Here is a 65000-nt window from a genome sequence, read left to right as displayed (position 1 = left end):
TCATTTATTACTGCTTATCTGTTCAATTTATTATTTACTGTTTATCTGTTTATTATTTAACTATACTTATGCATTTATTATTTATTTTATTTATTATTATTCATATTATATTTTCTATTTATTTGTTTATCATTATTATAATTTTTTCATATCCAACCTAGTTATGGACCAAAAGGTCTCCTGTCAGCATGCTCCTCCTTTGTAATATACAACCAATACAGGTGACTGGTAATAGCCACTGGGCTGGTCCATAAGTCAAAAAAAGAAGAAATATTGTGTTGTTGTCTGGGTATAGCTAGGGTAGGGCAGTGCAAGATGAAGTGTTCAGCATCCTTTATGTGGTTGCATCTGGAATAATTTGTTTCTGTAGCCAGGCCTATTCTTAGTAATGGATAGTGACCTGAACACAAGCATGCTGGTGTAGTTCTTACTTCTTTTGTGAAGGATTTTTATGTGGTGCTGATGTCTAGGGTAGTTTGATGGAGTAGGCTGTTTGGTGGTTTATTCTGAAGAGACTGTTTTGTAATTTGAGCATGAATGTGTTTTTATGTGGATGTAATGTGTAGCATAGGTGGTAGGTTATTGTAGACTAAATGTTTAAGGTGTCATATAATCAATACTTCCCATGTAGTCCTATATAGTGCTTCCTTAATTCTTGATAACCTGTTGTAAGTATTTGGAAAGACTGATCCAGGTTTTGCAATTTTGATTCATTAAAATAAGTACAAATTTCCTGAATGCAGGAATCAAGTTTTGGGAGGAAGTATCTTTGCATTTAAGATCCCTAAAGATGAGAGCTCACAAGTCCTCTAGGGTACTGATGTCAGGAGAGTTCTCAGGCCAATCTTCAATTAAATCCTCAAAATAATCTTTTACCTGTTCTTTAAATTTTAAGCAGCAATAAAAAAAATTCCCATGCTGAAAGCTTTGGATTTTTATCAGCTTAATTCTTGATAAATTTTTTAAGTCTTGGATGGAGTTTTATGTGGTCTACCATAACAAGGTTTGGAAATGGGTTTCCAAGCCTTTCTATTGTCATATCTTTTATTGTTTTACCTGCTGTGTAGAGAGACACAAATCCTACAATATCATCAAGATAAAATTGAGTTCCTCCCCCCCCCCCCAAAAAAAAAAGCCAATTAGGAAAGGAAACTGTACCAGATCTGAGAGTAGTTTCAACAGAATTGTTTACTAACACTCCAGTGGTAACTGACCAGCATGTGTTGGGGCATCAAAAATATGAGGATTTGTGGCACAAATGTGAACCTTTGTAAACAAGTCTATGCTTTTACAACAAAAAATTTGTTGTATGGTTATATTTGCAACAAATAATTATGCACATAATATATGTTCAAAAAATTAAACTATGGCCAACAACATTACACTCACATCAACTTACCCATAATTCTTGTGGTTCTTCATCTCTGGATGACACAATCAGATGGTGACCAGTTTATACAAAGTGTGCCATCCAACACAGCTTTGTGAGGCTGATGAAGCATCACCCGGTCACAACGAGATATACGAATTAATTCAGCAAACTCCATATTGGCTGTAAGAGAGAAAGGAAGTAAAAGACATTACAATTTAAAATGGGTATGGGTTCGTCTAATTGATGATAAAAACTTGTATGGGCATCTCTCTAAGCACAAAGGACAGATCAAAGGCCAAGCTCTTAATTAAGCAATCATCCACATAATGTGCTTGTACATTGTAACTATGAAACATTCAAAGTTTTAAGCGCATTATGACCTGGTCAAACAGCAAATTTTCTTGTGTGCATCACTCAACCACATCACTATGTGCAATAATACTCTCAGACACATCAAACTATCCACCACCTGACAATAATTTTGGATAAAAAATAAATAACAAAATGGAAACCTGTAACTAATGCAACAAGTCTTGAACCCGATTCTCTTGCAAGTCTCACGGTGCCACCTATTACTTCAGACATTCTCCAGTATTGTACTGAAATAAACATTCAACACTCTTTAAATGATGACATTCTTATTGACCAGTTATTGAATTCCAAGGCATGCACCCACCCCTACCTATCCTACACCCACCTGTCAATCATTACCCTTTTATCTTACCTTCCTGTGGATGAAGGGTCATCCCTGTCCCCACCAACTGCCTGAGTCAGAACCAATGCAGTAAGACACAGCACATTCATAGCAGGGCCAGCCACTTTACTTGTATTTACACATAAACACTCCTTCATCCCCTTTTGTGAAAACAGAGGAGACAAAGAGGGAGAATTCCTGTTTAAATAAAATGGCTGGCACTACTGTAGATGTGCTGTGTCTTGTTGCATTACTTATGACCCAGGCCATGGGCAGGGACAGTGATGAATCTTCATCCACAAGGAGCCAAGATACTAAAAACCCTTAATTTCTTTACCTGAACTTCCCAAAAACATACAGTATGGAATTTAAATTTCAAAATAAGACTGAAGGTGATCCCTAAAAACAATGTAAACTTTTAGTTTTTCAAAATTTATAAACCTGTGCAAGTGAGAAAAAGAAAAACACAACAACTTTTAATCCTATGTACATATTTGAGGTTTGCACAAAATTTTAATCCTCTGAATGTAGAAGGGGTTCTCCTTGGCTAAATAAAGATGGGGTAGTGCAAGGGCAGTGGGTCAGGGATTGGAGATGGTTAAAGAAAATGGAGAAAAGTGGGAGGTGAGCCAGCTGTTGTTTGCAGACGACACTGCGCTTGTGGCAGGATCGGAGGAGGGATTGAGGAAGTTGGTGACAGAGTTTGGGAGAGTGTGTGATAGAAGAAAGCTGAAGATAAATGTGGGTAAAAGTAAGGTGATGAGATGTACAAGGGGTGAAAGTGGCAGTAGTCTGGAAGTGAGCATTAAGGGAGAGCGACTGGAGGAAGTGGATAGTTTTAGATACTTGGGTGAAAATGTGGCAGGAAAAGGTGGAGTGTAGATTGAGAGAAGCGAGTAAATGCCTTGGTGGATTAAAAAGTGTAATGAGGAATAGACATTTGGGAATGGATGCTAAGAGGAGACTATATGAAGGAGTGATTGTGCCAACAGCACTATATGGGGCAGAAACATGAACATAAGAGAGGAAGAGAGAAGGAGTTTGAATGTGTTTGAGATGAGGTGTCTGAGAAGTATGATGGGGGTTACTAGGCTGGATAGAGTGAGGAATGAGGAGGTGAGGAGGAGAACAGGGGTGGAAAGGGAGTTGGGAGATAGGGTTGATGAAAGAGTATTAGGATGGTTTGGACACTTGGAGAGAATGAGTGAAGACTAGTAAAAGGGGTATGGAAGGCAGATGTGGAGGGAGTGAACATGAAGAGACGTCCTAGGATGAGGTGGATGGATGGGGTGAAGGGGGCTTTGGGAAAGAGGGGAATGTCTGTTGAGGAAGGATGGGAGAGGACAGAAGACAGGGGTGAATGGAGAATGGTTCTATATGGATGATGTTGTGATGCATGAGCTGGAATGGGTGGGGGGGGATGGGGGGGTGAGGTAGTATGTGTGAGCAAATTTTGACGCAGCCCGAAGGGATTTCTCCCTGTCTTCCTCCTTTTATGCATGGGGGGGACGGAGAGGGGGGGGTCACCGATTTAATGAAGTAGCCTTGCTGTGGATGTGCTGTGTCTTGTGACACTGCTTCTGACCCAGGCAGTGGACAAGGTGCAGGGATGACCTGTCATCCAGGAGGTGCTAAAATGAGAAGGAGGGTGGAGGGGAGTGGAGTGTATTCAGGGATGGAATGGGTGGGAATGATTTTATGCCTTTTCCTTTTTGGCTACCTCCCTTGTATGGGGGAAAAAGCCTTGGTATATGTATGTTATTGTTGGCTAACTCTCAGTGTCAGTGGGTTATGGAGGAAAATGACTGCCCTCTCAGGTTCCTGTCCAAAGGCATTCATCTCAGTTCAGCTATGGTTATGTCTGTTTTCTACCAGTGTTGGGCACTGTACATATGCATTTCTCCAATTGTAATGTATAGGAAGTGCTATACTCATGGGATCCTGTCTTTACATCTCCACTGGTCAAACTTGCCTATATATTCTTTTATTTTATTGAACTATTTCCTCACCTAAGCTATTCCACAAATCAATGCACCTGTAAAGAAAACTATATTTCTTTATATTCTTCCAGCTCTATCCTTTTTTTTTTCAAAACTTCTTGCTGTTCTTCTGTGCCAAACCAAATTATTTGTCAATTCTGTCCACTTCTTTCACAGATCTGCACATAAGAATAACATCATCCCTCTCAGCTTTCTTCTAATGAGGGTGGGTAAAATTTGTCTAATCTTCGCTGTGGTCCATCTGCTAAGTTGAGGATCATTCTGTCTTTCTTGATATCCTTCAAGTAAATTGGTCTTTTTAATTTACATTACTTTTTGTTGCTCTTCTTTCCCAAACAAAGAGATCTTTGTAAATTCTGACATTCCTTTCACAGATCTGAACACAGCAAGCATGTTACATTTTTTCTCTTAAGAACAGTTTCAGTTTCATACTCTTTCCTTACCAAATCTCTTTGCTAGGCTGGGCACCATTTTGGTTGCTGTTTGTTGTGTTCTCTGGATCCTTTTCACATCTTTATTTTTGTGTGGAGACAACACCATTGCTGCATGCTCTAATCTGAGGCAGGTTAAATTTTCTATGAGCTTTTTCATAGTCCCTCTGGCTAAGTAGTGAAATGTCACTCTTATGTTTGTCAACAAGTTATGCCTATAAGTGATGGTCCTGCCTAACAGGCATTAGAGAGGATCATCTCCCTGCTGCCCATCTTCAAAACACACAAATGCCATCAATTCCACCTAAAGATGCAGTCCATGGTGTGATATGCAGTTGTCTGACCAGATCCAAGATATCTATTAACTTTGACTGTATTTCCTCCACCTTTTCACATAAGCTTAAAGTGATGACAAGTGGTATCTGCTCCCCTCTGTCTATCATCATAAGTCAGTGACAGAAACATTCCCACACTAATACAGCACAGACACCAGCCCAGTGTTCCTTTTCAAAGAAATTTATGAGAGGTCTCAAGGACCACTGCCTGTTGCTGCACAGCTGCTGGTTTCCAATTATTGAAACTCAAGGCATCAATTACCATTATTACATATCTCTGCCAGTTGTTTGGCCCTACTGTACAGGTGCTGTGTCTTACAGCACTGCCTCTGACCCAAGTAGTGGGTGGAGAGACAGGGATGACCCTTCATCAATAAATAACTTTTTGGGTGGGTGTGGGATGGATGAAAGGTGGTGGATATATGCTTTGAATTGGCCATTCACCTTATATGGAAGAAAGGGCCTTTTTGTTATATATACATATATATATATATATATATATATATATATATATATATATATATATATATATATATATATATATATATATATATATATATATATATAAATTTTGGGACCAATGATGAATACCTGCTTGTGGTGATCCTGCAAAATGGGCATCAGAGAGAATCATCTCCCTGCCACCCATCTTCAAAACTTGTGCAGTCAGTATCCTATACAGGACATTTTGGGAGGGGAGGGGTACTTTTTATGTGGGTGGATGGTTGGTACTTTGTAAGGTATAATACTTTCTATTAATTATTGCACTGCATCATTTGGGAAGCTGGTTCTCTTCTTTGGATGACAAGGAGAGGATTTTGAATAGTGGGTCAAGTGAAGGGGGATGGGTCCATGGTGGGTGGATATAGTGGACTAGTGTAAGCTGTGCAGTGGAGTGAGGGGGACTGGCAGAAGTGGGTCCTTACATTGCATTTATGGTCTTGATTAGTGGAGTTGCAAGCAAAAAAATGCCAAGAGTTTGGGGTGGGGCAGAACCATGGTGGCAGCTTGCAGAGCTTCTGCATAGGTGATTTCAGTTTCAGATATAGATCTCACTTGGATTCTAGTCTCTTATGAGCTGATACATTCTGAATCTCAAAGGCAGAGGATTTTGCAATCAAAATTGCATTGTGCAAAATGAAAAGGATACATAAGAAGCATTGTGATAATTGGAGAATAAGAAAGAATCCCATAAGCTTAGCTCCTTTCCTGTACACAATTAGATAAATAAATATGCTTTCTTGATGTACCCAAAGTGTGGGTAATTGAAACAGTAGTGTTGGTGTGATTAGTATTTTTTTTAAGTTGCATATCAGTACCCTACAGAAAAGTGGGATGAATACTGGATTATGGTGAAAAATTATATCAGTGTGGAGGATGAGATCTTTACACTGTTTATTTATATATTCATTCATTTTTGTATAGAAGACTTGGATTACTCCTTGCTCCCGTACTTCATCTCAGAGTTTTGAATCTGAGAGTATTCCTGTAGTCATGGTATGATAAGATAATGACTATTCCCATTGTTGATAAATGTTTCATGTACTTCGTTTTGGATTAGGGCACTAGCAAAGATTGAGAGGGTATGAAGTGTTCATGTTGGGTTCCAAATTCAGGCTCCACTATCAGGGATCTATTTGACTAGGGCCACATTTGGTCCTATTTACTTTGAAAGGACACTTTAGCCAAACACAGTTCACTTGTAGTGTCTAACACCAAAACTTTTAGGTAGTCTATATTAGGGTTCACTTCATCTATGTATGAGTATACATGAGAGTTAGAAGTGTGGGGCAATTTTGAGAATGCAATACTGCTTAACAGTACTGGAGGATCAACTAATGGCAGTGACTCAATTTCTATTCTGCTGCAACAGTTATTTCCTAGGATGGGGTGGGGAGGAGTAAATACTGCTCAGTCATTGGGTCAAATTGGTTCTGGGGGAAGAGGGTTCATCCTTGATGGGGAGGTAACAGTGAGTGGTACAGTAGGGGGTTTGGTCAAGTCTAAGGAGTGCTGCTCTTTCCTTGCTTCTACTCTTTGAATTGTGTTATGACTATGTCTACAGATTAGGTGGCCTTACTATAGATGGCTCCCCAGCCATGTGAGGGTAGGGCAGGCTATGTTTGGGGCATCTTTTCTAGTCCCTTCCCATGTGGAGTGTGTAGAGTGAATTCTGAACAGGGTTGCTCATACATGCAGGTGGTTGCCAAGCCCTATTGCTGCTCTGGTCCCCGTAATGGGTGACCATTGGCCCTGTACTGCCAACCATATGGATTATAACTACAAGCTTTCAGAGATTACCATCTGCAGTTGCTACCTTCTTATCAGTGACTTCCCTCGTGGTCGTCAATCCCAAAGGACACCATGAGGTGGTGGTAAGACAGCAATTAGCTCAAAGGAGAATTTTCCCCCAAAAAAAGAAGAGAAGGGTGGCATAATAACTGTGCTCAGGTTAGTGAAACAAGTGAGTATAATTGGCATAAACCTCAAAATCTTGGACAAGAGTAACACAAGTTCAGTGAATGAAACTGAGCAAGACAAAGTGCATGAAGGATATAAATCTTCTGTGTGGGTGAATGAAATTTGATTAGTGGAATAACCTAAAGAAAAAATATATATGCAATAGAATATGAACAAATCCATATATTCAAAGCCAATTTTGGGTGCTTAACCCCTTCCATACGGTGCCGCACACGTAGGCGTCATGAGGAGCAAGTGGATTCGCGACGCTGCCATATCGGCGTCTTGATTATATTTATTGTAGTCGCCCCTGTGTTTTTACATTCTCCCAAATGCGCCCTTAATCCCATTCTCTGTGGTTTTCAAAATTCGCGGGTGAAAGAGAGAACGATCGATATAAGCGGCGACTATATTTTATGATGCGAATATTATTTCGTTATGTCGTACGGCTGGCATTGGCTGCTGCCCGCGAGATTTAAGTCCCGTATTGAAGTGGTTAAATTTTAATGCATAGCCATAGACAATAGTCAATATTGAATATCTTATAAGTGTTTCTCTTTCCCTGCACATTGCAATTTGGTAAAGACAATAATTTACCAAAGTCTTGAAAGTCTATGACATTATTTTGTTAAAAGTAACCAGGGCTTCTATAGTAACATAGTTGTATACAATATAGGTACGCCCGAATCCACGCGCGGAGCCACTGTCGACCATGTACTGTGTACATTGCCATTTGTTGCGGCCCACTAGCTTTTGTTTAGTTTAATTTGAATGCTTCCCATGTTCAGCGCATGCGCAAGATATTCAAATTACCTTGTTGTTTAGCAAGTGTATGCCCAATTCTTGAAATAGAAACAATTTTTCAGCGATTTAAACGGAAATTTGGTTATCAAACTCAGCAACATAGTTTACCGAGTAAAAATATTAAGGTAAGGCATCACTAAACATAATTTTAAGTTACATAAATAAGTTTATAAACCTATTTTCTCCCGGAAATGAGAAGCTTAAGATCGTTGATCACTTGATGTTTGAGCTTAGCAGCATTATATGTAGGCATATCACCCATGAATCTGATGCATCCAGTTCGTGTTTGATTTTGTTTACATGGAAACATGATAGGTGTTAGTAAAAACGGTCTAAGAGGAAGGTCCTGCAGTGTTATTGACATGCTCAGGTAATTTGTTGACCCATAAAACCTTCACATGCCCAGTTGCATGTCAATTGGGCCAGCGATTTGTAAAATCTTGATTACTTCTAAATTGGCAACAGTTGCCATGGCAACATGATAGGTGTTAGTAAAAACGGTCCAAGAGGAAGGTCCTGCAGTGTTATTGATATGCTCAGGTAATTTGTTGACCCATAAAACCTTCACATGCCAAGTTGCATGTCAATTGGGCCGGCGATTTGGATTTTATTGACGATAATCTGAAAATTGACAGCTTCATGGTTGCCATGAAAAGGCAAATATGGTATGATGGAGATGTCTCACATTGTGATTGTTTTTGACAGGGTCATGTGATTTGTTGATCCATAAAACCCAAGTATTCCGAATTTTAATAAAATTGGACCAGTGGTTTAGAGTTAATGTGTATTTCTTTACCGAAATCTTTACAAATTACCACCTTTAATTGTAACACTTTGTTATGGTAAAGTCTAGCCAAAAATGCGGGCTAAAAAATAATTCAAAAAATCGTATCTCCCTTACTTTTCAAGCTATTTAAAAAATCTAAAAAGCATTTTGTTTCTAATAAAGTTGTCTTTCATATGCAACAATAATTCGTGGTTTTTTTGTGGGCGTACCTACACAATAACCATACTGAAGAGATAGAGTCAGACTCAGAGGCAGTAATAGGGAGATTGAAGGGTAGCCGAAGAGTGAGGCACGAGTTAAAAGTGATCACCTTTTTTTAGTGGAGATTAGTATTAAGTTATAAAAGTATGCTGCGTGACTTTGGTCCATAGGAATGTCACTAAAGCCCCTGAAATATTGACCCATAAAACTTGCAGTCAACACCCATACGGGGAGGTTATGACTTGTTATTACGTCCCGTATCGTACCACGAAGAAAGCTCATCATAATTCAAATCCGTACCATTACATAGTTACACTAATCATAAAAGTTGTTTCAGGTTTCGAAACAACTATGGAACACAGCAACGTTCATTCACTTACATGCAGTATTCTCAACACTTGGCAGACGTCAATCCTCCCTCTACAGTACCACCCGACCCGCAATTGACAGTTCCAATATTAACACATTCTATATAAAGGCATATACTTTGATATTTGTAATAATTAAGGGAACATGTTCGTGCTGTTACAAATCTTAATATAATTCAGTGTCCACAACATGCTTATAGAAAACTGAAACTATGTAAGTACCCTTTATAAGACTCAATTTTACTATTGGGAGAATGTTGTCCATGTAAACAATAACATGTTTTACTTATGATATGTACAAAGTGTTAATTTCATTAATGACACATCATGAATTTTAACTATAACCTTTAACTTTTATTAGTTAACCTAGTAATTAATGTTTGGCAAATAAGTTATTTATAACAATATTTATATGTTGTCCAGAAATTAAAACGTCATTAAACTCGCTCAGGTCTCTGTTCCAACAGTTGTGACTTGCCAGCGAGCCGGTGGTTAACACGTCAACTGAGGTTTCTGAAACTTTTTCGAGAAGTTGCTTGACTGACATTTTTACAACATGAGTACTACACCAGGTAACTAATGAACGCTTACTTTCGCATAATTGCATGCAGTATGAAGTCAAGGTCCTTTTGTGGCATGTCACTGATATCTTTGAAAATATGTATTCCAGATTGAAGTTTTCGTGACAACTTGGGAAATAGTCATCGGGAACTAGTTGGGGCGCCTAACTTTTAAGTTATCTGAAAGAAACCATGAACAGTGATTAAATTATATTGTGACAAGTAATTGGAAAGTAAGATTTGTATTTTGAGATGGGAATACAAATAATTAGCATAAGAGTAGTCGGATATTGCAAAATCAAAGAACTTGACTGAAGTTTGAGAACTTTTAGTCCATTACTTGCAGATTTGATTTATTGATACAAAATTGTATTAGATTTATAATGAAAGTTGGGTGACTTGAACCAACTTTATTGATTGTAGATAAGTGAAGCAAGCTTTATGCATGCTAAGAAGGGAAAGAGAATGCAATCAGTGGCTTGAATAAGATTTGGGTGGTTAGTCATTTTCACTTTATTTTTCTTATGTGCTTTGAGATAAGTTTTCTAAAGGGAATTATCAAGTTAAAAAAAATGTCAAAATTTTCTGACTTTCAGTGGCTTTAAGTAGAAATATCCGTAGAAAGTCGTGTAATTAGTACATTAATATTTCATTGACAATAACCAGAAATTCTGTCCTTAGCCTAGGAACAGTATTAGGTATTTATTGAAATGATCACAGGAATCCCTGGCTGTCTTGTTCTCAAATATAGTGTTGTCTCTCATTGATCAGGTGCTAAACAAGCAAACTAATACATTTTGTGTCGAAACTGTGAGAGCATTATTAGACTTGTTAGCTGTACAAAATAACACTGCTCACCTGCTCACCATCTGTGTCATTAGGATTTTTGTCCTGTCGACACCAAGTAACACTATTAACTGATAGCTTAGGCTTACAGCAGACTGAAACCAGAACATATAAACTTTATGGTAGAAAATAAGGCCTTACTCAGGAATGAATGAATGTATCTCAAAGTAAATGAATGACTCATGCATTGCTTAATGACTCATAAGATGGCTACCCAATTGGTTTAATTACATAACCAAAACATATTGCATATGATTACAACCAGGTTTGGTGAATGTTTGGTCAGTGCAAGTTACCTGTGTGATAGAATTGGGTAAATGTATAGATATACACAAATGCTCTGCCCTTACTTATAAATGGGGGTGGCTAAATTAAAACATGCCTACACCTACAGACCCACTCACCCAGCAGCTGTCCCTCTAAGCATGTTGGGAGGAACAAAGAGTTGATTTTCACCTCATAATATTACTTAGGTCAAACACAGCACAGCATGTTGTAGCTTTTCTGCAGGAGGGTCGATCAGTCAAAGCTGGGTTACCCCCACCACTTCACCATATGGCAACCACCTCTTCTTGTCCATTCATCTATGGAGTAGATATGGGGAGCATCTCATTGGCCTGGATTCATTCAGAATCTCCTACAGATTCCAATTTTTAGCACTTTCTTACCCTGTTGCGTAGGTATACCACTTGCATCCAAAGCTGTTTTCATTTAATCCATTTTGTTCATGGTTTTCCTCTCAGGCTCACTCCATTTCTACTTATCACATTCACTTTGTCAATCATTAATTTTTTTTTTTTCCACACTCTGGTCTACCATATTATATAGCTTTTTCTAACGTATGATCTGTGCCTTACTTAAATATTTCTCATGGAGTCTTGAAACACCCATCATACTTATACTTACAATCATATCTCAAAAATGGTACTTCTTTCAGCCTCATACATTCTAGGTCTTTGCTCAGAACTGCACTGTGGGCACAATCAGCCCTTTGTATGACTGTCACTTTGCATTAATTCCCAAGTGCCTCATCATATGATTTATTTGATCAGTCTTCTGGAGGAGACCTGGGGCTTCCAGAAACTAGCTATAGCTGCCTAATGATTCAGCCCATAAGTCACTCATTGAAGAGGTTTTACAGTGCTGTTTGGAAGAGTCAAGTTTAGGACATCACATTATAAAGTGCTTTGTGTCTGCTCTGTCATGGTTGCATGTGGAACAATGGAAATCTGTTGCCAGGCTGATTTTGTGTTGCTTTGATAAAGGGTGGTAACCAGAATGTAGGTTTGCCAGTGTAATTATAATAATAAGTTTATTTAAAGAATCAATATACATGGAGTGCAGATAATGACCGGAACACATAGTTCGAAATAATATTTGCAATTGCCAAGGATAACACAAAAAAGCATGTACGCTTATTTCCATTGTGGTCTTAGGAGTGATTTATCTTTTGGGTTGATTTTTAGGGGAGTTTAGTGAAGTTGAATGTAGTCTATTGTGGAGTGCTTATTTTGTGATTTTAAGTGAATATGTAACAGAGTACTGGGGTGGGTCGTAAGAGTTGTTTGGTATGATATTGTTGGGCATGTGTAGGTGTTATATGGTGGGAGGGTTCAGAGGCTTTAGCATAGAACTTTTCTTATGTCATTTGCTGCTCTGAGAGAAGGATTTTGGTTTTTGAGTATAGATGTTCTGTAGGGGTTGCTGTTGTGCATCCAGTTATTATTGTCAATATTTTATTTTGTATTTGCTAGATTATAAAAAAGAGGAAAGGAGTTGCATCCATGGAGTCCTGTCTCTTATTCTCCATCATAGTCTTGTTTTAAATTTGTGTATGGCTCTGGCTTGGGCGTTTATGACTTTGTATGGAGAACTGCAGTTTTCCACATTCAACATGTAGTTATTTTCAATCTGTTCCCAAGACATCATGGTGCCCTCCCTACCTAAATCAAGTCCACCCAGTTCATTGACCTGACAACTGCAATTATATCACATTTTTCTCTTCATTTCTTTAATGATGGCACCTCAAGGTCTTTTATCCTGCACATGCAATTTATCAGCAAGATTGAGAACCATTTAGATAGCTACTGTTTGTATTGTTTCATGTTACTTGTATCTTTTACTTTGTGCAGGGATCATACAACTGCTGTATATTCCAATTTAGGGCAGTTCAATCTGTATGTCTCTCACAGTCTTACTGATATGTTTGTCAAGTGATAGGTTATCCCTTATCAACATGACCAGATTTGCCTTCTCTTTCACTGGTGTAATTGTTTGCAGGATCTTCTCTTTATTTATTTCTTTTTTATTTTCTTCTTTTCTTTTTCTCTTTTTTTTTCTCTTTTCTTTTCTTTTTTCATTTCTTTTCTTTTTCTTTTATTTTCATCTTTTTCTTTTCTTTTCCTTTTTTCTTTTTATTTTCTTTTCTTTATTTTCTTTTCATCTTTCTTTTTTACTTTTCTTTTCTTTTCCTTTTCTTTATTTTCTTCTTTTTCTTTTCAAATTATTCTTGTCTTTGCTTATTCTTTTCTTCTTCTTTTGGTCTTCTTTTCTTCTTTTTGTCTTCTTTTCTTCTTGCCTACTACATTTTTTTTTTTCTCCTTTGCTTTTTTTTTGGGGGGGGGATCTCCCTTCTTTGCTTTTTTTTTGGGGGGGGGAGGATCTCCCCATTACTATGGCCATATAAGAGAGGAGAGTGATGGATATGCAAGATGCTGGGTTCTTTTTTGGTTTGAGGGTTGAAAATGTCTATGGTGTAATAGTGTGCTCTTACACTGGCACATTGTGAAGGTGCTGGTGGTCTTGAAGGGCAGTAAGCGATTGGATCACTGATATAGATAATTCTCATGCTGTATCAGTGAGCCAGTAATCAGTGATTTGACTGTTCCCCTTACAAGGGGAAAAGGCCTATTGGTATGTATTTACCTAATTGTAGTATACAGGAAAGGAGTAATGCTTGTTGGGTCCCATTTCCTATTCTCCATTTTTTTTTATTTATTTATTTATTTATTTATTTATATATATATTTTTTTTGTCTAGCCTGAAATTCATGTGCAGTAATGCATGCATGCATGCATGTATGTATGTGTATTGATATAATGAAGACAACCAAAATTAGCACTATGAACTCGTGTTTTGATTAAAAGAAAGGATATGGAACTGACTCTGCTTATGAACCAAGTTTCACACCTATATTTTAGAACATGGCTTTCAGTGCAGCTATCCATGGATAAATCAGAATCAAGTAGCAAATCACACTACTCAATCCAGCTTATTCCTTAATCCTTTTTTTTTTCCCCTCTTCTTTTTATAGTTTCTGCTGAAGTGTGCTATGATGCTGTTACACCCGACAGTGGTGTGCATGAGAACTTCAGTAATCTCTCCCCTGAAGACCAGGAGAAGCAGCGTGAGGAATGGAAATCAGACCTTGTCAAGGTAATATAATTTATTACATTTTGTTTGATATGTATCAAAGCACATGATTATCAAGGCAGTACAGGACAGTTTATTTTTTTATTTATGTTTCATGTTCAGTCTCCTAGAAACAAACATGACAACATAACAACAGATGACTGAGACATCCTAGTAGGTAGAAAATGCAGAGTATGATAGAACCTTGGAGTTCTCTTGAGGAGGGTGACTGACCAAGAAATGGCAATATATAAATGGGAGAAAAACAAAAAAACTGAAAAAATTCCCATAGCTAGTAATGGCAAACAGTAGTCAAAACACTCTCTCTCTCTCTCTCTCTCTCTCTCTCTCTCTCTCTCTCTCTCTCTCTCTCTCTCTCTCTCTCTCTCTCTCTCTCTCTCTCTCTCTCTCTCTCTCTCTCTCTCTCTCTCCTCTCTTTCTCTTCTCTCTCTCTTCTCTCTCATCTCTCTCTCTCTCTCTCTCTCCCTCTCCCCTCTCTCTTCTTTCTCTCTCCTCTCTCTCTCTCCCCCTCTCTCTCTCCCTCTCTCCCTCTCCCCTCTCTCTCTCTCTCTCTCCCCCTCTCTCTCCCCTCTCTCTCTCTCTCCTCTCTCCTCTCTCTCTCCTCTCTCTCTCTCCCTCTCTCTCTCTCTCTCTCTCTCTCTCTCTCTCTCTCTCTCTCTCTCTCTCTCTCTCTCTCTCTCTCTCTCTCTCTCTCCCCCCCCTTTCTCCTTACTCTCTCTCTCTCTCTCTCTCTCTCTCTCTCTCTCTCTCTCTCTCTCTCTCTCTCTCTCTCTCTCTCTCTCTCTCTCTCTCTCTCTCTCTCTCTCTCTCTCCCCCCCCTCCCCTCTCTCTCTCTCGCCCTCTCTCTCTCTCTCCCTCCTTCTCTCCTTTCTCTCTCTCTCTCGCTCTCTCTCTCTCTCTCTCTCTCTCTCTCTCTCTCTCTCTCTCTCTCTCTCTTGATTGATTGATTGATTGATTGAAGGAACTTATCCTCTGTCTCTTTCTCTCTTTTGGTCTCTGTCTCTATCTCCCTCCCTCCCTATCTTGCTCCACCTCCCCATTTCTCTCTCTCCATCTCCCTCTTCCCCTCCCCCTCCCCCTCCCCCTCCCCTCTCTCCCTCCCCCCTCCCCTCTCTCCCTCCCCCCTCCCCCTCCCCTCTCTCTCTCCCACTTCCCCCCTACCCCTCCCCTCTCCCCCTCCCCCCTCCCCTCTTTCCCTCCCCCTCCCCTCTTTCCCTCCCCCTCCCCTCTTTCCTTCCCCCCTCCCCTCTTTCCTTCCCCCTCCCCTCTTTCCTTCCCCCCTCCCCTCTTTCCTTCCCCCCTCCCATCTCTTCCTCTACCTCCCCCTCTCCCCTCCCTCTCTCCCCTCTCTCCCCCCTTCTCCCCTTTCTCCCTCCCTCTCTCTCTCTCTCTCTCTCTCTCTCTCTCTCTCTCTCTCTCTCTCTCTCCCTTTCTCCTCTCTCACTCTCGCTCCCTTGCTCTCTCTTGATTGAAGGAACTTGCCCTCTCTCTGTCTCTGTTTCTCTTTTGGTCTGTCTGTTATCTGTCTCTATCACTATCTCCCTCCCTCCCTATCTTGCTGCATCTCCCTCTTCCCCTCCCCCTCTCCCCTCTCTCCTCTCTCCCTCCCCCCTTCCCTCTCTCCTCTCTCCCTCCCCCCTTCCCTCTCTCCCTCCCCCCTACCATCTCTCTCCCTCCCCCCTACCATCTCTCTCCCCCTTTCTCCCTCCCCCCTCTCCCCTCTCTCCCTTTTCTCCCTCCCCCTCTCCCCTCCCTCCCCTCTCTCCCCACTCTCCCTCCCCCCCCTCTCCCCCTCTCCCTCCCCCTCTCCCCTCTCCCCTCTCCCCTCTCCCTCCCCCTCGCCCCTCTCTCCCTCCCGCTCTCTCTCTCCCCCTCTCTCCCTCCCCCCTCTCCCCTCTCTCCCTTTTCTCCCTCCCCCTCTCCCTCACTCTCTCTCTCTCTCTCTCTCTCTCTCTCTCTCTCTCTCTCTCTCTCTCTAGTTAAAATTTTGAAAAATTAATAATCAGCAAATGATTAATTTTTCGCAATAATTTCTCTCTTGGTTTGAAGGTCTGAGCAAGGTCCTTGTACTATGTTAATTTCATGCCTGTTGAGATAATAATATAAGTAGTAGCCATTTTAATTTTTTGTATATTTTGTGGAAGGGGGAAGAAAATAGAATGGTTGTAGAATGTGTTTATTTGGGTAGAATTCATGTATACAGTTTCCCTAAATATTATAGCAATAACCCAATAAATAGATTTTTTTTTGTCAGCCGGCCCTCTTTAAATATGAAAAGTTGTACAGTCATGTCTCAGTGCTATTCAGCCTTTTCACAGGTGACCTTCCCTCTCTAAATGCAGAACACATCAAAGTATTCATGTATACAGATAGTCTAACAATAACAATACAACACTACAACCACAAGATTGCTACCAAGAATATGGGGATCTACTTTAGAACTACAAAAAAATTGTTAGTCTCGCATAGTGGGAATGGGTGGGATTGAGGGCTCTTGTATAGAAATATATCCTATCATTGTCATGTGTTGTTCTTAGGGGGGGATGTTGGTTTCTGTATGTAGATGGTCTGTTAAAGTGGTTTTGGTGTATATCATTATTATTCTTAATGCTTTGTTTTGTGTGCTTGTAAGGTGTCCATGTTTTCTTGATTGTAAAGGAATTACTCCATAGAGTGTAGTTAAGTGTGGTTTGTTTGAATTGTTTGTAGATTGTGATATTTTTTTGTCAGCTAACCAAAACCTGTGCTTGGTACTGGTCTTGGTATTTTTTTTTTCTCCCACTTTTAGGTCCTTATGGAAGGATATGTGCAGATTAAAAGTCGTAGGATTTTGGCCTTTGTTCAGTGGGAGGTGTCTGCCATTTATGTTGACTGTTGGTTATTTCTTTGATTCCTGGTTGTTTGGGGGTGAGCAATGTCACTGATGATTCCTGAGGAGAGGTTTCCATTGAATTTTGTCTTAGTCACTGTTCTAGTTTGCCATAGTAAGCTTGGATGTTCTTAGCAGCTGTTATGTATTCATTGTGTTGGGTTGTCCTCATTAGGTAATCAACATATTTTAATGCTTTGGTGTTGTGTTCTGGATCTGGAGTGTGTATGTGTTTGTTTTTTGTTTGTTTACCTATTTGTATTATATACACAGAGATTTGTTCATCGAGTCCCATATCCAACTCTCAAATTTTTTCATACCTTGCCTCAACTTCATGTGCAGTTCCAATTTAATCTATATCCTTGATTTCCAATTATCATATTTAGATTTGATTTCATGTATTGATTGAATTTGGGCTGTATGACCTAAGCCATTCCAAGTATTTATACATCTATGTGGAAAATTGTACTTCTTCACATTCTGTAGACAGGTCTATCTACATACCAAGAGCTTATTTCCCCCTTATAAGGGAGGTAGCTAAGTCAGAGGCACGTACCTATTCCCACCAATTTCAGTCCCCTCCACCACCCCTTCCCACCCATCCCATCTCAACTCCTCATGGATGAGGTCAAAGGCAATGCAGAAAGACACAGTACATCCACAGCAAGGCTGCTTCCCTTGAGGATGGAAATAAAGCGGTACTCATGGATATTTTAATTGCAAAGAAATGTGTTGGGAAGAGATGACAGTGAAAGGTGGAGAGGATCAAATTAAAGCAGTGACCAAGAAAGTTGGAGATAGTGTAAAGGAGACAAATCTTCAAGAAATCAAAAACCAATGGAAATTAGATTGGGGAAAAAAAGATCTTTTAAAGAAATTGTACAAGTGGAGGAAAATGCAAAGGAAATAGTCATTAAAGTAATTAAAGAGAAAGAAAATTAGGTCAGGGGCACAGTAGATAAAAAAAAGTGCATAGTGGTGTATGGTATTAAAGAAAAACATTGTAACTAGATACTTAAAGAGGAGAAAGAAATTCTGAAAGAGGTACAAGAGGGGCAAGAGATGGAAAAGGAAATAGAAGTGCATAGTATGGGACAATAAAGAAAGGAATAGACCTCTTAAAAATTAAAAATAAAATAAAGGTCCCAAATGATATTGGAAGAAGTATTAACAAAAACAGCAAAGTTGGCAAAAAGAGAAGACTACAAAAATATATGGATTAAAAAGGAAATGAGTAATGAAAAAGAAAATGACACTAAAAATGAAGCTAATGAAAAGAGAACAGAGACCAAGAAGAGCGAGTTTTTTTTTAAGAGTGCAGGGCTTGAGGCTGAGAAAATGGCATATCAAATGAAAGGAAACACAGGAAATAGGAAACAAGGAAGAAAAGGAAAAAATTAAAATAATGTATACTAATGTAGATGGTCTGATTTCAGGATTAGATGAATTAAATGATTATGTAGCCAAAGAAAAACCAGATATGATAGGAATTGTGGGGACAAATATAAAAGGCCCACAACCACCAAATAGTGTTGGACAAGGTTTATATAATCACTGGATGAAAAATAGAGAGGAAAAACAGGGTGGAGGAATCATGTTTTTGGCTAAGAAGGGCTTGAATGTGAGGAAGATCATAAGAGGAAATAATGTGGAATTGATCATGATAAAAGTTGAAAATAGTGACATGAAAAGTAGAAAATTGGAGGCGATATATGTGCCCCAGAAAACACACTCTTGGAAAGAGTGACCAACCATTTCAAAATGTTGAAAGACACAAGATACAAATGAAATGGTGCAAGAAGGAAATTTAGTTATGGGTGATTTTTAACTCTAAAGAATATGTTGGAAATGACATTGAAAGGTGGAGAGTTCCTTTGGGGAAACATACCACTGGATATGACCATTGAATACACAATGACTCAATGGGTATATACCAGTTATTGAAATAATGAAGAACTGTTGAGACTAGATTTAATATTTACATCGTAGCCTGAAATTGTGGATAAAATGGAATACAAGACACCAGTTGGAAAGAGTGACCACATACTACTTTAGCTTGAACTAAAATGGGAAATATATTGGGAGAAATGAGAAATACAGAAAAGGAAGACTGATGTACAACAAAACATATTTGGGAAACAAGGAAAATTCTTTCAAAAAGCGAGTCGGGAAATCTTTAATGAAGAAACACAGGTGAGAAATGGATGATATTTAAAAAAAAATCTATAATGAAGGAGTGGATAAATACGCACCAAAACAAAAACAGGAAAAGGTGTACATTAAGTGCTGGTATAACAAAAAATGTAGTGAGGCAAAAGATAAGAGATAAAGCTTGGAAAAAATAGAAAAAATAAAAAAACTGGAAAGTGGCAAATATATGTCAAACTAAGAAATGAATATGTAAAAATACACAGGGAAGAAAAAAAGAAACTGAAAAAGACATGATAGACATATGTAAAGATCAGCCTAAATTATTCTATAGATATGTAAATGGTAAACTTAAAGATAAACAGGAGATAGTAAAACTACATCAAGGGAGCATAGAATATACTGTACAGAAGTATAGAAATGGCTGAAATTATGAACAAACTTTTCAAATCTGTATTCACAAAAGAAAACATACACAATTGGGATGAAGGAAGGGGAGAAAGATCCCCCCAATGAGAGAAATGATTGTGACACAGAAAGAAATAAGGAATAAAATAATGAAGATTAATGTCAGAAAATCACATGGCCCTGATGGAATTGCAAACTGGATACTAAAAGAATGTATGGATGAACTGACAAAATATATAAGATAATAGATTGCTCACTCAAAGAAGGAAAAGTACCAAAAGACTGGAAAAATGCAAATATTGTGCCAATATATGAAAGGGGACAAGGAAGACCCAACAAGCTATAGACTGGTCTCCATTACAAGTACAATAGCTAAAATTTGTGAGAAAGTCATCAAAATTAGATGGAGGAGAACAATAGACTAATCCAAGACAATTCAGTTTTAGACAGGAAAGATCTGCCACAAATTTGATCCATTTCTATTCAAGGTTAATAGATATAATGCAAGAAAGGGACGGATGGGCAGGCTGTGCTTTCCTGGACTTGCAAAAGGCATTTGATAAAGTACCACACACCACCCAGCACTTCTAAGCTACCAGAAGAGGCTGGATGACCACATTGTGAACAGCTGCCCAGGATGTAACACTTCACCCCATACCATACAACACATAATGGAAAACTGCATTATACACAATCATGCACGCAAACAACACAACATACACTCTATAAAGGATTTGTGGGAAAACCAGTTTCGGCTGTGGCATTCCTTGGGGAGACGGGACTGCTCGGACAGACAGTCTAGGGCAGTGGTTCTCAAACTTTACCATGCCAAGGACCCCCCCAGATATTTAAGTCCCATCCGAGGACCCCCAGCCAATCAAAAGTTATTATTACCATACCAAGATACCCATTACATGATTATAATGCAGTAAATTTACTATTTGCATATTCCTACACAAAGAATGTATAAAAATAAGCATTTAAAATATTTTCAAAATTTTGTCAATTTTCGGTTTAAAAACATTTCCATCTTCAGTTCACACTTTCTGTAAGCATAGAATAAAGCTTGAATGAATATAAATATTAATTAGAAAGAAACAAATGAAATATTATGACATATAAAAATGTAATAGAGAAGTGCTGGCTGATTGCACAACAAAATATCGATATCACCGACACTATAATGACAGAATCAGTTTTGTATATTTTTATAAGTATATAGTTTTTTCTGGATTTTATTTTTTTTATTTATTTATTTATTTTTTTTCATTGTGTCGCGGACCCCCTAGGACCTTCTCAGGGACCCCCAGGGGTCCGGGGACCCCATTTTGAGAACCACTGGTCTAGGGAATGACAACAACAACAAGTACCACACAAAAAACTATAAAGAAAACTCAAAATAACAGGAGGTATATACAGAAAAATATTGAAATAGATGGATTACTTCTTGCATGGGAGAAAAATGAGTGGTGCTCAGATGTAAGGACTACTTGGGAAGAAATGATAAGTGGAGTCACACAGGGTTTAGTACTGGCTCCAATGATGTTTGCTATATATGTAAATGGCTTGGGTGAAGGTGTAGACTGTTACATCAACTTCTTTGCAGACAATACAAAACTACTAAAGAAAGTAAGTACAGGAAAAGACTGAATCACTACAAAGAGACCTGGACAAAGTCTGGGAATGGAGTCAGAAGTGGGAAGTGAACTTCAACTTTAACCACTTCAATACGGACTTAAATCTCACGGGCAGCAACCAATGCCAGACGTATGACGTAACGAAATAATATTCGCATCATAAAATATAGTCGCCGCTTATATCGATCGTTCTCTCTTTCACCCGCGAATTTTGAAAACCACAGAGAATGGGATTCTGGGCGCATTTGGGAGAATGTAAAAACACAGGGGCGACTACAATAAATATAATCAAGACGCCGATATGGCAGCGTCGCGAATCCACTTGCTCCTCATGACGCCTACGTGTGCGGCACCGTATGGAAGGGGTTAAGAAATGTAGCAAAATGGAATTTGGAAAAAAAAAAGTAAAAAAAAGAATATTAGGACAATATAAAATTGGTGCAAAGGAAATAAAAAAAAATGTTGGTTCTGAAAAGGACCTAGGAGTAATCGTCACCAAAGACATGCCCCCCAGACTAGAGATGCGACTCAAAAAAACTTTTTTTTTTTTTACAAAGGATTACAAGGGCGGAGCATACCGACAGGAGACCTTTTGGTCCATATCTAGGTCGGATGCAAAAAAGAAAATAAATGAATAAATAAAAACTATAATGTAAATAACAAATAAAATACATAAATGCATAGGTATAGTTGAATAATAAACAAACAGGTAAATAGTAAATAATAATAAATTGACATATAACTAATAATAAATGAAAATCAAACAGACAAATGATAAAACAAAAACAAATAATATAAGATAAATTATAATCATTACAGCATCTTGCTTAGGTGTTTATCTAAATGATTCTTAAAGCTTCGAACTGAACTACATTGCACTACCTGTGCAGGAAGTTTATTCCATTTATTAACTACACGGTTGGCAAAGTTGTTTCTACCTACTTCCAAATTGAATCTATTTCCGGACACTTTGAGACCATTGTTTCTTGTCTGATTCTCATTCAATGTGAAAATTTTGTTACTTTTGATGTTGTCAATTCCCTTTAGAATCTTAAAGACCTGTATCAAGTCACCTCTGAGTCTACGCTTTTTTAGGGAAAACAGATTCATATGTTTTAGTCGATTTTCGTATGATTTATTTTTTATATTTGGAATCAGTTTTGTGGCTCGCCGTTGTACTTTTTTCCAATCTGTCAATGTCTTTAATGAGATTCGGTGACCATACGGAAACAGCATATTCCAAATGTGGACGAACTAACGATTTATATAGCTTGTTAATGAGTGATGGACTTTTGAAATCAAAAGATCGCAATCAGTCCTAGAATCTTATTTGCTTTCTCAGAGGCTGAAATACACTGCTTGGATGATTTGAGGTCGTTACTGATAATTACGCCGAGATCTTTTTCACTATCCACATTTGTTAAAGAATTTCCAAATAACTTGTAATCGTACTTACTGTTATTTTTACCTATGTGTATTACCTTGCATTTACTTGTGTTAAATTTCATTAGCCACTTTTCAGACCATTGCTGTAATTGATCTAAATCTTCTTGAATATCTAATTGGTTTGAGTGATCATTTGCCATTCTGCACAGTTTTGTATCATCAGCAAATTTGGAAACAGTAGATTTTAGTCCATGGTCTATCATTTATATATACTATGAATAGAAGTGGCCCAAGAACGGAACCCTGAGGAACTCCACTTGTAACATTTTTCCATCTAGAAGTTTTTCCATTTAAAACAACTCTCTGTTTTCGACCATTCAACCAATTACTAGTCCAACTTAATAGGCTACCACTTATTCCGTGTAAAGCTAATTTAGTAAGTAGTCTTTCGTGTGGGACAGTAACAAAAGCTTTTGCAAAGTCTAGATATATTAAATCTATATTGTTTCTTTTGTCATAATTCGAGAACTGTATTGTAGAATTCAAGTAAGTCATGCAAGAACGTTTCCTTCTGAAACCATGCTGGCTATCATTTATCAAATGGTTACTTTCTAAATGATGTTCGATAGCATCTCTGATGATGGTATCCATTATTTTTCCTACGATTGAAGTCAAACTTATAGGCCTATAGTTATTTGGCTTCTTTTTGTCACCTTTTTTGAATATGGGAGTAACATTAGCTAGCTTCCATTCTTTTAGGACATCTCTGGATATGATGGATTTCTTGAAAATAATTTCTAATGGAACAACAATCTCATTTTTCATTTCCTTTAAGATTCTTGGATGCCAACCGTCAGGCCCTGGTATTTTATTAACTTTTGAGTTTACCTATACAACTTTTAATTTTTTCTTTTGTTATATTTACCGTAGTGAGTAAGTTTACCCTAGACTTTTCACAGGTTTCAGTTTGGAGTTCACTTTGAGGTGTTTCGTTTACGAATACCAAGCTAAAATAATTGTTTAAGATATTACACATTCCTTCATTTGAATATTCAAGTTGACCGTCGGCAGATAATAGTGGACCAATGTGATTCCTAACAACCTTTTTATCTCTAATGTAACTATAGAATTCTTTGGGATTCTCTTTGGATTTATCAGCGATGTTCATTTCGTATCGTTGTTTTCTTTTTCTTATTGTCTTTTTTAAATCTCTCTGTATTGATACATAACTTTCAGTCATTAGATGCACCCGAGCACTTATATTTCTTGTAAGCCTGTCTCTTTTAAGCAATACTTTTTTTCAATTTCTTTGGAGAACCTGATTTGGGGGTTGTCTGTCCTTAAAAGGGATGTAAATATGAATCATCTAAGTAAGCGTATTTTGAAATATTTCCCACATATGATCTACAGGTCTTTTGCTTAATTTTGCCTCCCAATCTGTAAGCTGAAGCTCCTGATGTAATCCTATGAACTGAGCTTTACTGAAATTGGGTATTTTAGAAACTCAAGTATCTTTTCTAAAAAAATTTAGTAGTTTGAATCTAAGTTGTGATCGCTATTTGCAACAGTTTCACTGACTTCTACACCAGTTATCATGCTTTCGCGGCTAGTGATCTATAGATCGAGTAAGTTTTCATATCTTGCCGGCTCTTTTATATGCTGAATTAAGTAATTGTCACCAAGAAAATCAATCGAGCGACTACCTATATGGCCATGTTCAAGGGTCATCCAATCAATGTCAGTAAAATTGAAATCACCCATTGTCAATAAGTCCCGGTTGCAGAAACTAGACAGTTCTTGAAACAACAGTTTGTCGTCTGCTAATGATAATGTCTTTTAGCCTATATATTACACCTACATTAATTTTTTGTCCATTTGTTTGGGTTAACTCTACCCACAAACTATCATATGCATCCTGTTTCACTTTCTCTAAAACACAAGCATGGACATTGTTTTTAACGTACAACAGAACACCCCCACCTTTCTTGTGGTTTCTATCCTGATGAAAGTGTTTAAATCCCGCAATATTAAATTCAGCTTCAAACTCTACCATTTAACCATGTCTCAGTTATTCCTATCATATCGAGATTTTCGCTTTTGACATACGCCTGTATTTCTTGGAATTTGTTCCTAATACTACGAGCATTAAAGTACATGGTTTTAAGAAACTCATGATTATTTCTTTTTGACACATTTTGATTTTCAATATCATGCCTTAAATTATAATTTTGTTCTTTATTTGCACCTTTCTCTATATTATTATTTGGTCCTTCATTGACATTCCATGCCTCATTAGCATTTCTCCCATTTTTTTTTTTTTTTTTTAAGCCTTGACCAAAAAAAAAACATGGATACAGTGTTACCTCTACTTACGAAATTAATTCGTTCTGGAAATTGTTTTGTAATGTGAAAATTTCATAAGTAGAAATGCTTTTTACCCTATAAATGCCCTAATCGGTTCCAAGCCCCTTAAAAATCGGACGTAGATTTTTTATAAATTACAAAAATGCATCAAAACCTGTAACAAATACATGTTAGAATTAAATTACTGCACAATAAACATAAAAATGAGAGTTGGACATAATGTAAAGAATAATTTTTTTTTTTTTTTTTTTCCCATTTAATTTTTCTCTTATTTTAACTGCTATCATTGTCACCTTTCGCCTTCTTCAGTTCAGGTTCACTCTCAGCAGTGGTTTTTGTCCGACGTTTTGTAAAGAACCGATCCAAGGCCGTTTACTTTTGTCGGCTTTTAACAATCTTTCGAAAATGTGCAAGGCAAACATCATCATAGTGAGCAATAGGCCGATTAGTGAACACTTTTTCTGGGTGATTCTTTTCAACAAATTCTGAAACTTCATAGAATTTTCGTAAAATATCTTTTATTCGGGCTGTCGGAATAATGGCTGCCTCCTCTTCATCTTTACTGAACTCCTCCTGCACTGCCGTGTGTTGCATCGCCTCCAACTCCCTCAGCTCCTCCGTCGAAAGCTCCTCGTGGTGCTCCTGAATCAACTCGTCGATGTCCTCGTCATTCACCTCAAGCCCCATGCACTTTCCCAGCGAAACAATTTCATCAACTTCAGGCTCAACTTTACCCTCCAACTCCACCTCGAACCCCTCAAAATCTCGTGGGGCAACGGCATCGGGCCACAGCTTTCTCCAAGCCACATTAAGGGTACGCCTGGTCACCTCCTGCCAAGCCATGATGATTATCTTGAGGCAAACAACAATATTGAAGTGCTGCTTCCAAAACTTCTGACCCAGGGCAGTGGAGAAGGTGCAGGGATGACCCGTCATCCAGGAGGTGCTCAGATGAGAGGGAGGGTGGAGGGGTGTGGAGTGTATTCAGGGATGGAATGGGTGGAAATGATTTTATGCCTTTCCCTTTTTGGCTACCTCCCTTGTAAGGGGGAAAAAGCCTTGGTATATGTATGTATGTATGTATGCTTCCAAAACTTACGAAGGGTAAGCTGGGTGTTTTCAATGATGTCGAAACACCTCTTGAACAAGTGTTTCATGTAGAGTTTCTTGAAGTTCGAAATGACTTGTTGGTCCATGGGCTGGAGGATAGAGGTGGTGTTAGGTGCGAGGTACAGCACCTTAATAAATGAGAACTCCTCCAGGATATCATCTTCGAGGCCGGGCGGGTGGGCAGGTGCATTATCGAGAATGAGGAGGCACTTGATGGGGAGATTGTTCTCCTCTCGGTACCTCTTAACAGCAGGGCCAAAAACCAAATTGACCCACTCAACAAAAAATTGTCTGGTAACCCAGGCCTTGGCATTGGCCCTCCATAGCACCTGAAGTTTTTCTTTTAATATTTTGTGGGCCTTAAATGCTCTGGGATTTTCGGAGTGGTACACCAGCAGGGGCTTGATTTTACAATCCCCACTGGCATTGGCACAAAGGGCAAGTGTAAGGCGGTCCTTCATGGGCTTGTGGCCTGGCATTTTTTTCTCTTCTACTGTGATGAAGGTACGGCGAGGCATCTTTTTCCAAAAAAGGCCAGTCTTGTCACAATTAAAAACTTGCTGTGCAACGTAGCCTTCATCGATCACCAATTGTTCAAATTTTCGCACAAATTCGTCGGCCACTTTCTGGTCGGCGCTAGATGCCTCGCCATGCCGAACAACAGAGTGAATTCCAGTCCTCCTTTTGAACTTCTCGAACCACCCACGCGATGCCTCAAACTCCTGGTGTGGTTCTTGCGCCGAAGTTCCCTTGCCTGCATCCATCTTTACGAGGTCATTAAAGATGGTGGTCGCCTTTTTGCAAATTATGGTCTCGGTCACTGTGTCTCCAGCTATCTCTTTCTCCTTTATCCACATGAGTAACCTCTCCATCTCATTGTTCACTGCCGACCTCATCTTCGAAATGACAGAGAGGCCTTTGGAAGGAGTCGTAGCTTTTAGGGCTTCCTTTTGTTTTAATATTGTGCCGGTCGTAGATGGATTACAGCCATATTCTTTGGTGAGATCAACCAAACACATCCCTTTTTCGTACTTTTCTATTATCTCTTGCTTTGTTTGTATGGACAAAACAACTCTTCTTCTCACCACTTTTCTCCCATCACTTTCTTAGGGCCCATAGTGAATAAAAGTTAATACACACACGTAAAGTTGCAATAAACACTAACAAAAGCTGACGAAAAACTGTCCAAACACTCCGTGCTTTACTGAATTTCGCTAGTGTGAGACTGAGGCTTCGGTGATCCTCGTGGGCCGACGGGAAAACGAAGAGGATTCTGGGTATACGCACATACACACAGAGGTCCCTCCTAGCCAATGGGATGCCAGGAAGATGCTGGGCAATAGCCAATGGCAGAGCAGCTCAAACGCACCACTTTCAAACCAAGATACAGGATGCTACAAGAATGTTTATGTTCGGTGGACTCTGGGAGCTGTGAGTAGCAGCGTGTATTTTGAAATTTTCGCCTTTCGTATCCTGAAATTTCTTTCGTAACAAGAGGCAATATTTTTTCCAAAGAAGTGTTTTGTAACCTGAAAATTTCGTATGTAGAGCCTTTCGTAAGTAGAGGTACCACTGTATTTTCGTTTTTTTATATATTTTGTTTTAAAATAACTTGGCAAGGAAAAGAACCATATTACAATAATTTTTCTATGTTAGAATATCTAATAAATCAGTATACCCCTCACTTAAGGTTTTCTATGGTGTTAGGGCAATTCCATTTTCTGCGGTTTCATGTTTTGATGTGTTTTATTTGTTTTACAATGTACAATTGCCCCACTTAGTTTTGGCACAGTTTTAAAAAAGTTTCGGACAAGAATAGCAACTCGCCCGGTATTCTTTTTTATTACCGTGTCTGTTCATTTACATGCTTTTTTTTTCTAAATAGTAACTACCTTTAAAAATGTGACAAACAGCGAAATACTCAAAATGGTGTAGCAGACAACACATTTTTTTTTTTTTTTTTTTTTTTAATATATATCCCAGACAAGCAGATAAACAAAATAGTTGGAGAAACCTACAATCTACTAAGTTCAATAAAGGTGGCTATTAACTACTTAGATGAGACAAAGATTGGAGTATGCTGTGACATTATGGACACCCAGTACAAAAAATAATATAAGGAAAATAGAAAGAATCCAAAGAGCAATGACAAAGATGGCCCCAACACTTTCAGAATTGACATATGAACAAAGATTGTCTAAACTGGAACTACCAACCCTGGAACAAAGAAGAGAAAGAGGCAATCTATTGGCCATTTACAGAATCATGAAAGGCATAGAAGTCCTTCACAGAGAAGACTTGTTAAAGTGGGATAGAAGAAAAACCAAGGGACATGGAAAAAAATTACTCGAAAAGGATAGTTGTAGAAGAGATCTGAAAAAAAAAAAAAATCACAGAGTGGTGGATGTTGGGAACAAATTGGATGAAACAGTAGTGTGTACAAACACCACACAAGAATTTAAGAACAAACTAGATGTGAGATAAAAAGATGGGTCACCACAAGCATAGCTCCCCTTCCCGTATAATACAACTAGGTAAATACACAAACACACAAAGATTGTCCAAATTGGAACTACCAACTCTGGAACAAAGAAGAGAAAGAGGAGATCTACTGACTATAGAATCATGAAAGGAATGGAAATCCTAGATAGAGGTGATTTCAAATAGGACAACAGAAAAACAAGAGGATATGAAAAGAAACTCAAAAAGGATAATTATAGAAGAGATCTAAAAAAGAATAGCTTCCCACACAAACTTGATGCTGAAAGATACAAAGATGGGTCACCATGAGCATAGCTCACCTTCCCATATAATACAACTAGGTACAACTAGGTAAATACATACACACACACATGCACATGGGAAGACCTGAATAAGGTATGGAACTGGAGTCAGAAATGGGAAGTGGACTTCAATATTAACAAGTGTAGCATAATGGAGTTTGGAAAAAGCAAAAATAGAATATTGGTATCAGGGCAATATAAAATTGGAACCAAGGAGGTAAAGGAGAGATCCAAAAAAAAGATTTGGGTGTAATTATCTCAAACAACTTGTCCCATGATAAACAGATAAACAAAATTGTCAGAGAATCCTACAACTTGCTAAGATGAATATAAGTGGCATTTACATATTTGGATGAAGAAATGATTAAAGAAATATTGGTCACACTGATAAGGCCTAGACTAGAATATGCGGTGACATTGTGGTCACCCAGAACCAAAAAGAATATAAAGAAAATGATAAGAATCCAGAGAGCAGCAACAAAAATGGCACCTGCACTTGCAAACTTGTCATATGAGGAGAGATTGGCTAAACTGGAGTTACCAACTCTGGAGCAAAGAAGAGAGAGAGGTGACCTACTGACCATTACAGAATCATGAAGGGCACAGATACTCGATAGAGAGGACTTGTTACACTGGGACAAGAGAAGCACAAGAGGACATGGAAAGAATATAAAAAAAAATAGCTCTGAAGAAAAGATCTGAAGAAAAACAGTTTTCCACATAGAGTGGTGGACACTTGGAACAAACTGGACAATGAAATAGTGTATGCAAAAACCATTCATGAGTTTAAGAGCAAACTAGACACTGAGATACAAAGGCGGGACACCACGAGTGTAGCTCCCCTTCCCACAAAATACAACTAGGTAAATACACACACAAACACACATGCACACACAAATACATGTATAACTCAAGCTGGAACAATATGTGAATTAAAATCTAAATGTAATTATTGGAAATTAGAGATATAGACTAAGTTGGAACCATACATGAATTTAAGGTGAGGTATGATAAATCGGAGAGTGGGAGATAGGACCCAACGAGAGTTGCACTGTTCCTCTACACATACACATGCAGGTGCACATACATGTGTGTGCACACACACACACACACACACACATACGTCGGATACACAGTGAAGATTGGAACTCTGGAAAAGAAGTGCAATTTTCGTGGATCTCAATTATGAGGGAGTACCTTGTTGTATTAGTAGGGAAGGGGAAAGCTTGTGGTGTAGTGGGAAGGTGAAGAAATAGGAGAAAGAGAGGAATTATTGAGGAAAATGGAAGAAAATGAGGACGGGGACGAATGGGCCCTGGATCATAGGAGAGGGGCAGAATACACAGATGAGGAACAACAAGGAAGCAGAGGTGTCAAGAGCAGAATTATAGATAATAACAGCTCAATGGAAGGAGAAGATGACTGCATTTATGGATTTAATGAGGGAGGAGGTGACAACCTCCCCTGACTAGTAAATCTAGAGGAGAAACAAAAAAAAAATGAACGAAGAATGGGAGGTTAGGTTTGACCAATTATCACAGGTTACACAGAGTTGATAAACTGGATGAACTAAAGAAGGAGAATCAAAACCTAACCAAAGAAATAGAAGAATTAAAAAGACAGTTAAAAGAAGTAAAAGATGAGAATGAGGAATTAAAGGAGAATGATAAAGAAAATAAAGAGTCCATAGCAAAGGAAGCACAGGGTTGGAGAAAAGTCCAAGAGAACAACAAAGTTGTATTTACAGATATAGTGAAACAACAGATGAAAGAACAAACTAAGGACATGCATTTTAAAGTGATGGGAGAAAAGGAGTATATAATAAGAGACTTAGTGGAGAAAAAAGAAATGTATAATTATATTAGGGATGGAAGAGAAGTATAATCCAAATAGGACCACAAGAGTAAAAGAGGAAAAGGAAAAGGTAAACAAGATATTAGAAGTAGTTCAAGAGGATGGACAAGAAACAGGGAAAGAAATTGAAGAAATATATAGACTAGGGAAATACAATACAAATAAGACTAGACCAATTAAGATCAAATTCAGGTCACAAACGACAGCAGAGAATATCTTAGCAAAAACAGGTAAACTAGCTGATAGTGAACAATATAAACAAGTATGGATAAAAAGAGAAATGAATAAAGAGGAAAGAGAGGATGAAAAAACAAAAAGACGAAGCTAAGGGAAAAAATGAGAAAAGAACAGTCAGAAAAAGAGAAATTCTATTGGAGAGTAGTGGATATGAAAGTGAGGAAATGGTTCATAGAGAAAAAGAGAAAGGAAACAGAAAACATGATGGAAGTAGCAGAAAATTAAGTGTCTTACACAAACATAGATGGCTTAATAACAGGCTTGAACTGAATGATTACCTGGTGGAAAAAGAACATAATGGGAATTGTAGAGACAAAATTGAAAGGTCTACTACCACCTAACAGTGTAGGACATGTTTCATATAATTATTGGATTAGAAACAGAGAGGTAAAACAAGGGGGTGGAGTTATGTTCCTGACTAAGAAGGATATAAATGTGAGGAATATCACATATGGAAAGAATAGAGTAGAGATGATTATGGTGGAAGTGGAGGACAGGGATGGGAAGAGCAGGAAGTTTGTAGTAAATTATGTGCCTCCTAAAATGGCCTTGTGGGAAGAGAGATAACATAAAAGTGTTAGAAGACACAAGGATAACGCTAAATTAGATAATGGAAGATGGAGGAAGAATAGTTATAATGGATGACTTTAATTGTAAAGAAATCTGTTGGGAAGAGATGACAGTGAAGGGTGGAGACGACCTTTGGGGAAATGTACTATTTGATATGATTATAGAACATACAATGACACAATGGATACAAGAGAATACTAGGTATAGAAATGAGGGAGAACCATCGAGACTGGACCTAATAATCACATCAGAACCCGAAATAGTGGACAAGATTGAATATAAGACACCAACAAGTAAAAGTGACCACATATTGGTTGAACTGGAACTAAATGAGGAAAAATACATTAAAGAAAACACACAGAGGAAACAACAGTAGAAGAGAAATGGAATCTTTTGACAAAAATTTATAAAGGAGTGGAAAAGTATGTCCTAAGACAAAAGCAAGAAAAAGAATATATAAAGTGCTGGTACAACAAAAGATGTAGGGAGTTAAGACAAAAGAGATAAAGCTTGGATAAAATGGAAAAAAGACAAAAGACCTGAAAAATGGAAAATATATACTAGTTATGAAATGAATATTTACAAGTGTGCAGAGAAGAAAAGAGAAAATATGAAAAAGATGTCAGAGAAAAATGTAAAGATCAACCAAAACTTTTTATAGATTTGTAAACAAACTGAAAAACAAACAAGAATTAGAGAAACTACTACAAGGAGGAGCTGAATACAGAGGAAATAGAAATGGCAGAAATGATGAACAACCATTATTAAATCTGTGTTTACAAGGGAGAAGATATAACCTAGAGATATTGAATGAGAGGAGAAAGTCCCCCTTTGAAAGGGATAGAAGTATCAAGGAATGAAATAATGAAACACTTGAGTAATCTCAATGTCAGAAAATCGCATGGACCAGATGGAATAACAAACTGGATTTTGAGAGAATGCAGGAATGAACTAAGACAAAATACATAGCCTAATAAACAGTTCATTGAAAGAAGGAAAAGTTCCAAAAGATTGGAAAAGAGCAAATATAGTACCAATATAAAAGGGGGAAACAAGGAAGACCCTACTAACTATAGACCGGTCTCTCTAACAAGTATGATAGCAAAAATTTGTGAAAGAATTGTCAAAAGTAGATGGGTAAGGCATTTAGAAAAAAACAACGTACTAAACCCAAGACATTTTTGGATTTAGACAAGGACGATCATGCATCACAAACTTAATTTGTTTTTATTCAAGGCTAATAGATGTAATACAAGAAAGAGATGGATAGGCTGATTGTGCATTTCTAAACCTGAAAAAAGCTTTTGATAAGGTGCCACATAAGAAGTTGCTTAAGAAATTAGAAACTGCAGGAGGAATAGAGGACAAACTGCTGAAGTGGATGGAAGACTTCTTGCATGAAAGAAAAATGAGAGTAGTGATAAAAGACAAACACTCTAATTGGGATGAAGTGATAAGTGATTTTCCACAAGGAACAGCTCTGGCCCCAATAATGTTTGCTTCATATATTAATGATATGGATAAAGGAATTGAAAGTTAAATGAGCTTCTTTGTGGATGATGAAAAGTTGTTGAAAAAAGTAAACACTGAAGAAGATTGTGAGTCGCTACAGAGTGATCTCAATAAAATATGGGAATGGAGTAGGAAGTGGGAGATGGTATTCAATATTAAGTGTAGTATAATGGAATTTGGAAGAAGCAAAAAAAAAAATAGTGAGATCATATAAATTGGGAGAAGAAGAAATTAAAAAAAAAAGTAAAAAATGAGGAGGACCTGGGAGTCGTTATTATGAATAATATGTCCCCTGAGAAACGTATAAACAAAATTTTTGGAGAAACTTATAATTTAATAAGAACAATCAAAGTGGCATTTACATACCTGGACGAAGAAATGGTGAAGAAAATACTAGTCACTTTGATAAGACCAAGATTGGCATATGCAGTGATGACATGGTCACCAAGTACAAAAAAAATGTATAACAAAACTTGAAAGAATACAAAGAGCAATTACAAAATTGGCACCAACACTCTCAAAACTATCATATGAAGAGAGACTAGCAAAACTTGAGCTACAGACATTAGAGCAAAGAAGAGAGAGGAGATTTGATAACTATTTATAGAATCATGAAAAACTATTGATAGAGAGGACCTAATAAAATGGGATGATAGAAATACAAGAGGACATGGAAAGAAAATCAAAAAGGACAGTTATAGAAGAGATCTGAAAAAGAACAGCTTTCCCCACAGAGTAATAGACATTTGGAACAAGTTAGATGAGAAAGTGGTGTGTGCAAAAACAATACATGAATTTAAAAACAGTTTAGATAAAATGAGATATGAAGATGGGACACCACAAGCATAGCTCCCCTTCCCGTAAACTACAACTAGGTAAATACACACACACACACACACACACATACATACACTACTCATCATCATCATCAATCCTCATCATCCATCATCATCAGTCATCATTCATCATCATCCATCATCATTAATCATCAGTCATCAATCATCATCGAAACCCTGATATGTCCAAGACAGGAATATGCATCATTAGTATGGTCCCCACACAGAGTTAAGGATATAAGCAAGATTGAGAGAATACAAACTGCAGCAACCAAACAGGTCCCCAGTCTGGCAGATAAACCCTATGAGGAAAGACTAAAAGTACACACACACACACACATTACACGACTCGGTGACACGGTGGATATAGTACTGGACTGCCAGTACGGTGGTGCCAGCAGTACCAGGTTCGAATCCTGCCCAGGGCCGAAATTATTTCGGTATCGCTGCGCTTCGTGTTGTTACTCTGACTCTCGTGGGCGGGGAGTTGGGGGTGTATGTGTGTGTAAGGTCATAGCATTACCCATAGATCGGTCATACGAGCTCTGAGCTCTCCTCCAGGAGGGAAATAGCTGTCAATCACGAGTCCAACACGTGATCCAAGGACCAAGGTGAATACATACACACACATACACATACACATGGAATAAATTAAAAGAGAAAACGGTGAGTGCTAAAACTATACACGACTTTGAGAAAGAACTGGATGCGGAAAGATACAACTGCGGGTCCCTACGAGCATAGCTCTTCTCCTGCAAAATATAACTAGGTAGGTAAATACACACATGCCTAGGTGGTGCAGTTGGTAGAATCCCCAACCGTCACTATGGTGGTCTGGGTTTGAATCCTGTCCAGGGCTGAAATAATTTCAGTATCTCTGTGCTTCACATTGTTACTCCAACTCTCGTGGCAAGGAGTTGGGAGTGTGTATGCGTGTAAGGTCACAGCATTACCCATAGATCGGTCATACAAGCTATGAGCTCTCTTCTGGGAGGGAAATAGATGTCGATCACGAGTCCAGCACATGATCCAAAGACCAAGGTGAATACACACACACATTTGCACATGTGCACACAATCAGGTATCATCCCTTTGTCATGATAAGTTGTGGAGTAAAAAGTAAGAATGATATAGTTAGAATTGTCTATGGTCTATGTATTTATTGGGTTAAATTTGTAAGTGAAGGTAAAGGCTGAAGTTTATGTTGTCTTCATTAAAATGTGGCCTGCATCATTCATTTGATTTTCTTCTACAGACAGAGGAGGAGATCCAAATGCTGCGTCAGGTTTTGGGATCAAAGATCAAGCAAGCCCAAGACCTTAAAAGGCGCCTGGGCATCACAGTGTGGAGGGAGTTTACAGATGATTTCAATGCTTCTCTGAAGTCCGTTCGGGAGTCACAGACGTAAGTTATCATATATTTTGACTATAATTTAAACTTTTTGTGCAGGAAAATAGATGTACTACGAGAGGCTGGAGCCAGACCATTCACATTTTGATAGTTGTCTTACAACAAACAAAATGATGAAAGAGGAACGACTGCTTCTTCCAGTGATGGACACCTGCAAGAGGAGGTCTTGTAGGATAGACTCCAGGGAGGGTCATTTCCTCACTTCTCATCTCCAAAGCTTATCAACTCCCCACCTCTGCCCAAGATGCCTCCTCATTGGGCTAACATTTGTCTCCAGACCACACCCACAGTGTCGTCTATGTCTACTTTTGTGATTGTTTCATTTCCTGTCTTATTGTTTAGTGATGGGCTTTTCATCATGTTGCCCATTTCCAATATTTAGTATTTCTCTATATTGAAATTAATTTTTCATTCATATATCTTACGAAGATCTTGTATTGGGACCAGTGATGAATACCTGCATAGAGTGGTCATACAAGATAGATATCAGAGAATCATCTCCTGATAGTTTGTCTTCAAGAGTCATCAAGACCCTCGCCTCCACATGGAGGTGCAGCCCCAAGGGGTTGACATTTAGTCACCAGTCATTCTAATAGTATGGCTTATCTCTATATTTTCTGGTGTTTCATTCAACACCACACCACTCATCAAGCTTGAACACTCCGATCTTTGGCAGCTTTCAAAATTTCACATGTGAAGGTATTCCACAGTTCTTCAGGGTTCTCAAAGATGTCAAATATCTTTAATCAGTTAGGAGCTGCCACTACATACTCTTAGGCACATGCATCATCCCTGAGCTTCAGATGAAATCCAGTTGAATTACATCTTAGGTTTCTCCTTAGGTTCACCTTCCCACACTATGGATTCCAATGAGGGGAAACTCGTTTTTGGGATTGTGGGAGAGTACACATGTATTTTGGTAGTATATCCCACCAGTCTTTTCCTATCACAGTCATTTAACACACGTTTTCACTAAAATTCCTTAGAGCTCTCACAATGAGGAATGCTAGTGAAGTTTTTTGAGAGTTGCAAATTTCACCACCAGCATTTCTCCTGCCAATCCTCTTTACATAAGTTGGATTTTATTTTCATTAATTAATAATATCCCCTACACCTAGTTGCTGCTTTCTTGTTAAAATAATAGGTATTTGTGTCCCACTAAGACAGATAATCTGTTTCTTCCATAAGGTTGATGGCAGCCCCTCCCTGCATCATTGCCTACTTATGGGTGATGGGTTGTGTGTGTTTAGGGCATATGAATGGACCAGATTTTGTTTCAGTATCACCACATACAGAAGAAAGTGTGGGAGGGCAGGCATAAGTGTAATGTTCTACCCTTGGAAAAAAAAATGATGATAGCAAGGAAATAGGATTATTAGGACTGGGTGACTGAACACTTAAGCTTGTTTTGGAGATGGGTACTAGCCTCTTGGGGCCACAGTTTTACATAGTTTATAATTCTCTTGAGTTTGAAGGTTATTCTTTTGTATATAAGCAATGTTCTTGTCTTGGATAGTAGGATAAGTGTGAGTAGACCAGGGTTTTATTGATTTAGAGTTAGAAGATGTGGATGGAATATGTACGTCCATACTCAAAATGAACTCGTGCAATAGTCTGCAAATGCTGAAGGATCAAGAGAATGGAGGTAGTAATTATTTCACAACTAAATAAATACTACCTCATAGTGTCCCAGTCAGTTGTATCAGAATATCAAAGTCATCTGCACAAGGAGAGCTGGATTTTGACCTAACAGTTAAACAATAGAACTGACAGAATTGAGGTACTCAGCGTAGAGAGTTTAAAACAAGTAATAATGAGTAGGAAAATAGGTTGTAAATATGGTTGTATATGGATGATGATGTGATTGCATGAGGTGGAATGGACGGGTGGATGGGGGGTGAGGTAGTATGTGTGAGCAAAATTTGACGCAGCCCGAAGGGATTTCTCCCCGTCCTCTCATTTTATGCAATGGGGGGGACAGAGAGGGGGGGTCGCCGATTTAATGAAGCGGCCTTGCTGTGGATGTGCTGTGTCTTGCGACACTGCTTCTGACCCAGGGCAGTGGACAAGGTGCAGGGATGACCCATCATTCAGGAGGTGCTAAGATAAGAGGGAGGGTGGAGGGGTGTGGAGTGTATTCAGGGATGGAATGGGTGGGAATGATTTTATGCCTTTTTCTTTTTGGCTACCCCCCCTTGTAAGGGGAAAAAAAGCCTTGGTATATGTATGTATGTATGTATGTAATAATGAGTAGTTAGGAAGAGATCTAGAATGTCAAATTCATCTCCAAAGTGGCCAGGAAGGTGAAGTTTAGTTCAACAGTTAAATTTGTAAACAGGGAAGGCCAAAGCTGAAGTTGAAGAAAGGAATCTCCTACTGTAGATTTGAGAGGATGAGTGGGATAGAATTTGTTCCATTGAAAATGCTAGGTATTCAAAGAACTCTGGATAGTCTTTGGAGTTAGGCAAGATATACATACAGCATGTTGATATGTTAATAGAGTAAATATTTGAGTTGGATGATTGAAGATTGAGAAAATTCAGGCTCCGAAATAAAGAAGACAAGATCATTCTGATCATCTAGCTTTGGATCAGGAATTCCAAGAGAGAAAATAAGAGACAATGGAAATTGCTATCTTTATGCCTAGACACTTAGATTTCAGTGAGAGAGAAAGTAAGGTTTGGAGTTTGGGAAAGAAGTGGTGTTCCACAGAGAGTTGGCAGATAGGGTAGAAATAAGAAATGCTGAGATTGGGCAGACATGTGGAAAGAATGAGTAAAGTAAGACTAACAAAAAGAGCATGGAAAGCAGAAGTGGATGGAGTGAACTTGAGGTGGAAGATTAAGAGTAAAGTGGATTGATGGATGAAAGTTGAACAAGGAAGGAGTACAAACTGTAAGAGTTAATGGAGAGAGATTGTAAATGGATGAAGAAGTGAATGTAAGGATGTTCATTTCTACCCTTCAAGTTTCTTGAGTGGATGAACAGAGAAATCACCTTAAATTGAAGTGGGACAACCCCACTCTAGCTGTCAGGTCTTGCTGCAGAAGCAGTGTCTTGCTGCAATTGTCTTGTCTCTAGCAGTGTGGCAGGGGATAGGAATGGCTCTTCATGTTTGGGGTGCAAAGATGTGAGGGACAACTTGTGTGTTTTGGATGGGTATGGGGTGGGTGGACTTACCTGTTATAAGAGAGGAAGGCCTTTTGTTATATGTTGATGTGTATGTGCACATTCATGATTTTTTTTTATTATGTAGGTTTATGTTTTTTGGGGTTGTTATTCCTGTGAAGTATGTGATTGACTCCATTCTTGTAGCCACAAGGCAATTTTGTCCAGTAGAAGGAAATGCATGAAGGTAATCAAAGGTTGTGGCTTTCTTGGTTTTGGGTATGTATTCAAATTGTATGCACATTCTGGTCACTGCCAGATGATTTCATGCTGAAGGAAGCCTTTTCAAGAACACAAGAATGAAGGAGACTGTAAGAGACCATAAGGCCTACACTAGGCAGTTCCGTATCCATCACCACCTGTCATCTCCATCCATAAAGTTGTCTAATTGTTTCTTAAAACAACTGATAGTTTCAGCGTTTACCACATGGTCACTAAGTCTATTCCATTTGTCGACCACCCTATTAGTAAACCAATTCTTGCCTATTTCCTTCTTAAATCTAAATTTGTCCAGTTGAAAACCATTACTGCGAGTCCTGCCCTGTTGTTTTAATATGATGACCTTGTTTGCATCACCCTTGTTAAAGCCTTTGATCCACTTGAACACCTCTATTAGATCACCCCACACTCTGCGTCTTTCCAGAGTGCAAGTTAAGGTGCCTAAGCCTCTCATCATTAGGCAAATTTCCGAGTCCATGTATCATTTTGGTATCAAGGTATGATACTAAGGAAACTGTAATAATGGTTTCTATTTGTTGGCAAAAAGGATAATACCAGAAAGTCTTACTGACCCCCATGAAAACTTTTAGTGTAAGAAATTTGTTTTTCAGATGGAGAGGGACTAACAGCAAGTACCTGTGGTCCTGCAAGATGGACATCAGAGAGAATCCTCTCCCTGCTGCCTATTTTCAAAGCCTAGCAATACCCTTACCTCCATCAGGAGGTGCAGCCCTGAGGGGCTGACACTCAGTCTCCATATTATGCCCAAGATATGTCTATATTAACTTCAAATGTATTTCCCCCCACCTTTTCACCCAATGCAAGCAGATAACTGGCAACTGCTCCAGTTCTACTACTAGTCAGTGACTTTGGAACTCTCCAATACTAATACAATGTCAGTCTCAAGTGAGATCTATGGTAGAGCCTGAGGACAGTTACCAACCACTTTGGAGCTGCAGGTTTCCAGTCAGTGAAACTTGAAGTAACAGATATTATTATCAGATGGAGAATGTGGGGTACTTTATAAATAGGTCTGCAGTTTATTCTTTGTAGTTGTTAAATATTCAGAGTGAGAGAACTTTGAAAGATCCATAGATGATATTATGTTGTATTTTTATTCATAGTTGAATATTTTTCTCCAATAGCTCACAATATGTGAAAAGCTTCCATGTGTGAGTACCTAAGAAGTTCTTGAGCATGTTAGTTTGTGTAGATAGAATGAGATACGAGTATATAGAATGGTTAAGTATGCACAGGTATATTGTTGGTTTGATAATGACAAATCCTATGTTTTGTCTTTATCATAACTAATAATAGTATATGCATAGTATAGTTGTATAAAAAAAATTCATAGGTTTTTCTTGATTAAGCCTCCCCCTGCTCACCACAATTTTGCTTTTATTTCATTATTATTATTATTTTATTTATTTATATATTTATTTTTTAATGCTATTGTTGTGGCTACTTTTCTGAATCTATAGCTAAAATGTACCCATGATAGGAATCCATGCAATACAGCATTCTCGGAATCTCCTCATCCATTTTCTGTGCAAGTACCTTTAGCAAAAGGCATCCCATATGATCTTTCCTTCTAGAGGGATTAGTATTTTGTCACCAATAAATATTTCTATCCATGGGGACAATATTGCACCATAGAAAGGGGTGGTAAAGGAGAGATTTAAGGAAAGTTGCAGAACAGAAGGGTACTAAAAATTTAAAATGATCAGCATCCTTTTTTTGAGTGTAGTTTAGTTTCCTGTCGTCAAAGAATGTTGCATGTCTACTCAGAAGGGATGCTATTAGAGTCCTTGAAATATTGATGTTGTTACTGTCATTACCTAGAGCAAAGGTTCTCAACCTAGTGGTTGTGGGACTGTTACTGGGATGACAAGTGAAAGATTATTTAAACATTGAAATCTGTAGATATAGGGAATGACTTATAGAAGTGCATGTATCACATTTTGAGACCATTTGATATCTATTGCAGTACCATTGTATATTCAATTAGTTTTAATACATTATCATTCTGTATTCTCTGTCAGGTTAATGTGGGGTACAGGTCGATGGTTTGATGACTTGTGGTACATAACAGGAAAAAGGTTGAGAACCCCTGTCCTAGAGTGTCTGGGTGAGCAGTCCAGTCTCACTGAGGAACACCATGGCAGGAAGAGAGTTTCCCCACAAATCCCTAATACATACACACATGTACCAATGGCTTTTTTTCCCTTACAAGTGAGGTAGCCAAAAAACAAAGGCATAGAATCTACTCCCACCCATTCCATCCCCCACATACTTCACTCCCATTCAGCCCCCCTTCCCTCCTTATCTTGGTTCCTCCTGGATGACAGGTCATCCCTGCATCTCACCCACTGCCCTGGATTGGAAGCAATGTAGGAAGACATTAAAGATTCCCTAATAGAATATATATTGATGTAGGCATGCATGATTGTGTTCAATGCAGTCTTCCATAATGTGTTGTAGAGTATAGAGTGAAGTGTTACATCCTGGACAGTTATATGTGATGCAGTCATCCATCATCTTTTGGTTACTTAGAAGGGCTGTATGATGGGCACACCAAGCCTGGCTAGGTGGATTCTGTCTTCTCGGTGGGGAGAGGGTTCAGAGGGATGGATATCGGGTGGGGGGTCTGGCATGCAATATTGATGTGTTTTCAAGGGTGAAGAATTCCAGTTTTACTGTAGTTGCTCAGTGGGATCCTTTGGAGCAACTCATGGTTGCCTGCAGACAAAAGCTGGGCCTCCTGGTTTTGGTTGTAGATTACCCTTGTCAGAGAAGGCTAGGATGATGCTTCTGTACAGAGGACTTTTTGACGAAGGGAATTTAATGTATATCTTTACTATGAACTTGCTTGCCAGGCAGGATGCAAAATGCTTCCATTCTTGACCGCTGCCACAAGTAGTAGTGTTCTAACCTGCTCAGCCAGCAGTCATCCCCAAAGTATTGAATACATGGAACTTGTTTGGTCAGTATTCCATACAAGACTTCCACAGGGAGGCTATGTAACTTTTTTTTTCTTTCTTTTCTTTCTCCTGAGGAACTTGGATTGAAAGTGATCAGTGATCCTTATTTTGGTCTCCCCTGGAAAATAGGAACATCTTTCAGGTTATATTTCATAAAAAGGGACAAGTTCTTGGAATTTTGTCCTTGCTGAAAATTGTGTATCCTATATTTGTATTCTTTGGCAAATGTTGGCAATGTAATGAGGTTTCACACAAGTCATATTGTAGAAATGTTCTGTGACCATTCATACATGTGCTGTCACATATCACTTATTTCTTAGGTTATGGGTAAGCCACATGCAGCAAGAAGGGATGAGAGAATGGAATGAACTAAATATGAAGCCAATGATGCCACTATAATAACCTGTTTTAAGTAATTACTCAAGAATGAACATGGTACACCATTGTTCTGCCTAGGCCAGTACACAGAAGTTATGGATTCAGAATGCCCAATTCTTGGTTTAATGTTGCTCTGCTACTGCCAGTTCCTTTGTTGCACCACTCGAAGTACACAAATTATCAACATATAATTTTGGCCACACTTGCATAATATTATGACTAGTAAATAATCTGCAGGTGTAATGCAATTTTACAATTACAGTGTTGAATGTGAATGTAATGATTGAATGTGTGAAAGGACTATATTTTGAATGTTGAAATGGTATATTTGTGGCAGTGAAATGAATAGCTATTTCTTTTAGTACTAGCAGGAATTTATTGGCATAATAGCAGTTTGTAAATGTGGATAAATCAGAGTGCAATTGTAAGTAAATGAAAGTGTGATGAAAGATGTCATAGTTGGTATGGACTGGCTGCTTGTTGGGTTGCATCCAATTTTGTAAATATATCAAGAACATCAGTCATGTAAATAATGCTAGAATTTATCATATGGTTACAGAAGTAATTACTAGAGCCAACAGAAAGCAAACCTCTGGCATTTAGTATTTGACATTGTCAGCTTGAACTTAAAGCTACTTGATGCATATTGTAGTGACTTCTGTAATTAAAAATCTTCATGGTCAGGAATGCTTATGGTTATGTTATTATATACATGTATGTTGATATTTCCTTGGTCATGGCTCTCCAGGTATCAGAAAGTGGCGTCCACCCTGACGGGGGCGGGAGAGACAATATCTCAACAACCTTTGTGAGTAAAACAAACATGCTCGAGCCTGAATATATGTACGCTTTGGCATAAGAGCATTTTTTGTTCCCACTAACCTCATCTATAGATTATCTTTTTGTTGTCTACTAACAAATCTATGTGGCACAGATAAAAAAAATTCCCCTCAAAGGATTGTGACCATACACATTATGTGGGTTTCTCTAGTCAGGTCTTGTTATCTGGATGGGGTAAGAGTAGAGCAGTGTAGAATGAGGTGCTCTGTCTTCTTTGTGGTGATTGTATCTCGGCAGTAGTCACTTGAGAGGCCAATTTTTTGTGGGTACTCTTCTGATGCACGAGAGTGGTTTCAGCAGTCATGCAAGTATGGTTCTTATTTGTCTTGGGAGTGATTTACCAGTTGGGTTGTTGTTTGGAGTGTAGTGAAGAATAGAATTTGTAGATATTTTGCAGTGCTTGTCTGTATGGATGTGTTGTGGGGGTGCTGGGGCCAGATAATTGTAGATGTTTGAGTAGTATTTATTTATTTATTTATTTATTATACTTTTTGTGGGTGGAAAGTTGGGAAATGGGTTGATGAGAGTATTGGGATGGTTAGGACACATGGAAATACAGATGTGGAGGGAATGAACATGAGAGGCAACCAAGAATGAAATGGATGAATGGGGTAAAAGGGGCATTGGGAAAGAGGAGAATCTGTTGAGGAAGGAAGGGAGAAGACAGAAGATTGGGGTGAGTGGAGAATGGTTGTGTATGGATGATGCTGTGATGCATGGAAGGGAGTGGGTGGGGGGTTGAGGGAATATGTGTGAATGATATTTTGACACAGCCTGAAGGAATTTCTCCCTGTTTTCTCTTTTTCTGCATGAGGGGACGGAGAGGGGGGTTGCTGATTAAATAAAGTGGCTATGCTGTGGATGTGCTGTGTCTTGCTGCATTGCTTCTGACCCAGGGCAGTGGGCAAGATGCAAGGATAACATGTCAGGAGGAACCAAGAAAAGAGAAAGGGAGGGGTGGTGAATAGGAGTTGAGTATGTGGGGATGAAATGTGTGGGAGTGGATATATGCCTTTGACTTTGGCTGCCTCCCTTGTAAGGATGAAAAAGCTCTTGGTATATGTATGTATGTTCTTTTCTTTCTCCACACCTCTCTCCCAATTGAGTGAGCTGTGCTTGTGTGGTATAGTGAGGGATGAGAAGGTTCAGGGGCTCTTGTTTAGAACCGTGTGCCTTTAATTCTCATGCTGTTTTATGAGGAGGATTTTGGTTTCTGAGTATAGGTGTTCTGTTTGGATAGTTTTAGTGCAGTTTTTAATGCTTTATTTTTTGTTTATAGGATGTCTGTTTTCATAATTGTTGGGCACTATGCTGCAGATGCATAGATAAATGTAGTTCTTATGAGTTGTTTTATAGAATAAGAGTTTCTTGTATCCAGATCTTGCGCCTGCTACTGTTCTTAGTATGATGATTTTCTTGTTTGCCTTTTCTGTTAGGTCTTACAGGGCTGTACCCTCGGCAAGGGCAGGGAGGGCAAATACCCCCCCCCCCCCCCTGGAATTTTTCAATTCTTTTATGTCCATATTTTCTGGTAACTACCCCACCAATTTAATGGGGTAGCTACCAGAAAATATGGAAGTAAAAACTGAAAACTTCTCGGTGGGACAATTGCCCTCCCTGCCCATTCCAGAATGTACAGCTGTCTCGGATATATGGGCTGAAGGTCATGGGTTTATCAATTGCAAGGCCCATTATTTTATGGCATTTTTCCTGTGGGAGAATTGGGCCATTTAATCTTAGTGATGGGTGATACTGATGACTTCTGAGGGGGAGCCAACATTTTGTTTTGTATCAGCCATAGTTTTAACTTGTTGAGATAGATTTCTGTGTTTTTGAGTGTTAATTTGTAGTTGCAGTGCAGGGCTATTATTGTTAAGTCTTCTGTATAGGTGAGAGCATTGATATTGTGCCCTTGGTTGGGTGTGTGAACGGGACATTTGAGTAGGTAGAATAGTATTAGTGATAGCCTTGTGCTGTGTAGCAGGAATTAAATCAATATTATGTGGGGATTTCAATAATTGGTGTCACATGAGATGCTCAGTAGAGAGAAGTTAAATTAGTTTTAGATTTTTCAGTGTCCAGGTTGCAGAAGATGAGAGAGGTGGTAGTGGAGAGAGGACTAAGAATTGCAGTGGGAAGAATAGAAGTGCATAAGTTTTGTAACTTAGTAGATATGTTGGACTGTTAATCTGAAATGGAGAGAGTAGCAAGAACAAAAGTAGCAGAGTGGCATGGCAAAATGGAGAAGGATGGCATCGTGTTAGTTGATAGAAATATCTTGCTGAAGAATGGAGACAGTGATTATGAATTGTGTATCAGATCAGCTATGTTTTATGGTACTGAAATATGATTGATAACAGGAGGGTTAGAGGATATATTGGGAAGATGCGATCAATAAGATAGTGTGTCTTGTGGGGAGGTAGGTAGAAGTGGTTTGAAAGAGATATAGGGGAAAATGAGACGGAGAAGGTTATGATGGTTTGGATGTGTGTGAAGGAAAACAAGACGGAGATGGTGGGGTTGGGGGAAAAGTATGTGTTGAGGATGGTGGAGGAAATGGAGATACCAAGGAGGAGGCCAGCGGAAAGACCAAGGAGAATATGGAAAGGAACAGTTCAGCAGAATATTGAAGTGTTCAGAATAGATGAAGATTTAGTGCTTTACTGAGGAAGTTGGAGGAGGATCATTGCAAGTCGTAGCCCAAGCATGAAAGAAGATGAACTAAACAAAGCACAAGATAATGTTGTTCCTTGGGTGACTCCTTGATAGAAGATTGTTTTGTGACACGCTTCACATTCTGCTGACCAGGAGGTTTGTCAGCCAGGAGATGAAGATGATGATTCATGCATGAGGCACCAAGATGAGAAGGGTGTTAAATGGGTTTTAATGTGTATGTAGTGGGTAAGTCAATATGGGCCTTCAGAGACAGGTGCTTGGCCTTTGGGGTTGCACCTCTACTTTGAGGTAAGGAAAAGGTCCGGAATTTGAAGGAAAGTCTGATGTATATACAGCGGCAAAGTTTTGGTGCAGTTTGGACATCGATCTTCTTCCTTTGCAACATCACCCCTAGCAGGTTTGTCCTAGATTACAAAGCAAGCACTCCAAGAGTAACCCCCAATCCCAGTACTCCACCAAACTCCCCCAGACTTTAGTCATACCAAGAAATCACCCAGTATTGAGGAAGTACTGACAAAGAATTGGCCTGCTCACAAACTCAAATTGCTGTAAATGCAATCACCACACAAAAGACTGAACACATTTAATACTACCCTGCTCTATCCAGACAGCAATCTTTATTGAGTGTAATGCGAGTCAAAATGGAGGTTCTTGCTAGTTATGTAGAGGCTGTGGGTATCCTGCAAGAGAGACCTGGGACAGTGTGTGTATAATTTGACTTGGCCACCCCTTATAAAGGAGGTATGTATCTTATATAGCAGTTTCTATTATCTTTTTTGACAAGATGTGTCTGGGGACTGTGTCAGAAGCCTAGTTGTTTATTACCACCATTATTGTTCTGTCTGGTGGCACTTTCTTGTGTAAGTCTTCCAGTACATGTTGGGTGAAATTTGTAAGCAATGTATTAGTGGAATGGCCCACTTTGAATCCATGTTGATTTGGTGAGGTAGGCATGTGTGCTTTGATTCTAAGAGCAATCTTTCCATCATTTTAGATAAAGTAGAGAGAGAATAGATAGGTTGGTAGTATGCTGGATTTTCAGGCAGGGTGTTTGATTGTACAATGGGGATTATGTATGTTCTTTTCCAAAGTGTCACAATGCCTTTTTGTGACCAAGAATGGTTGAAGGTGTTTGTAAGTTTAGTTTGTACAGACCCAGATATTTTCAGGTGGTAGTTTAATACTTCTTTCATTCTAGTATGTAGGGGTGGCCCAAAAAAGTCCTTAAAGCACTGGGTGTATGCAATCATGCAATAAATACTGCACAATATTATGCAGTGGGCAGGAGACAAGGATCCTTCTTCCACAAGGAGCTAAGATAAGAGAGAAACAAGGGTGGTGGATGGGAGTGGATGTGTGCCTTGACTTGGCTACCTCACTTATAAGGAGGGGGAAGGAGCCCTTGGTACATAGTTAGATATAGGTTTATAAGTTTGCCAAGTCAGTTTCAATTTCTACACAGTATTCTTTAAATTTATTTATATTTTTGTTGATTGGCTGATTTTTTCTGCAAGTTCTGTGGTGATCTTGATGGAAAAATGATCTGAGGGTATGTCATTAATGGTTTCCCATGCTTTTGGGTGGAGTGGAGGAACACATTAAAATGTTTCAGGAGGTTACTTGTTGACTATTGAGGAGGTTGTTTAGTAGGGAGTTTGCTGGAGTTTAGTATGATTAGTTTGTGGAGTTGGTCTTGGACTTTTTCGTCTTTGGTATGCTGTTTGTGTTGTAACCTTCCAGTATGTGGTTTAAGTCCATGTGTGGCAGGAGTTGGGTGTGAATAGTCTTGGGGTGTTGTTGTTGTTGTTGTCGTTCCCTAGACTGTCTGTCCGAGCAGTCCCATCTCCCCAAGGAATGCTACAGCCGAAACTGGGTTTTCCCACAAATCCTTTATAGAGTGTATGTTGTGTTGTTTGCATGCATGATTGTGTATAATGCAGTCTTCCATTATGTGTTGTATGGTATGGGGTGAAGTGTTACATCCTGGGCAGCTGTTCACAATGCGGTCATCCAGCCTCTTCTGGTAGCTTAGAAGTGCTGGGTGGTGGCTGCACTGCAGTCTGGCCAAGTGGACTCTGTCCTTTCGTGGGAGAGAGGATTCAGAAGGTTGGATATCAGGGTGTCTGGCATGCAGCAGTGTGTTGTCTTTCAGTGTGTTAATGGAGTGGTGAGTGATATGATTATGAATATGCTTCCGGAGGCTGGTATTTGGTGGTTGTGGAGGAAGAGAAGAGAGTATTTGTGCATAATAAAGGTCTTTGGGTGTTGATGTGGTGGGTGGTTCTGTAGATGTTTGTGATGTATTTTTCTTTGTTTGAAAGGTGATTTTGTTTACTTTAGTAACTGTAAGTGATTAATTTCTTTGTTCTTTTTGGAAAATGTATACTTTTGTTAGTTTTATGAGTTCATCTTTGTACTGTTTTCTCGTATCAGATTGTGATATCTGTGAATATTATTAGTTGTTTGTGGTTGTAGTATGGTATGTGCTGTAAATGTATGTGTGTACAAGAATTGCTGTAGCTCTGTATGTTTGATGCCATTTATTCATTTGTTTACTTATTTATTTAATAATTTATATTGGGTGCAGGTCCAGTTTGTTGGGTGTTGAATATAAACAAGTATGGTATATTTCAGTCTGTTCCAGGATTTACAAGAGTGGCATTTATTAATGTGTGTGTCTTGCACATTGTGGGCCTGTGTAGGGTGCCTGTGTTTGTTTCAGTGTAGTTGGCTAAGAGGTGTGGGATGGTGAGTGCCAGTGTAATGCCCTCCTTAAATTTAAAGAAAATAATGATAGTAAAATAGGTTAGAAAGAAGATGGAGAGTTGAAAGAGTGAGTGTAATTTGGGCTTGTTCCAGAGACCAAGGACTTGCCCCTCAGTACTTGCCCACTACTTATGGGTGGTGGTGAGGGTTGGTGAGTGAGTTGCATTTGTGCTTTGGTGTCTCTTCTGGTGTCTTCACAGGCAGGCAGGCACAACTATGTGACACTATGGTGGTAAGGCAGCTCTGGCTGTTGGGGCCTGTTGTGGAAGTGCCTTCTCTTGTTGCATTTTTGTAGATCTGAGCAGTGGAGTGGGGAACAAGGATCTGTGAGATGCTATGATTTGAGAGGTGATGAATGGGTTTGGATGGGCATGGGATGGGGTTAGGTTGGATGTATGCTTTGACTTGGTCACCTCTCTTATAAGGAAAAAGGACTATTTGATATGTGTATCTATGTATGAATGTATGTGTAGTAAAGATATGATGGTATATGGAGAACCCACAGTTGGAGTAAAAGAAAACTTGAGAGAACATTTGACTACTATATTTTGGCTACTGATTGTAGCCCTCTTCAGGAAAGTACAAGATAGTTGAAGTGGTAAGACATATTTACTCCTTTGACATAAGGAGGGGAATGTAACTGGAACATGGACAGCTTATATGAAGGGTCAGATGACCTCACTCAAGGAAAAGTCACAGAATCAAGGGCGGGGATTGTTGGGGGGGGTGAGGAGGGTAATAATTACTGACCAAGCAACTCACTGCTAACTGTGAGATGATGTCTGGAGACCGTTATCCTTTGGAGATGTTAAAATTGGGACATTCTTGTTTTAAGGTGGACTCAACTATTTTCCTCCTGAGACCACAACTGGACTTGAATGCTAGTTTGGCCTTATCCCAGTCAATCCAGTGGTTTTGATGACTTACATAGTGGAATACAGCTGAACTTTCTTAGGCATATTTGATGGATCTCTTATGTTCAGCCAATCTAGTCTTCAAGTCTCTACCATTTTGGCTTGGGTACACCAGCTCACAATCTCAGCAGGGTAACCTATACAGGTAGTCATCGACTTAAGAAGACTGCATTTGGTTATGACTGACTGGTCATAAACTGATCTGGTTGTAAGTCTGCCTTTGTTACAAAGATTACAAAAGATTACAAGGACGGAGAATGCCGACAGGAGACCTTTTGATCCATATCTAGGTCGGATGCGAAAAAAAAAAAATCTCATTAATGATAAAACAATAAATAAAAACTATAATAATGTAAATAACAAATAAAATACATAAATGCATAGGTATAGTTAAATAATAAACAAACAGGTAAATAGTAAATAATAATAAATTGACATATAACTAATAATAAATGAAAATCAGACAGACAAATGATAACAAAACAAAAGCAAATAATATAAGATAAATTATAATCATTACAGCATCTTACTTAGGTATTTATCTAACTGATTCTTAAAGCTTCGAACTGAACTACATTGCACTACCTGTGCAGGAAGTTTATTCCATTCATTTACTACACGGTTGGCAAAGTTGTTTCTACCTACTTCCAAATTGAATCTATTTCCGGATAGTTTGAGACCATTGTTTCTTGTCTGATTCTCATTCAATGTGAAAATTTTGTCACTTTTGATGTTGTCAATTCCCTTTAAAATCTTAAAGACCTGTATCAAGTCACCTCTGAGTCTACGCTTTTTTAGGGAAAACAGATTCATGTGTTGTAGTCGATTTTCGTATGATTTATTTTTGATATTTGGAATCAGTTTTGTGGCTCGCCGTTGTACTTTTTCCAGTCTGTCAATGTCTTTAATGAGATTCGGTGACCATACAGAAACAGAATATTCCAAATGTGGACGAACTAACGATTTATATAGCTTGTTAATGAGTGATGGACTTTTGAAATCAAAAGATCGCGCAATCAGTCCCAGAATCTTATTTGCTTTCTCAGAGGCTGAAATACACTGCTTGGATGATTTGAGGTCGTTACTGATAATTACGCCGAGATCTTTTTCACTATCCACTTTTGTTAACGAATTACCAAATAACTTGTAATCGTACTTACTGTTATTTTTACCTATGTGCATTACCTTGCATTTACTTGTGTTAAATTTCATTAGCCACTTTTCAGACCATTGCTGTAATTGATCTAAATCTTCTTGAATATCTAATTGGTTTGAGTGATCATTTGCCACTCCGCACAGTTTTGTATCATCAGCAAATTTGGAAACAGTAGATTTTAGTCCATGGTCTATATCATTTATATATACTATGAATAGAAGTGGCCCAAGAACAGAACCCTGAGGAACTCCACTTGCAACACTTTTCCATCCAGAAGTTTTTCCATTTAAAACAACTCTCTGTTTTCAACCATTCAACCAATTACTAGTCCAACCTAATAGGCTACCACTTATTCCATGCAAAGCTAATTTAGTAAGTAGTCTTTCGTGTGGGACGGTATCAAAAGCTTTTGCAAAGTCTAGATATATTAAATCTATATTGTTTCTTTTGTCATAATTCGAGATAACTGTGTTGTAGAATTCGAGTAAGTTAGTCACGCAAGAACGTTTCCGTCTGAAACCATACTGGGTATCATTTATCAAACGGTTACTTTCTAAATGATGTTCGATAGCATCTCTGATGATAGTTTCCATTATTTTTCCTACGATTGAAGTCAAACTTATAGGCCTATAGTTATTTGGTTTCTTTTTGTCACCTTATTTGAATATGGGAGTAACGTTAGCTAGCTTCCATTCTCTTGGGACATCTCCGGATATGATGGATTTCTTGAAAATAATTTCTAATGGAACAACAATCTCATTTTTCATTTCCTTTAAGATTCTTGGATGCCAACCGTCGGGCCCTGGTGTTTTATTAACTTTGAGTTTGTCTATACACCTTTTAATTTTTTCTTTTGTTATATTTACCGTAGTGAGTAAGTTTACCCCAGACTTTTCACAGGTTTCAGTTTGGAATTCACTTTGAGGTGTTTCGTTTACGAATACCGAGCTAAAATAATTGTTTAAGATATTACACATTCCTTCATTTGAATATTCAAGTTGACCGTCAGCAGATAATAGTGGACCAATGTGATTCCTAACAACCTTTTTATCTCTAATGTAACTATAGAATTCTTTGGGATTCTCTTTGGATTTATCAGCGATTTTCATTTCGTATTGTCGTTTTCTTTTTCTTATTGTCTTTTTTAAATCTCTCTGTATTGATACATAACTTTCATAGTCATTAGATGCACCTGAGCACTTATAATTCTTATAAGCCTGTCTCTTTTTAGCAATACTTTTTTCAGTTTCTTTGTCGAGCCACTTTGGGCGAGCCTGATTTGGGGGACGTCTGTCCTTAAAAGGAATGTAAGTTTGAATCATCTTAGTGAGCGTATTTTGAAATATGTCCCACATCTGATCTACAGGTCTTTCATTTAATTTTGCCTCCCAATCTGTAAGCTGAAGCTCCTGACGTAGTCCTATGAACTGAGCTTTACTGAAATCAGGTATTTTAGAAACACAAGTAACTATTCTAAAATTGTTTAGGAGTTTGAATCTAACTAAGTTGTGATCGCTATTTGCAACAGATTCACCGACTTCTACATCAGTTACCATGCTTTCGCGGCTAGTGATCAAAAGATCGAGTAAGTTTCCATATCTTGTGGGCTCTTTTACATGCTGAATTAAGTAATTGTCACCAAGAAAATCAATCAAGCGACTACCTATATGGCCATGTTCAAGGGTCATCCAATCAATGTCAGTAAAATTGAAATCACCCATTATCAATAAATCCCGGTTGCAGAAACTAGACAGTTCTTGAAATAACAGTTGGTCGTCTGCTAATGATAATGTCTTTGGCCTATATATTACACCTATATTCATTTTTTGTCCATTTGTTTGGGTTAACTCAACCCACAAACTATCATATGCATCCTGTTTCACTTTCTCTAAAACACAAGCATGAACATTGTTTTTAACGTACAATAGAACACCCTCACCTTTCTTATGGTTTCTATCCTGATGAAAGTATTTAAATCCCGCAATATTAAATTCAGCTTCGAACTCTGTACCATTTAACCATGTCTCAGTTATTCCTATCATATCGGGATTTTCGCTTTTGACGTACGTCTGTATTTCTTGAAATTTGTTCCTAATACTGCGAGCATTAAAGTACATGATATTTTTTCCTCCACTATAATTACATCCCATCGTGATCTTTTGTCTTCCACTGACATTACATCCTATCTTGATATTTTGGCCTTCATTGACATTCTGTCCGGTATCCCTTCCCAAAATTATATTTTGTCCTTCACTGACATTATATCCTACCGTGATATTTTCTCCTCCATTATCATTACATCCTATCGTGATATTTTGTTCTCCACTATCATTACTGTAAGTATATTATGCTGTGTAATTATATTGTAATCATGATGGTCATATTTTATCAACATTTTCTCAGTTCATTATTTCATTTTGTTTCTTTAGACATTGTTTTTATCTTTCTTTAAATTTTTATACCATTAGGGTCAAACACTGCATACTACAGTACAGATTGTTTATTGTGTGCAAAACATACAAAAATATAAAATACAAGTCTGAAAAATAGAACATTTTTAGTTTGAAGCATACCAAAATACAACTTTACTGATTGCTTGCATCACTGGTGCTTGGCTGTGCTTCTCCAGTCACTTGAACATTATGCAGTTTTGGATCTTTTCTTAAATCTCTTGAATCAGCCATTACTTGCCAAAATATCTTGACTGTAGTCTTCTCTGGTGTGTTCCTTCAAAATCTGGAATAGACTTTTAGCCTTCATCTGCACAGTACAAAGGGTTAACAGTGTCACTTTTTAAATTTGATCTTCCATCCAAATGTGCAGTAATTTCTCCATTTCATGGATGGACCTGGTATGTTGTTTTGTTATCACTATTGACCACGTGTATGCAGATCTTTTCACAGCTTTATGAATTTTTCTTTGGCTTCCAAAATTGTTGACATAGTAGAGGGTGATAACTTCATGTCACATGCAATCACATTAACTTTCTTTCTTCCTTTGTGCTGTTTAATCACAATCGTTTTTGTGTCCAGATCAATGGCCTTTCTTTCCTTCTTGGTAATCTTAGGGTATTTTGAAGAAAAATTAAAAGACACTGATATGGAGGAAGTCGTACCGTACCGGTACTTGCTACTCACTTTGACTAAATAGTAAGACCGCAGGATGCTGCCGCTGGGGTGTGGAAACTGTTGTACACTATACTTTTCTATGGTCTGGCAAGCAAGAGTGATGCCTGCCTACCAGACGGTCATAAAGTCAATCAGTTGTAAGTTGCATAGGTCAAAAGTCGACAACTACCTTTATACTCCAGGAGAATCGGCCTCCTAATCCTTTGATGAAACTTCACAATTTGCTTATGCATTGTGTTAGGATAGTGGTAAGCAAATGTGAGATGATCCTTGGGAATTAAATTAATATAAGAATTGATGGCATTGCTGTAGGGGATTTTTAAAATGTCTACGAGACGGGTGTTGAGTGGTGGGAGCTAAAGCTTTAAGTTGGTTGGCTCTAGCTTTCCTTTGGGCTTGATCCAAGAACCAGGCTGGGTAAGCCAACTTCATTAATTGAGACTTAATGAAGTCAGTCTACCAGTCCAAGAATTGGGGACTACAAATCCTGGAAGCTCTCAGAAAATGACCAGAGGCAGTGCTTCTCTTAACTTTGCCTGGGTGGTTACTAAAAGAAATGAAGGTAGCTCTCTAAATGGGTGGACTTCCTGAATACTGTAAAAAGTAAGCTACCATCAATCATTCTGATTAAGATATCCAAGAATGGGATCTGATGACCTCCCATTCTGTTTTGAACATAATATTGGGGGTCAGTTGGCTCATCTTATCATGGAACATGTTGATTTCACATATGATGTTTCTTTGGTGTTAGAGGATAATTAAGACCAAGGCCCAACAATTCTAATAGTGTATTTGAAAGATTGACACTGGAGAGAATGATGACATTGTCTTTGGGGGCAAACTTAGTCCAAACACTGTTGTTGCAAAGAGCTTGTACACAAAGATTTCTGAAAGTTGAATTATTGGGGCCTAACAGACAATGATTTCTTTGGGTGAATCTTGTTTTTTGGAGGTGGTCTTCAAATTCCAATGAAGCGACATGCACGCAGTTTGACAAAAATATGTCAATGTAAGAAGGGAAGCTATAACCCAGAGAAGCATGTTTAAGGTATCCAAATATATTTGGACACACTTGTTCCTCCAAACAGTCAGACAAGATTTTTTTCAATGGGAGGCTTCAAGCTGTCTGAAGGCTCCATGTCTCCATCATGGGTGTTAAATTATTAGAGCAAAATGTAGTAACACTTGTAAATCACATTGAGAACCCATAGGCAGAGTAAAAGAAAACTTGGGAGAATGACTTCTATATTTTGGCTACTGGCTGTAACCCTCTTCAGGAAGTACAAGATAGTTGAAGTAGTAAGAAATATACTGTATATACTCCTTTGACATGAGAAGGGGAATGGAACAGGAACATGGGCAGCTTACATGATGGGCCAGATGACCTCACTCAAGGAAAAACTGTGTTGTCAAGTGTGGTGAGCTGCTTGGTCAGTAATTATCACCCTCCTGACCCCCCCCCCCCAAACACACACACACACTCTTGACACCACGACTTTTCCTTGAGTGAGGTCATCTTGGCCATCATGTAAGCTGTCCATGCTTCTGTTACATTCCCCTCTTCATGTCAAAGGAGTATGTACATGTCTTACAGCTTTGAATTTTCTTGAAGAGGGCTACAGCTGGTAGCCAAAATATAAATGTGAAACTTTCTACCAAGTTTTCTTTTACTCCAACTGTGGGTTTTTCGTGTGATTTACAAATGTGATTGTGTATACAGATATGTGTACTGTAACTAATTGTATATTTTTGTGTGTGTGTTTGTTTACTTATGTATACAGGAGAGTAGCATTGCTCATTGGATTCCGTCTCTTACTCGCTAATTTTCTAACATACCTAGACTCAAATTCATGTATGGTCCCAACTTAATCTATATCTTTGATTTCCAATTATTATATTTAGATTCGAACTCGTGTATTGTTTGAGCTAGGGCTATATCACAAGTCAAGTGTGTGTGTTTATGTTTACCTAGGGGTATATGTTAAGAACTGTACTTCTAGGTTCCTATTTGTGTTCCAATTGGTCAAATCTGACCTTAAGTTCCCCCACATTTTTTGACTCTACTATTTCCCCATCTTCAAAAAAATGTTTCATGAATCAAAATTTCTTTATGGAAAACTATTTTTGATATCCTTCAAGTAACTAATTTTTAATTTCATTCCATGGGTTCTGTTTAACCTCTGATCCTTGATTAAGAGGTTATCTTTGTCAGTTGTGTCTACTCCTTTCATGAGTTTATCATCATATCTCCTATTTTTCTTTTCTGTAACATTGGAAGCCTGAGAATGTTCAGTGTTTGTTTTATTAGCAAAATGGGGATGCTTAATGGCTGAACGTTTTAGAATCTGTTTGCGACAGGTTGAGGTAAAGGCGGTTCAAACCCAGCCACTGGTGTCAAGGGCATGGTTCATGCTACACAGTATCTTATCCACCAGCTGCTCTCTACATATTTTGAATGACCAATTTGAGGTCCCATCAGGGAGTTTTTTCACATCCAATACTTCCTGTGAATTTTACAGCTCGTGTACCGCCATTCTTAGGTCATGTAAGCTCTTTATTTTTTATGCACTTCTTTCACCGCCGTAACTTTCGTTAGGCTATTCGACTTGTTCCTATGGCGGGGGGTGGGGCGTGGCCCTTCTCGAAGTGACTTTTATTTTCTGACATTCTATACTTATGGAGTGCTGTTCTTTAGCTTCCTGAAGATCACTTCAACGTGCAATAACATTGCTAAACATAAGAATGGAGGAGACTGGAAGAGACCATAAGGCCTGCACTAAGCTGTCCTGTGTATTACTATCTAACATCCCCATCTATAAAGTCGTCTAACATCCACTAACTATCAATATTTTTCGGTGGATCCCAGACTGAGGACCATTGGCTAATGCATCCCTTTCGTCCCCAGGTACTCTGGTTTGTATGGTTGTTTTGGGTGCTGTTTTATTTTATCATTTTATTATTTTATTTGGTTTGTATGGTTGTTTTGGGTGCTGTTTTATTCAATTCCACGAGACCATGTTTGAAGCTTAGGGAGGTTGCAGTCCGTGTCAAAAGCTTTCAGTAGTGGGTGGGTAGTTTCTCATATTTTGTCTGCCACAAGATGGTATATGGAATGAGACGTGTCTTATTTCAGTTGAACGTAAAAAGAAAATTGAGAACGCCCTCATACATATATGAAACATGGGTTGCGTGTACCGTAGATTTCACGTTCCCTGTGATCTTTATTTTATTGATTTATTTATGCATGTTTATTTATGTACAGGTTAATGAAATATTGGCGTTTATTCTGAAGAAGGATAGGGCGACTGTAAGTGTACGGATGTCTTTCTAATGTAAATGCATAACCCTTTCGGTACTTAAATGACGTTGTAAAAGGAGCATCCCTAACACAAAACACACCCTCTTCGGATTAGTTCGTCGAATTTCGACCTCACCTGGCACGCATCAGACGAGTACCTATTGGCATACGTCAGCCAGACCCCGGAAATGACAGTGATTGACGGAGGGAGGAGGGGGGATCGGGTGAGGGCGGAGAGCGGATGTCAAACTCCTGGTGCCAAGACTTACAGCGGTGGACTGAACAAAGGAGGGAAGCCCCGGCTAAACAGCCATGAAACTGGCCGAAAAACTTGCTGTGGAGCGTCTCGAGGTGGGTCAGGTTCCGGAGGCACCTGGGTAGTCGTCTAATGTTGCGTCCTAGGCCGTCACGGTCTGCGCAAGGTGTCCTCGCGAAAAAGGAAGCAACGGGAATGCGAAAATCGAAACATGGCCGCCCTTGTCACTTGGACTTGGGGAGAGTGAGAAAGTAGCAGGTGTGGATGTAGTGAGCATAAAAGCATAACAGTTGGGGAGATTGCAAAAAAACATAAGTCCTGTACTAGTCAGTTCCATGCCCATTACTGAACCGTATTCATAAAGTGATTTAATCTTCCCTTCATATAAACAGCAAATGGTTAGCATCGCGGGTAATTGACCTGCGGGCCCAAGATCGGAGCCCACTGCATGCAAGCAGAATTACCTGCACAAGCTTTGAAACTTGATCCGGGAGGGTAGTAGCTATAGCTCAGCACGTAGTCCAAGACCATGGTGAATATCTCTCTCTCTCTCTCTCTCTCTCTATCTCTCTCTCTCTCTCTCTCTATCTCTCTCTCTCTCTCTCTCTCTCTCTCTTTCGCTCGCTCGCTCGCTCTCTCGAGCTCCGCCCAGGTCTTGAAAGCTTTACAAGCACTGCAAGCCGTTACTGTCTCATGAAGAAGAGCATGGTGTGTATGTATGTACGCGCGCGCGTTTATATGTAAGTATGTACGTATTTAAGTACGTATGTAAGGACCATAAATCAGTGTATAAGCGAACCCTGAACTCGCATTAGCACACACACACACACACACACACACACACACACACACACACACACGACTCGACGGCGCAGTGGTAGCGTTCGCAACCGCTGCTACAGGGGTCTGAGTTCGAATCCCGCCCAGGACTGAAATAATTTCAGTATCTGCGCTGCGAGTCTTTACTCCAACTCTCTTGGGCGGGGAGTTGGTTGTGTGTGCGCGTGTAAGGTCATAGCATTACCCATAGATCGGTCATATATAAGCTCTGAGGTCTCATCGGGAGGGAAATAGCTGACGATCACGAGTCAAACACGTGATTCAAGACCATGGAGAATCACACACACTGTGTCGTCACGTTCGTCAAGTGGACTGGTGATTCCATTCAGGTTGTAAGTAGCCGCTGGCTTGGAAGCGACGCTTTCTCTCGAATTGGATTGGATGTCGATATTGGAAACGTGTATAATTCTGTATTTTCAGTGTATGTATCAGTAGAATATGTTGATTACATTATATGGATCTTGTCAAGGTTAGCGAAATAACCTGTTTAAAATATTATAAAATTTATCCTTGTATTAGATCTTTTGTAACTTGCAAATTAAGCTAATTTACGTAACCTATCCTTGCCTAACCTAGCCTAATTTAGTTAGATAAGGATAAATTTCATAATATTTTGAAAGTGGTGGGTTCACTAAACTTGAGATCTCATATAACCGAATTGAAAAATTTGGTTAAGAAATTAAACATTGAATTGCACTTGTAGAAGAACACAAAACTATTTTTTTTGTTTGTTTCTTGTGTATGTCTGTATGCATTTACGATGTTCTAGCCACTAACAATTTATTTTGAGATTCTCTTTAATTTAGTGCAAAGTCCATGCATCTTTTTAAACAATTCGTAGTCCTTTTATTACTTTATTTTTGTTTATTTATTTATGTATTTATTAATTTTATTTTATTTTGGATAGGAGGTAAGGGAACACGGGCTGAGGGAAATACTTTTATTCCTGACTAGTTTTCGCCTGAGTGGCTTTACCTCCTATCCACATTCGTCACAATGTATACACATTTATTTTATTTGTTTATGTATATTTTTTTGTGCCTACGACTTAAATTTCGTCTCAACACATGGTTTTGTCACTTTGTATTTCATTTCAACCCAACGGAGTCTCCGTACTGGGAATTATTATATTTTCTTTGTGTTGTATCGATTTTATCGTATGTTTTTGTCAGAGCAACCAAAGACGGCTGAGTACTCGTACAGGAGTAAGCAAAAGATAGTGGATATGTGTTTATCATTATTATTGTTATTATTATTAATTTAATTTAATTGTTATTGTGATGATAATATGCTAAAAGAAACTCGAAACAATCTTTCATAAGAATTTTCTTCTAGTCGTTCGCGTTCGTGTGGTCGAGTACAAATGTACATACATTAGATGAAACTGAAATTCACGTGGACAGTTACTACTAACTGAGGACCTTCGAGCCAAGTCGCCACCTTTGCCTTGTGTGACAGGGCAAGTGGTAGTCAATGGGAGCCATCATGAATCGAACCCGGATTCACGTTGTTAGGGGTAAAATTAAAACTAACCTTACCACAGCAGTTTGCGCGCATGCACACACACACACACACACACACACACACACACACACACACACACACACACACACACACACACACACACACACACACACACACACACACACACACACACACACACACACACACACACACACACACACACACACACACACACTCCCACTCGCACACCACTGAGATTTTATGTAGTAGTAGAAACGAAACAAATGAACGATTTTCCGTTGTTGCGCTGTTAAGGCCGTCTTTAATTGCCATTAGCATGGCGAAATCGACCTTACACTTTCAAGTTTGAATCGCGCGATCGAGTCGACTGTGTGTGTACAGGAATCCTGATTGGCTGTCACCGCATACCCACACGGGCTTTGAGTCGGCGGTTTGTGTTTCATTTCATTGACATTCGTTGTCGACTGCAGCTAAACTGGGATTCATCTAGCTTTGCGTTCTTCAACGAAAAAAGAAATGATTTATTTGTGATAGAAATGCTTTGACTTTATAAAATCTTATCACAAGTATATAGTCCTTTGGTTAGAAATTTCGTTTTTGAAATTGGTTGAAAAAGAATATGCCGATTTTCATTTTAGCTTAGCATAATGTGATTTAGGTTGTTTACTTAATATTTTTCGTCCATATTTCTTTTAATAATACTATTCATTTTCTAACAGGGTAATCTACAACGATCCTTTTTTTTTTTTTTTTTTTTTTTTTTTTTTTTTTTTTTTTTTGAATAGAAATAATTATAACACGGATAATGTTTAAGCACCTTGTCTGCCTGACGCCGGACGAGTCCATTCAGATTGGCGGGGTTGGACCTTTGCTCCAGAAGAGGTTAAGAAACAGTGTCGATCAGACGTCGCTCAGTAAACCTCTTATGGAACATTTAGTAAAGTCGAGTATCCTAAAATACAAGAAAACGAAGAATAAATATATTTAAGAACACATCTTTTATTTTGAATGACTTGCGTAGTGAGCTTACGCGAGAGACTTGTTTGAAAGCGAGTCTGCTAAAGCACAAAGAATTAGGAATAGACAGACTACGAACATGTATTCATTTTTAAAACGACTTAGGATATCTGTACATAGCTGAGACTCGTCTTATGTTAGGAGCTAGATAGCTTCTCGGCCTGAGACTTGTTCACGTTAGAAAGTAGATACATAACCACGATGTCTTGTGAACAATGAAGGTGCCGTCACAAGGGCACTCTACCACCAGGTCAGGGGTGGGGGTGGGGGTGGGGGGAAGGAGAAGGGAGCGGCCGTCGAGAGGCAGTTGTCGACGACTGTTGTCGACGAGAGGGTCCGGGTTGGATGTTGTCGAAGTAGCACCGGGATGTGGGTCATTACGTTGGAGAGAGAGAGGGAGGAAGAGGGGGCTGTCGATGCGAAGGAGGATACAAGGGAAAGAAAAATAGAAGTGAAGGTGATAAAAGTTAGAAAATCGGATTACTTAAGGGATATAGGTTTATGTTTTAAAATGTATATTGTACATCTGCTAGTGGCTTTCCTCAGGGGAGAGGAGAGGGTGGTGCGGTCTAGTCAGGTCGTGCTTTTGACGTCTCGAGGAAGAAAAATGCAGAAGTGGGGGAGGCGATACCCAATCTCACCATATTGCACGAAGAAATCCGGCTGAGGGAATTCTGTGCTACTTAAGCAACCACGACCTCTTCTGTAGTTCGAAGGATACACAGTTTGAAAAAGATAGCCCTAGATTGCGACATTACCGGGTCTGGGTAGCAGTACTATACATGAATATGGAACGTGACTAAAGGAGAATATGGGCCTAGGAATGGTGTTTGGTGAGGGGCATGGTCATCGTTCTCCCTTCCCTATCCTCGTCTCCCTCCTCCTCCACTTCACGTGAACACACAAATAAGATGCATTAGGTTACCATTAAGGTATTATGTGTATATATTCAGTTGTACTAATTGCACACCATTTGCATTGCATGATTTGTTGTTAGTATTATCATAATAATTTGTATTTATTATTATTACTATATTGTAAAAATATTGTTATATCGTTACTATTATTATTTTTTATCTTTTTATTTTTTCAGGTAAGTACTACTTATTCCTGTCCAGGTAGTGGTGAGTAGACTTGTGCTCTGAAACATTTCAGAGCATTTCTGTGAGTACATGGTTTTGTGGCGGTAGTCGAGACCAGCTTTCCTCACTCAAAAAGGAGTGTTCATCTCTTTGAGCTTGTGCTTTTGAGCTTCCTGTCTCCCTCCTTCCCTCCTTGACCACCTCAGACTCCAGCTCTTGGGTGCCACACGACCCTCCCACTCTAGGATAGAAGCGCTGGATATCTCCAGCGAAATACTCTTATACAGATACAAGCATTTGCTATTTCCATGTAATGAATCGCATAATAACACTAATGATGATGAGTAATGGCGATGGTGGTGGTGATTAAGTCATTCTTTCTGGGGAGATTTTTTATTATGTTGTACGAAGGTAGGTGGGTCCCGTGACGGGTACCACTCTTGCATAGAGCCACGTGGCTGGCCACGCAAGGCGGATATAAGAGAGGATCGTCCTCCTACCGCCGCCGCAGCCTGTCTTCGAAACACATCAACACACACTTTTTCCATCTATTTCTCTCGCTTTCCATCTCTATCTCTCTCCCTCCCTTCCTCATTCCCACCCCATCTTTCTATTTCCATCTCTTCCTCTCTCCACCTCTTCCCATCTCTCTCCATCTCTTTATCTCGCCACCTCTCTTCCCATCTCTCTTCATCTCTCTCCATCTCTTCATCTCTCTTCATCTCTTTCCATCTCTTCATCTCTTTCCATCTCCATCTCTTTCCATCTCTTCATCTCTTCATCTCTTTCCATCTCTTCATCTCTTTCCATCTCTTCATCTCTTTCCATCTCTTCATCTCTTTCCATCTCTTCCCATCTCTTCCCATCTCTTCATCTCTTTCCATCTCTCCATCTCCCATATTTTTCCATCTCTCTCCCATCTGTCTCCATCTCTTTGCATCTCCCTCCCTCATCTCTCCATCTCTCCCCATCTCCTTCCTCATCTCTCCATCTCTTTCCATTTCTCTCCATGTCTCTCCATCTCTCTTCCCATCCCTCCCTCCCTCCATCTCTCCTTCCCTTATATCCTTCCTCTCCCTCCCTGCCTCCCTCCCTCCTCATCTCTCTGTCTCTCTGTGTCGCTTTCTCGCTGTCTCTCGTTCTCGTTCTCTTCCTTTTTCACACGAAGGAAATGTGGTGTACCCGGCGTCTTTCCCTCTCCCCCCCCCCGTCTCCATCTTGATGCTAATGTCAACCGGTAGCATGGAAACCGTCTCGCATTAATGTAACACTGAGAGCTGTCTCGTGTTTCTTTCCCAGAGAGAGAGAGAGAGAGAGAGATCCATGTGAGACCATCTCAGGGCCGATATCAGCCCCTGCCTCTGTGGGGCTTTGGCATTCCATTCACAATTTCAAGTGATAAAAATTGGCGTCGCCTTCGAAGAACATTGCAACTTGTAACAGGGTATTGCAAGTAATGGCTGAATATTGTATGTGAAAGTAGGTAATTAGAAACGCACGCACGCACAGACACGTACATGCGCACACACAGCCGCGCACATGCGCATACACAGGCGCGCACGTGCGCACACACAGGCACACACATGCACACACACAGGCGGGCACATGCGAACACATAGGCGCACACATGCACACATACAGACGCCGACATGCGCACACACAGACGCGCGCGCACACAAACGCGGGCACATACGCGCGCACACACAAACGCGGGCACACACAAACGCGCGCGCACACACAGGCACACGCACGCACACCCTCGCGCGTGCACACATTTTTTTAAATATTACAATGATGTAAGTACTTGCATGCACACACACAGGTCGTGCTTAGTTGCAACCGAAGTTGTGCTCGGAACAGCTAAGGCAAGTGGCAGGCAGCAGTGGGTTTTAGGGATCGAACTCGTGACTCGCAGTGACGTGGCGAGATCGAAGTCCAAGGGACACTTGTGGTGATGCCTCGATGCAGTTCGCGTGTGTGTGTGTGTGTATCGTCTCATGGTGCTTCTGGTTGTGGTCCCAGCCCGCGGTTCCTTTTCTCATTTCTTTACCAAGGGCCTTCGCTGTAGCATTATTCAGCGACTGCAACCACGGTATCGGAGTCCATTCCATGTGTACCCATTTCCCTACGTTTATTTTGAGCTCTAGGGGCTTATATTAGTATTACCTTCCCCCTTGGGCGTGTGTGTGTGTGTGTTACCGAAAATCTCCCACATGCTCTTATTGATATTGGGGTCTCCGCATGCTAAGCCGAGGAGCCTCCGTGCGTGGCTCTGCCAGCAGCGCCACCGCCTGGCTCACTCCTCCCTGCATTGGATCGGCGCCACTGTGGCTTCCTCCTCGCCGGTGACGTCACGATTGCGTCACGGATCAATCTGGAGGACGCACGTGGTGGAGTTGGGAGACGGGGGAGGGAGGGAGGAAGGGGAGAGGGAGAAGGGTAGAAAAAGGAGAGTTTGGGGTCTGGGTTTCGCCGAGAGGGGAGGTGGGTATGGATTTCACACAGAGGGGAGGGGAGGGGGTCAGGAAGTGGCTGGCATTTTAGGAGCTCGGGTGGTTAGTAGTTTGGCGAGGGAGGAGTAGCTTGTTAGGCAGAAAGCATCGATTGGCTGCCGGTGCTTGATTAGCACATGAATTGATACGAAGGGAGGTGGGGGGGGGGGAGAAGTTGACGGACGAAATTCATGTTAAGAGAGAGCGCAGACAAGTAGTGAGGTCGGAATCATGTTGCAGCGAGAGTCGACCGTTACAGGAAGAGGGAGGTTTGAAAGAACGCCGTCGAGAAGGCAGTGAAAGCTGGCCAGGTTCAAAGGGTGGGTGGACACGGCCGATTCCACATAGTGTAGGTGAGGATGAAGTGTGGGAGGTGTGGGCGGGGTGGGGGAGATCTCGTGGAGAGCATAGTAACACGACACTTTGAAGTGGGTTGGGCGGTGGAGCTGGATGTGCCGTCGGTTGGCAGGCAGGGTAGTCGAGCGGTGAGGTGGCAGGAGTTGAAGTGTGGATGGTGAGAGAGAGCCGGGTGGCTGAAGGGCATGTATGGGCGCAGGGGAGTGGGTGAGAGGCGAGGGGTGGAGTGAGGGAGTGTGTGGGCGCGGGGAGGCTGTGTGAGAGTTTTCAGGTGACAATGACTAATGCACCCGAAGAGAGAGAGGGAGAAGAGAAATGTATTAGGGAAGTTGAAGCCATTACATATTGTTTCCAATTAGGGCCTAAGAGAATGTTCAGCACTCCCGTGTCTGTCTTCGGGCCGGATGTTGTCCGCACTGGAGGCCGGAGGCCGGATGTCCGTAGTAGATATGTAAGAGGAACCGGGGGATGTGGTGATGAACCCAGAGGGCCGCTCTCCTCCGGGCCTGGAGGCCAGGCGGGCGCCCCCGCGG

General features: G+C 39.4%; 2 protein-coding genes across 4 annotated transcripts in view; one reads left to right on the top strand and one right to left on the bottom strand.

Moving 5' to 3' along the window:
• The window catches only part of LOC143036434 (myotubularin-related protein 9-like), a 56298-nt gene extending 54749 nt beyond the window's left edge, over positions 1 to 1549 (bottom strand). The window contains 2 exon segments of the mRNA XM_076203785.1: positions 1400 to 1453; positions 1455 to 1549. Of these exon segments, the coding sequence (XP_076059900.1) occupies positions 1400 to 1453; positions 1455 to 1547 (147 nt within the window). The 5' untranslated portion in view covers positions 1548 to 1549.
• An 8354-nt stretch (positions 1550 to 9903) lies between these two features.
• LOC143036435 (uncharacterized protein F13E6.1-like) lies at positions 9904 to 42987 on the top strand. Of its 3 annotated transcripts, none has more exons than XM_076203787.1 (4): positions 9904 to 10024; positions 14172 to 14293; positions 35260 to 35408; positions 42909 to 42987. In XM_076203787.1, exons 1-4 carry the CDS (start codon positions 10009 to 10011, stop codon positions 42970 to 42972), a joined length of 351 nt encoding a protein of 116 aa, XP_076059902.1. In that variant the 5' UTR covers positions 9904 to 10008; the 3' UTR covers positions 42973 to 42987. The 3 variants fall into 3 exon arrangements, with proteins under 3 accessions (XP_076059902.1, XP_076059903.1, XP_076059901.1); XM_076203788.1 differs by lacking the exon at positions 42909 to 42987 and adding an exon at positions 39947 to 39992; XM_076203786.1 differs by lacking the exon at positions 42909 to 42987 and adding an exon at positions 39413 to 39560.
• Positions 42988 to 65000: the final 22013 nt, after the last annotated feature.

The sequence above is a fragment of the Oratosquilla oratoria genome, chromosome 20 (assembly GCF_046742065.1).
Source record: "Oratosquilla oratoria isolate Oo_2021 chromosome 20, ASM4674206v1, whole genome shotgun sequence".
Taxonomy (NCBI): domain Eukaryota; kingdom Metazoa; phylum Arthropoda; class Malacostraca; order Stomatopoda; family Squillidae; genus Oratosquilla; species Oratosquilla oratoria.
This window is presented reverse-complemented; position numbering and strand designations above follow the sequence as displayed.

Excerpts from the sequence above, each read along its gene's own strand:
- LOC143036435 (XM_076203786.1), top strand. Across the intron at positions 14,294-35,259 it reads GGAAATCAGACCTTGTCAAG|ACAGAGGAGGAGATCCAAAT; the intron begins GTAATATAATTT and ends TTTCTTCTACAG. Across the intron at positions 35,409-39,412 it reads TCCGTTCGGGAGTCACAGAC|ATGGAGAGGGACTAACAGCA; the intron begins GTAAGTTATCAT and ends TTTGTTTTTCAG.